We start from the raw sequence: 72,089 nt of genomic DNA on the forward strand, positions 1-72,089 counted from the left end.
TCCATCTTTTCTTTGAAGGGTTGCCAAGGCATTAATGACCCAAGTTTAACAGGCAAGTTGGTTTTAAAAGTCTCTGTGCCCAATTGATGAAAGCATAACTAGAGTGAGTAATTGTGCCCGCTGTGACAGCAGAGGAGGGTAGATATCCTAAGGTGAATTGGAGTCAGCCGCATCCTACTTTTCACCGCAAATACTCATGATGTTAAAGCACTCATTGCACCTGGAATCAAACGTGCCTCCGCCATATCTGGGTCACGTCCCTTTGTCCTTCCTTTGTTTTAGAAATGAACCTCAATGTGCTCTCCAATTCCTGTGTGTAGCATGGAGACCTTGGGACGCAGGGGCCAGTCCAGAGGCCTCTTCCCTGTGTAGAGCTCCCTGGATGCTCTGATCACCATTACCTGTCTGGTAACAGTGTCTGGTAACTCGATGGAGATGAGCATTGTCTATACATTGAATTTGTTCACTGTTGTAATCTAATGTATATACTTTCTCCTTTATCATTGCTTGTTTTTTTTCAGGCTACTCATGGGTGGGGAAATAGGTATTTCTCATAGTGTTGTTCCTTCTACACTCCATTGTTCCCTGTATTTACTACCAAAAACCGTTGGTCTAGAGGCTTAAGTGGTTGCATGTTAGGTCTACCTTGAGAACAAGACTAGGTTATGCTGTTCTATCAATTCACAACCGCACCATTTGAAGGAGCCATAATGAGTCTTGGTGTCAGCTTTCTGTGATTTGAACAATCATCACTGCTGTGATCATCAGCTGTGTGTGTGTTGGTACTTGGGCTTGAACTTAGGATTTCACATTTCACTTAGCCTTTTCACTCAAGGCCTGCAATTGAGTCAGTGCTCCACTTTGACTTTTTGCTGTTTAATTGGAGAAAAGAGTCTCAAGGATTTGTCTGCCCAGGCTGGCTTTGAATCATGATGCTTAGATCTCAGCCTCCTGAGTTAGCTAGGATTCTAGGAGCCACTGGTGCTTAGACTTCCCTCTACTCGTCCTGGCAGCATTACTGTTTATTCATTAGATTCATTATCAAAATCAGATTTAAAAAAGAATACTGAGACTATTTCAATGATGGCCTATTTTCTTTTTTCTTTAACTCAACTATTTGTTTTTTCATTATTTCATTAAATTAAATAACTTTTAACATGAAAACCTGATAATAGGTCTTGTTTTTCCCTTTGAAATTTGAGAGTTTTGGAATCTCATGAAAGTCAGCAAGGTACGGAACTGTTTAATGAGAAAGGGCAACCGTTGTTTTTGGAGCTGTATGTGTATTTTCCCCCAATATGGTCCAGTGGAATTTTAACCTTACACAAATGATCTGTTGATTTGAAACATCCTGGGACAAATTTGACCTAGAACATTTTCAAAGGGGTTAGTAACTGGAAAGACAAGAAAGCTAAGGACATTTGGCAAGGTGCTTATGTTACATGCTTTATATAACATTCTTGTCAAATTTTTGATTTTCAATTTGGTTTCTCAATTTCCTGTAAAATAAATTCAAGCACCCTGATGTTCATGGGCATCTGGTCGTTCAAGGCCTTGCCAGCGACCCCTCCTCAATGTCACATCTGGTGTTGTGTGTGCAAGTTCTCCTCCAGCTAACCTGGAGAACTGCTCATTTCCCTTAGGCCTGCTTCTCCCTAGCACTAGACAGTCACTTCTCTAGGCCTAAAAAGGCTGCACTCCTACAGATTCACATACCGCTTTCCTTCTTAAACTGTTTCTTAGCTAACATTGTGTCTTCCAATCATATGTAAGAAATTAGCAGCCTGACTATGTGTTAACAGTGAATCACTGTGTCCAACAGTAAGCAAAAGGTAGCTAGCCTAAGCTCAAACTAGATACATTTAAAATTTTAATTATACTCAAAGTTGAGTGACAGAGAGATAATAATCACTAGAAATGGTTAAGTGGAATGATGAATTTCTCAAGAATAGCTAATAGTCCCTGAATGCTTGTTAAAACCTTTTTGTACTATGATACAGTCCTGGCGGTGAGGCAGGGTAGGTCTTCACACTTGTTTTCTGTGTTTTTCTCATCCCCTTCCTTGCTTGTAGTCATAGTCCATTTTTCCATCTTCCATTCATATTCACAAAAGAATATACAAGCAAAAACAACTCCTTATCCCTGATTTGCCCAACTGATTCCTATAGGCAAGAGTTTTGTTTTTTTCTTTCTACCCTCAAAAGGAGGAACTAAACTAGATGGTGACCTAAGGCAGAAAAGAAAGGTAGGAGGGAGGAAGGTAGGGAAGGGAGTAAGAGAGAATGGGAAGTCAAAATAGAGGAGGGGCAGAGGGGAGTGGAGGGTGGGAAAGCAGGGGAGCTGAGGGAGGGCTAACACTGCTCAAAAAGAAATGTACTCATGACCTTACTCATGACACCCCTGTACACTACCTTTACAAGAACCTTTGAAAAATAGGGAAGAATGGAAAGAGGGAAAAGGATCATTCAGAGGTTCTGGAAACAGACTGAAGAATGGAAAGAGGAAAAGGATCATTCAGAGGTTCTGGAAACAGACGGAAGGCCCCAGAAGCTTTCACCGCAGCCCTGAGCACGCATAAGCCCACCAGAGAAAGGGGTTAGGGAACTTGGGCACCTACAAGATGAAGGTAGGAGCAAATATGAAAACCTGACCCCTAGATTAAGCTGGAGCTGACTGACGGGAATGAGGATTCCTCTACAAAGCACGTGGCAGTGGTGTGTCAGGGTGTCTGCCTTTACTACCCTGTTCTCAGCTTTCAGAACACAATTGAGGAGCCATGCGTCATCGCAGCCATATTCATGACATCTCTCCATGAGGACGAATCTAAGATACCTACTTTCCATGTTAAGAAAACACGGTTTTCCTAGATTTTGTAAATGTCTTTTTAAATTGATGAGAAGTATTTTATATTGGTTTCGTTGCATTTATTCATGATAGTTGTCCAAATTGCTTTGTAAAAACCAGTCTCCTCAACCTTCCTAGAGGATTCGCACAATGTCTTCCTTCATCAACTACCATTTCTCCCAGTCTCTTTCTCCACCACCGCTGCCCTCTCTCTCACGTGGTGTATGCTAAAGAACCTGCGTCCTAAATCATAGCAGCTACTGAATGATCTGAGTCATTGGGTAAATTGAAAACACTTGTGTATACCCATGATCAAATACAGGGTCTTTTTTAAACAAGCACATATTTAACTGACCACATACAATGTAGCAAGTACTCTGCAAAGTTGGGACATAGCAGAAACACACATTCCTTGCACTCACAAAGCCTGTATTCTAGATGACAGGGCTGATAATCACGGGAACTCTGTCAGGCAGTAAAGGTCATGGAAGCAAACCGAAGCAAGCAGGAAGAAAGAATCAATTAATATTTGAACAGAGACCAGGAAGACTGAGCCTTAGCATTATCAAAGTGGAAAAGATAAATTTAAGTACTCAAGGAAGAAAATGTAGGCCTATTAGTAACAGTTATCATACTCACATAACCTTCCTTTTGTTATCCTACGTTGTGTCTCTGACAGTTGTAATGTAGAACTAACACATGCTTCTTTCAGACAGGGGCTAAACTGATTGCTGGTCGTGTACGTGAATGAAGGCTGTGAGCTCTGCTCATGATAGAGCAAAACTGACTATTCAATATTCAGACCCTGTTTAGTTTAAAAATAAACACAAATAATCCTCCTCCCTTCAATGACCCTCTAATTCTTGGCCCTCTTTACTGAAAAACATCCTTTTAATTTTATCCTGAAAACAACATGGAGAATCACTTTCTTTCAAAACAAGTTTTCCCTTGAAGAGAAACACATGTTCAAAGTACAAATAACATTCCAGTGCCCAGCTTCAGGCTACTTAATTTCTGCAGGATGATATCATAATTCAACTAGACCATGATCCTCTACATATTATTTGTTTTGCAATTCTATAACTTCAGCCCATTTACAGAAACAGATCCAGTATTTATACAAAGAAGTGCAAAGAAACATATTTGAAATATAGTGACTTCTCAGGTTATAAATACTTTCTGAGAGTAATGAAGAGCCATATCCCAATGGAATTTTTTGAGTGAAATTTGACAAACAGATTTCAAAAGTAAAATTAAAATATCCATGACAATTTGGGAGAAAAAGACTTATGGGTAATCTAAGATTGGGCTATGAATTGTCTAAATAAAATAAAGCCATAATAAATACTATACTGGATGAGATAGAGATAAGTAAAATTAGGGAGCCAACAAATATCCTCATTATACAATAACATTTAAAGTTAGTAAAGACAGTTGGTGCCCATGGCTCAGGTCTGAGAGCTACTCTGGAGACTTGAGAACAAATCCAAGAAACTATTGCACCAAACCCTGTAGCTCTCCTGTGGTCATGCCTGAGCCAGCTTCCCCCGTACCGAGTCCTGAGGACCACTCTGACGTTCCATGAGTCAGTAGGTCTTGATAGAGACGGCCAGAGGATTTATTACAGTCAAGGAATATGCAGATTAAGGTCAGCACAGGGCAAGTGCGTGGCCAAGACTCCGGGTGTGAGTTCTGGATGTGCTCTTGCAATTCGGTTCTGCGCACGCTCCCGGCAGCCAGGGCACGTATACAAATGACTACGAGAATTTGTGAAGCTTGCCCAATACTGGATTTCCATAGGGGTCCAGTATTCTAGGCAGAATCCCAACATGACTGACCTCAGCTACTCACTCACACTTCACGGTAAAGAGGAAAGAAAAGTGTAATATAAATCAAATCGCTAGCACTCTGAACAAATTGGCACCCTATGGCCGAAGAAACTGGCCAAGAATGATTCCTGAAGACATGCCTTTTTCGGAATGATGTAATTCTCAGGCAAGAATGTGATCCAACTGGTGTGAAGTATTATTAACCAGGGATGCACACCTGAGCCTTGCATTTTATTGAATGTCTGCATGACTGATCTCTGCTGACCAGTCTCCATTTTCCTAGACAGGTACTCATTATTTATCACACTGTCAGATAAACTATCAAGTCAAACTATCAAAGTCTTGCACAAACAAAAAACTCCTCATCAGGTGTTAACTATTACTTGAGTTTGTCTGCCAACAGCTGAATAAAGTCTTCCCCTGGAGTAAATCAATCACTATCATTAGGGCACAGGCAAATGCTCAGCATAGCTTGGAAAAGGGAAAAATAGGGCAGGAAAGGTAGCTGTTGCCTTGATTCCTAGTCAAGAGCAGGTGAGATCTTTTTTGGAGGCGTCCACTAGAAAACAATTATCATTCTTGGTGAAGCCTTAGAAATTTAGTATATCTAATTAATTGCAAATGAGATTAACATTAAGATGGGGAAAGGGTAGAACAGGGCTTTGTGGTAATGTTCCGTGAAGTGCTCTAGGAACTAAAAATACTGCAACTAAAAATAGGAGGGTGATGGAAAGAGGAAAGCAGAATAAGCTCAGTAAACGGTATTTAGGCAACAAAAGGTAAATGGATGTCATTAGCAATGAAACTTATTGTAAATTTAAGAGGATAAAGACATTAAAAATTAAAAGCACAATAACCAATAGTATTTCTAAATACCAACTGAAGAGTCAGCATGATGTTCTCAAGGCTTTTCCAGGTTGTGTCGACATTTCATATTTTGGCTTGATATTTGTGTGTCGACCACATTGTGTTTATTCACATGGACATTTGGGTTTGAGTTCTAATTTGAGCATGTTTCAATTGTTTGGGACAGCTCTGAGAATTCTAGATCACATGAGAATGGTTATATTGGTGCATCCGATGGTATCTCACAGGTCTCTGAGAATCGGTGTACTCCATTCTCCACAGCGGATAATCTCAATTGGCCGATTAAACTCACCAAGTTTTTTGTTTACTTTTTTAATGTACTATTGAGATTTTCTATTCTTTTTTATTTTTTTAGAAATTACAACTTTCAACTCCAGATTCTTCTTGGCTATTTTTCGTAATTTCTCAGTACTCTCTATTTAATGAGAACTTGTCCTGGCTTTTAGGTCTTTAAACATTTTCCCTTATGTCTTTGCACATATTTAAAATAATTCCTTTAATGACTTTAAGCCTACCACCTCTGCCCAGGGTTTAGAGATGTTCCTGGGTTCTTATGAAGTGATTTTCCAACTTTGTCTTTGTGCCAGTCCTGCGGCTTGAACTCAGGACCTGTGCATTGTACCTGAGCTTCTTTTGCTCAAGGCTAGCACTCTACCACTTGAGCCACAACACCACTTCTGGCTTTTTCTGTGTATGTGGTACTGAGGAATCAAACTCAGGGCTTCATGCATGCTAGGCAAGCGTTCTATCCTAAGCCACATTCCCAATCCCTGAACTACTTTTGAGAAGGCTGTAGTCTGTTGAAAAAGGTCATTAAAGTCTCTGATTCATTTAGCTTAGTGTTAGTCATTGGCTAGTCATTGGTTCAGTGACTGGTCATTCACTGGCTGGAGGATGAACACACTATGTGCCGGGGCTCTGTAGGTAGGCACACACCCACACCACGTAGTCAAGATGACAATTCTCCCTCAGTCTTCACTCTCACTTGCGTAGTATAGCAAAGTTAGCCAGTGTGCCCTGTTTCCTTCCTCCCCTCCCTCCCTTTTAAGTGATAGCACTATATTGCACAAAACAACATTTCTTTACTTTTCTGCTCAGTCATTAGTGGAAATGCTCTCAACCTATTTACCGCTAGAATTTCTTCTTATGAATTAAAACCTGTAATTCTTAAAAAAAAAATGCTTCCGTGTCAGGCCTAGTCGGACTTGAAATCCAGCCTGGGGAGACTGACTCAATCCCAAGCCAGTCTCAACTACATAATAAGACACTAGAAGAGAGTATATATGGCCAAGTAAATAGACAATGTACATTTTTAGTTTCTGATTTTTGGTTGTACTTCTATATTTAAACAAGTTAAAGAATATGTAATCATGAAACCTAAATTTGTTCCAGAATACTAAGTACAATGAAAAAGTACATGCTCACACGTAATTAAAGCATAAAACATGTTGTACTTATAAAGTTCAGTATCTGTATACCCTCAATAGAGGTTATTATTTTTATTTTGCTAACTAGGAATAACTGCTAACAAAAGTGATTTATTTTTAGTAATTGACTTCTCATTTTTCCATTTAAAAAAAAAGTTATTTTGACCTTTATCTTTAAGGTGAAAAACAAAGCTAACACTCTCAATATATACTTCATAAACAACAAATGAGAAAAGCTGATCGCTATCACCTTCAAATTCATAGCTAGGAGCACCACTGCAAAGGAATCTGTAGGTAAGTACTTGTGATTTTGTAAATATAACCTGAATTCACTTAAAAAAAAGACAAAAACCTTCTATAAAACCTTCCCAGACATTTATTCCAATTAATGTTTATATTATAATAGAACAGTAAGAAAAAAAAGGAAAGTAAGGTTTAGATAGAAAGCCATCAATCATCAAATGTGATTTTCTTCCCCTGAAACACGGTGATGTTAGCCTGCTGCTCCTTCCGTCTCCTGCTGGCTTCCCAGGATGGGTGAAGCGGGAGCTGTGAATGAGGCCTGGTGGTCTCAGGTCCTCTCAGGGCATGTTTATTAAACCGACTCTTCACCTGAGCTTTGTTTTCTGAGAAATCTTGGAAGAGAAAGCAAAGATAATAAAAAAACTAAACATATATAAACAAGAAAAGAAAGAAATGGACTGCATCTTACTTGAATAAGACAGTAATACATAACTTAAAAAGTGATTCTAACAGGGCATGTCTCGGAATGGAAATTTTACACAGAGTGGGTAATTTTGGTATCCATACTTCCCATGATTCTAATACACCTTATGCTGCCTTATTAACCATGATATAAAGAGGAAGGAACTTAAGTCCTGCTGAAATGGATTTGCAATTGTGATTTCCATCCTTCCATGTGGCAGAGCATTGCTACTGCGTGTGGAGACTCGTAGCTATGGACACATACCTGAGATTTTGCTCTTTGGAGCTTGTTCTTTGTAATCCCTAAAAGAAAAAAAATGCCATTGTTATTGTTATTATCTTTGTGCTGGTACTGGGGTTTTAACTCAGGACCTGAGTGCTGTCCCTAAGCTTTTTCATTCAAGGCTGGCTCTCTGTAACTTAAGCTACAGCTTCACTTAGGCCTTTTTGGTGGCTAATTGATGAGAGAGACAGACACACAAACTTTCCTGCCCCAGCTGGCTTCAAATCTTGACACTCAGATCTCAGCTTTCTGAGTGGATAGACTTATAAGCATGAGCAGCCAGTGCCTGGAAAAAAACATGAATATGACCTTAAAAGGTAAATAAATCCTTTGTTCTTAAGCAGATGATATAACAGGATAACTCTTACCACAGGCCTATCAGAGTCTCACATTCAACCAACATGTCATAAACGTGGATTTTAGCTATATCCAATGTTTGATTCCAATATTACTTCAGACATATAAAGGAGTTGTGAATCTATTCTTACAAAGACTTCGGTTTGTAAGTTAAAAATTACCTGCCAAGTGAGTTGAAGGTGGCAGCCTAAGGATTAGAGACGACAGAATACCAGTCAGGCAGGAGGCAAAGACTAGGAACTCTACAGTTTGAGGCCAGCCTGAACAAAATGACAGTAAGACTCCCATCTCCCAAACAAGCTGGGCATAGTAGCTCATACTTAGCCCAGCAACTCACAGGCAAAAGGATCATGATTAAAATCAGCTTCTTGTCTACTAGCCAGGCCCTGAGTTCAAACCCCAGTATCTGTAAGCAACAACAACAAAACAAAAACCCAAACACAAACTATTTAGTTTTCTTTTCTCTGTTCTTGGGCCTATCTAAAGGATTTCAAACATCTCACATTTAAGATTTCCACATTTTGTGGAAAGGAATGGCGACATATTTTAAATGAAGGAAAAACCCCTGTCTTTTGAGACAGGAGTCTAAGTTACTTTAATTAATTTCAGGCTCTGAAGATATAGCCAGGTGCTGGTTGCTCAGGCGTATAATCCTAGCTACTCAGAAGTTTGAGATATGAGGATTGAAGTTGGAAGCCAGCCAGGGCAGGAAAGTCCATGTAACTTAATCTTCAAAGCTGGAAATAAGAGCTGTGGTTCAAGTGGTAGAGCACTAGCCTTGAGCAACAGACCATCGGGGACACTGCCCAGTAGTCCCTGAGTGCAAGTCCTAGGGCCAGCATAAATTAAAAAAATAAAAATAAAATACTTTACCAATTTAATACTCTTGTCTAAGTGTTTAGAACATTATTCTATTCCATTAAGGAGTATCTCTGACTTACAGTAAAATAATTTACTAAAGAAAAATAGCAGCTACTAAAGAAATCTGCTAAACATGACTCACTCTAAAATATGCTATCTTCTAACAGATAAGAACTTTATGATTTGTACAAGGACGAGCAATGGGAAAACTCAATGTGAGGCCAGCAGCCTCACATAATGCATAAAAACGACACAGAACAAATGACTGATGTCTACAGCAGTGCTCCTGAGTCATCAAAACTCCCCACCACATCCTTTTCACCAAGTTCTGTTTAAGCAGAGACATGAAACAGTTTCAAATTTTTCATCAAAAACGAGTAGTTTTGTGGGCTGGGAATGTGGCCTAGTGGTAGAGTGCTTGCCTAGCAAGCATGAAGTCCTGGGTTCAATTCCTCAGTACCACACACAGAAAAAGCCAGAAGTGGCACTGTGGCTTGAGTGGTAGAGTGCTAGCCTTGAGCAAAAGAAGCAGTACCCAGGCCCTAAGCTCAAGCCCCAGGACTGGCAAAAAAAAAAAAAAAGGTAGTTTTGAAGGTCTGATAATTCAAGGTTAAAACAAGTCAGTGCTGCATGTCACTTGGCTATTATAGAGTCTCATTTCAGGTTGCAGCTGGGGCAGTCACACAGGTCACACACTTCGTATGCCTTTCCACTTAAAGTTAGAGAGGGACAAGTCTAGTTTGGGTTGTACAAACTACAATGACTTGTGGGTGGCATTTCTTCCCTTATTGTTGGGAATATACTGGTATTTCCTCTTCTAAAAAGGGAATACAAAAGCATCCTTACCTTCTGGAGCTTTTAGATCCAGATAATGAGTGGAAAAACACAGACTCTAACTTCCTGGCTTCTGTTGCTGGCTTACTTGGGTTACCTCCTCTACCCCAAGGGGCTGCACGCTCATCCTCGGTGGGTTCCTCCATTTTTGGGGGAGGTCTTTGCTCCTTAGCTGCAGAGTGTGGGCCACTTTGCTTCTTTCTTGTCAGTCTGGCTTTCCCAATGAAGAAGTCATCACCACTGTCACTCTCCTCAGACATGGAGGACTGCTTGTAGAACCTTTCTTCTGTGCTATCATCAAAGTACTCCTTTTCCTCCTCCTCAGACTCACTGCTGCCACTGAGTGAGTGCTCAGATACTTCCTTCTTTGAACTCTCACTTGCTGATTTCAGTCTGGGCTCAGCAGGTGTCTTCTGGCATCCAGGGGGACAAAGAGACCCTTTTCCTGAAGGCTTTGATGGGGAAGCTGAAATGTCCACTGCTTTTGGTCCAGGTTGTACCTTGGCCACTTTTCCTTTTGAGTCACTGGTGGGTTTCTTTGTTGATACTTTGGCTTCCTTGTCCTTCTGCTCACCTGTAACGGTCCTCTCATGCTGCTGTTTATCATTTGAACACAAAGTGCTCTGAGAATAATTTTCTTCTGAAGTGGTCTCTGGTGGCTGAACTTCAGTAGCATTCTGTCTTGCATCTTTAAAGGACTGGACAGCAGCTGTTGGAAAAATAGTGCAGGACTTGTTTCAGCATTAACACCAATGTAACAGTACTGTTACAGTACCAAACTTCTTACATGATTTGAAACATGTAAGAGAACAAGTGGAATTTATACTAAATATGTAAAATGGGTCTGAATTCACAAAGAAATAATTTAACTTCTTGAAAAATACATTTATCAGATGTGCTCAGATACAGTCTTGTTAAACTGTCAAAGAAAAAGAAAATTGTCCTTTTTTACATGTCTGAGTTATGAAGAGCAGAAGTCACTAACACAAATAAATTTGCACCTTGGATTTCTATGGTAATAAGGTAGAATTATGGTGTTTTTAGACATAAAAATAAAACACTCTGTGACAAAACTAGTCCTATATATTTTATTATATAAAAATGATGTGAGAAAAGAAGGTTAAAGCAATATGTCAATATTTAGAACTATAACCTGATCATGTTATATAAACACATTAAAATGTAAGAAGTCTCAGATTTAGTTAGCTTTTTCATAAAGCATATTTTCTATAGTTTTTGTCCTCATGTATAAATACTGAAGGATTTATGTTTGTAATAGCAAGCATCTTCAAGTGTTGAAAAATGCACTGAGCAGACTGACTTTAATTTGTACCTTTTAATTCAGTTAATCCATACCTTTCAGTACATCTATTTTTTTCTTAAGAAGTGGGTGCACTGCTAGTCTGGCAATTGCTCTTTCAGTTGCAGTAGAATCGGGCTGCAAAATTAAAAAAAAAATAACTAAAATAACTAAAAATAACTCAGTTCCGTTTAGAAACGTTTAAAGGATCTAAAAAGGCTAAGTCAATATGAAGGAATCTAATAACGTATAGAACTAAACTGTCTGATACAGACAAGTTGTGATTACTACAATATTTGAAGTCCCAGCTAATTGAGGTGTAAGAACAATGTAATGCTGTATGCTCATATTATGAATGTCTTCTATCTTGGCTGTATTGTGTATTGTTTGAAACAACACCAAAGACTTGAGGATGATTGGATGAGAATAGTTTATGATGCAACATTTAATCCAATGAAAATTTAGATTACTCTAATAGTAGATGTAGACTACTCTAAGTACATGATGTAGCTACAACTTCTAAATTTCTACTTCCAGCTCTCACATGAGCCCAGAATGGTATGCAGCCACATAACTGACATACAGTTGACACATCTAGTCAGAACTCTTTTGAGTTTCCCCTCCAATATGCTTCTCCTACTGTTTTTCTTCTCTGTTCTTTTCTGTTTTTCTGTGCTGTTCTGACTTTCAGTTCTGATTACTCAGGCCTAACATTCTAAGGAGTCTTCTATTTCCCTTTCCCTCATATTTCACAATACATTCCCCAGCATATCACATGGCTCTACGTGTAAGCCATATAGAATCAGTCATTTCTACTCTTTCTACCTTTGATTAAGTCACCAACTCCTCTACCTGGACCAACACTGTAAACTCATACATGATCAGTCTCCTTCACATTTTACTCTATTTTAGTCACTTTTCCCTAGAGCAGGGCAGTGATGTCAAATCATTTTATTTTCATTTCTCTAAGCCTCCTTGTTTTCAGATGTTTAGGTTATTCTGGTGCAAGCTCTTTTTAATCTGGAATGTTTTTCTCTCAAATACACAAATGACTGATCATCTCACTGTCTTCAGGCCTCAAATGTCATCACAAACAACACAAAGCTACCACTGTTGATTTTATCTACTTCACATAATTTAATGTATGTCAGTGCAAGTATCTTCATACTTTTGCTGTAGTCAGTTACAAGTAGTTTTAGAACTGCGGTAATACCTGAATGCCTACTGTTAACTCTGGATAAATACTATACTCTGTAATCACTTTATCACTGAATTTATTCAGCAAATAACTTCTCTATCCCAGAACTATCTTTGATTTGGCAATCTCATTTCTATAGGTGCTATTTTTAAAAAAGGCTCTACAATAAGCTCCACAATTCTACAACTACACATTAATCGAAATGTATTATTTTATTATAAATATTATTATAAACTTATTGATCTTGTTTATTATATGTCTCTCTGTACAGAGTTGCAATCTCTGCGGGACATCATTTACTGCAGAATCCCACAGCATGCATCATGTTGCCGTCAAATTGGAACTGTGCATCGAGTTCAAAGAGAGCATAGAAGTTTTTTTTATACACAAAATCACACATAAAATTGAGCAATTATGTGAAATTATGACTATCACAGCTTTAGGCTAGTAACTATGCAATTTGTGATTTTTTAAAAGAAAAACAACAGTTAATACACAGAAAAATAAAATAGACCATTCTATGAATAAGTACTTTGTTGAAAAGATAGCTACTTTTAAGGAGAATATGACATTTTAAAAAAGATTCTTAGCTAACTGCTAATACAGGATAAAAATGTGGTTTTTTTCAGGAAAAGGAAGAGGTTGGACCTGACTTCCTATAATCATTCTTCATCAGGGAATACATTTTGTGTCTCTGAATAACTGTAAATATGAAGTCCAATTTCAATCATGGCACTCGTCATGTCTCTAATGGTGGCTAAAATATTATTTTTTAGGTAGCAATATAATTCTGTTTAAGAAAAATGGATTAAAGATATATGGCTTCCATATTCTCATTCATTTTGATGATATCCTTTTTTTTTTTTAATCATCTTTTCAGTGAATCAAACCCAGGGATTTGCCCATTAGCACTCTATAACTGTGCCATATTTCCAGCAGTGGAAATCTATTTAACAAATATGTTGTTGGAAGAGGAGGTATTTCAAGTGATAGAGTGTCAACCTTGAGCAAAAGAGTGAAGGAAGAAATGTGAGTTCTGGAGTTCAAGCCCCACTACTGACACACATACACACACACACATTGTCTTGCAGGTTCATGTGAATATAAAATGGTGTGTATACATATGCATAAACATACGTATATGTATATATACATATATATACACACACCCATTACAGTACAAAGGCAATATAGCAGTACACACACACACACACACACACACACACACACACACACACACACAAAATGATTTTACAGCTTCTAACTTCTACAAACTGGAAATCTGATCATGTCAGCCCAGGCTAGCTTCAAACTTGTGATCTTCAGGGCTGGATGTGGCAAAGAGCCTGCCCAGCAAGTGCCATGTCCTGGGTTTGATCCTCAGTCCCAAACCAGTCAAAACAAATAAACTGTGATCTTCAGATCTCAGTCGCCTAGGTCACTAAGACTGTAAGTTGTGAGCCACAGCACCTAGCTTTAATTTTATTCTTAAGAAAGCGAACTTAACATTTTAAGTTCTAAGTCTATTCTTAGGAAAGTAATTTTCAACCTTTCTTTAATTTTGCTCTAATTTTGTGATTAGGTCAAATTTTTTTGCTATCCAACTGATTAGATATCTAGACTGTCTTTAAGATTATTTACTTAGGAAAAAGCTATAACCCCAAATCAGATTTCTGAATTTAGTATAATATTCCTAACAGGTCTGCTTGTTATAGAAGAACTTTTCTAACATTGAGTCTTACCTCTAAATGTTTTTTTTTCACTAAAATTTGTAAAGCCTACTTCAAAACTATATAAATGTAAAAATGCCATGAAGCAAGTGGGCCGAGACGCCTTCTTTTGGTGGTGGTTAGGGTTCGGTGGCTCTCAGACGTCCATATGTCCGCTATGCTGTCTTGCTCACCAGCATTGGGCTAAGTGCAGGAACTTGTGGGTTAAATTTAGGAACCCACAAGAATGGGTGAGGCGGTCTCTGCCATGAGCCTCTAACCCCTGGGCACACCCTTCCTTTACTACGTCTTCCCTCTTTCTATATACTGAGCCTTATTATCTCTTTATACCCAAGGACATAAACACCATCTTTGGAGGCTTCCAAGGTGGCGTTTCATGAAAAAGGCTAAGATAAATGTACAAATTACTAACCCCATTGATCTCAAATGCTAAGCTTCATTTGATAGATTGAAAATGTTATAGATATAAAAGCAACAAATATGTTGATATATCTGAAATTTAAATAAATCTATCTTAAAGCTTAAAAGTCTACTAAGTAGTCTCTATGAACAGTTTTTACACCTGCATGAAAAATATTAGGAGGTATGAAGGAAACCACAGTTTTCCTTATTTAAAACTGACACAATGTTTGCCATGGAAAATTCTCAGGAAACTGTGGTTTTCACACACCTTTAGTTTCTTCCATTTCAAACAAATTAAATAAAAAAGTAGAAAACATCTCATTTTTTAACAGGAAAATTTTGTTTTGGCATACTGGTATTTATTGTGAACACAAAGCATTTGGTGTTCAATTTTGAAAAGAATTTTGCAAATGTACCTCTGAATGTAAACAGACTAAAAATAATAAAGGTCTCCTGTGTGTAATATTAATTCTTTGGAATGTTGCCTAAAATGAACTGCCTCTAAATGAACTGGTAGAGGAAGAATGCTAGGAGTAATACTTGTTATAGTTAGTTTGGTTTATTAATTCTAAGCTTTATCTGAGGATGTAAATCAACAAATTAACATTTGTGTTTATCCAATCCATTAAGCAAGACAATGGGAAACAGCTCCTTTGGCTGGATAGGAAGAATTATGGCAAACTACACATCGATATTTTTGGAGGTAATAAAATAGATACTATTTTCCATACTGTTTTATGTTCTGTTTGCTCAATTCTCATGTAAGATGAAATTTTAAAGACTACTGAAGAAAAAGCCAGTATAAATGCCATTTTGTGTTAAAATCAAAGAAGGCTTCTCACAAATTTAATCTGATACATACATTACTTTGGGCAATGTAAATAAGCATCAATGCTAAAACCACCCATTTACATGTTAATAGAAATATTAGTCATTCCAGCTATTCTCAATCAACCGGACAAAGTAATAGCTCTGTGGTAAGGACATTTTTAGCAACTGTGTTTCTTCTCTGATTGAAAGGACAGAAGACTTCATCAATACAGTTTTCCCTAAGCCATCAGGACAGCTTTTAGGGGACGAAGTCATTTACTTTCCTCTTTGGGCCCTATAATCAGCCATGGATCAATCTGTTAAGATAATTGGGCCTACAACATAGAATGTGCATGTCCAAGTCAGCATATAGTCTTTGTTTATGAAGCATAATCATATTTAAACAAAATCCAATAATGAAAAAAAAGGAAAACAGCGCTTAACGCCATATAATTGCAATGAATTCTAAGCAAATGAAGGCAGGATGAACCCTCCTTCCTCTAGTCAAGAAAATCAATTTTTTTTTGTTATATATGTTTTTCTATTGTAAAAATACTGTACAGAGGGGTTACAATTACATGAGTAAGGTAATGAGTCTATTTCCAATTGAGCACTGATACCTCCTCCTTTGTTTTTTCCCTACCATCCCTTCCCTCCCCACCTCCCCAACTCTTCCCTCCCCTGCCACCCCGAAGTTGTAAAGCTTGTTTCCAACATAGTGTCTATACATCTCATTCTTACAATGGGTCAACCTGTATCCTTATTTCAGTAAGAACAATCAATTTTTAAAAACGTCTACTCTTTTAATAATGTAAAGCCACAGGGAGATGGTAATATGACAGAGGCAAATGAATGGGGGGGGGGGGTAGAGCTAGAAATAAGAAAAAACAAGTTTCTAGTAGTCACATGATTTAATTAATGTTCTGTCATACTTATCACTATTTTATAGGTATTTGCGTGTTAGAATCTGGTGCTGGTGGTGGTCTAAGTGGGTAGGAGGAATGGAAGGAGGCTAGGGCTGAAGGCCAGGAAAGAGGGCGAGACAGTACGTTCCACACTGGCACTTAAGTCTCTACAAGGGATATACCTTTTTGCAGATCTTTTCAAAGTTGATGTCATCACCAAGAGCAGATTTAGTCACTTCATCAGGTTTCAGTTCCTGTGAAAGACAAAAAAGTATAGAAGTTCAAGTTAAACAGCCACTATTATGAATTAAATTCCTTCTGTATCTTGCTTTAAAAAACACACTATTTTCAATCTAATTTGCTCCATTTGCATGTTTGGCCGGTCTAGCTCCTCCACCGGAGTTGTTACACCTGTAGCCTGGCTTTGGCTGGTTCTTTGGAGATGAAATTTAACAGACTTTCCTGCCTATGTTGTCTCTGAACTACAATCCTCAAAGTCTCAGCTTCCTAAGGAGCTAAGATTATAGGAAAGAGCCACCAGTACCCTGCTTACAATCTAAATTTTATTATTGTTATTGTAATGATGTACAATCTAAATTTTAAACAAAGATTCAGTAATCCTACTATGTTAGATGCATCCAAAAGAAATGAAATCATTACACTGCAGAGATACTGGTATGGGCATGTGAACTGCAGAACTCCACCTCGCTGTCCATCACAGTCATGCACAAGGAAAATAGGGTATGTATAAAGGGCGTTTATGCAACAACAAAAATTAAGATCGTGACATTTGTGGCAACATAAAATAATTGGAAGACAGGTCCAAAGGTATTAGCTAGTCATGGCAATATAAATAGTTACGTTCTCACAAGCGTGAAAAGTTAAGATAGCTGCTCTCTTAAACAGAGAAAAATAGTGGTTCCTAGAGGCTTATAAAAGGTCACAGAGGCAAGGGGATAAAGTGAGGCTGGACACTTAAATATCAAATATAGGTAGGCGTTAGTTCTAATGTCCTATATAGCACACTAGAGAAATTACAGCTTATAGTAATTTATTGCATATTTCAAAATAACTACACAAATTTAAAGATTCCCAGCACAGAAATGAGAAATATTTAAGGAAATGTTAATTATCCCAGTTTGATCCTTTCTCATTGTACACATCTGTCAGATTTTTGTAATTTAACACAATCTCTTGCCAGGAGGTTGGTGGCTTCTGCTTGTAATCCTAGCTAGTCAAGAGGGTGAGATCTGAGGGTCGCAGTGTGAAATCAAGCTAAGTGATCTCTAGCCCTAGTACCACTATCTACACACAAAAATAAAACAGTCTCTTAAAAAAAAGTCCGGGCTCCAGATGCACGGCAAATATTAAATTAAAATGCAAATGTTTAGACTGAGGAAGGGAAAACCATTTGTAGCAGGGTTGGTATTTCACACACATGACCTATGTTAATAACAACCTCTACTCTTAGCGCATAAGCAGCCCTGGGCTGGACTGAATACCTTCCCAAAGATGTCCACCTCTCCATTTCCACACTGTGAGTGTGTTATTTGGTAGATGTAAATAAGGGCCTTGAAATGAGACCTGGATCCTGGATAATGCAGGTGGCCCAAGTCCCCAGGTTCCTTGTCAGAGGACAGTGGAAGGAAGCAGAGTCGAGAAGGAAGGTAGGCCTGGGCGGGTGCTGGAGGCGGCAGACAGACTGCCTGGAGCCCACAGGTGTTCAGTCTTGAGTAGCCTGAACACTTCTAAGCTCCAAAACATCAACTCTACACATCTGTGTGGTTTTAAGCCACTAAAAATTCAAAACAACAGAATATATTTTCTATCTCCTACCTATCTTCACATTATAAAGTAGTCATAGCATATTTGTATATACCATAGATAATGCCAACAATTAAATATTCACTTTCAAACTTAATAAAACATATATGCCCCTGACTGACTTAATGGTCCTTGTCATAGAACACATACTTGAATACTTTGGGCCAAGTACTTTGCTTTAAACACACCTATGTGTGTATTTAAAGGGATGCCATCTATTGAGATGCTTCATAGATAATGTAAAAGAGTCAAGCTTAGCAAACAAGTATGGATAGGAATCCTGTTTTATACACGAAATTTTTGTCAGTGCTATTTTAAGTAGACCTTGAAGAATAAACACTACAAATATAATGCAAATATTATGAAATCATTCTTCCTCCCTTTGCTTTAGACTGAAAAGTAATCAAAGAGACTGCCTCTCAGAACAAGGCATGGTTTGTGTGTTCTTACAAATGGACAAATACTATAGTAAATGTTAGTTTTCTTCTCAAAAAGTAAGAGGAAATTTAACCCATAGCCTTTCTGAATCCTCCAAAGTCTGCTCTGGAGTCTACTTGAAAAGTTCATGCTACATTGCTGGGACTTGCAAATTGTTTCCTTAAACCTAGATTTATCTATCTTTTGACTGAGAATATTTAGTATATATTTGAAGGAAAACATCTTAAAACAACTGTTTGTATTCTGGAATTGTATTCAAATTTCAATGCTGGGATATAACTTGCTAGGAATTTAATTAATTTACTCTCATTTTAAGAATACATAAATGACTCCCCAAACTGATTATGAAAGGCAGTCATTACAGCAAAATTCACTAGTCTATCAGATTAGTAATTCAAAGTGTAGAGGATATTATGAGAACTGAATTTTAAAAATCTGAAGTCATTTTCCATTTTAAAAGAATGCCTGGCCCAGGACTTCAGGCTAACCCAACAACAAACCAACCCCTTCATTAGAAATGAGTGGATAAGAGTGCTGGGGAGTGGTGAACGATGTCATGCTTTGAGGATAAAACTCACAAAGTCCCAGTTCAGTTAAAAGAGAACTCACTCAGATTAATGGCACTCAGAGGCTTGTAGTATTACTAATTTGTTTCTCTTATTTAAGTTTTCAAGTATTAGGACTCCCCAATCTATTTTAATGATAAAAGAAACAATAATATTCTTTAAAGTGTACATACTTGAGTTTACTAATCCACTGACAAACAATAGAGCCGAGAATGATTTCAGCTGCCACTTCAGCTGCAGTTTCACCCACTGTGGAGAAGCCTGGGTTGCTCCCTCTGCACAAGCCTGAGAAGATCTCTCTATAGGACAGGCTCTTGCCAAGTCTTGGGCCAGGACCTATGTATGAGTCCTGTGGCTGACTCTAGTCTGTATACTTGCAGAATAAGCTCTAATTGTATCTACAACAGCTTTTGTTGAGTCCTAAGGATACTACTAGTCACTCACTGAATAGTCATGGGGATTGTTGACCCATTCATTTTTATAAAAGAAACTTATTACTACATGAGACCATCTAAGGCACCACAGCAGAGGTAGGACTAGAATATTCACATTTTGTTTACTGCCATATCCAGTTGTCAATGATGAGTTTCCTCCCCTCCCTCCTTCCTTCCTTCCCTCTCTTCCACAGGGTTTCACTATGTGGTCTAGGTTGCCCTCAAATTCCTAACCCTCTTGCATTAGCTTTCAGAGTGCTGGACATGTAATGCCATGCACAGCTTAGAAATTACTCCAGTTCCTTCCTAAACTGGTATTATTCAGGTTCTCTACATTGACAATTGTTACTCACTAGCAAGATCCAACCGAAGAATTTTAGTTCCCCGTTGTGGAAAGAAGCGACCGTGAAGAAGATATTTATACGTGTTCTACAGTATAACTTGTCTCACTGTACTGCTCAGGTCTCAGTACAGGGTACACCACAAAGCAGACCCAATGAGAACACTGCCCTGTCCACAGGACATTTAACAGTTCTCTCTCATTCAACTGTCTCTCTTAATCCTCTAAGTTAGAAACACAGTTAATCTCCATTCTCATCCATGTTGAAGTATGCACCTTTCCTCTCAGGTAGGAGCCAGGATTTTTAAATACACTACACTGAAGCTCTCTGTTCTTGTCTCTCTGTCTCACTGGAGTACGGCTTCCCAAAGGCAAGAACCATATTAACTTAAATTTCTATATAAAGGAGCACAGAATGTATGACACACAAATTATAGACAAACTATTCTTGCTGAGCTCAAACAAATTGTTCCAGTCAAAAGAACAGCTCTGAGATGACATACAAGTGTGTGAAGTTTACTAGCTAAGGACAAGGTTAAGTACTACCAAGTAAAACTTTTACTTCTTAATTCTTAGAAATAATAACTCCTTCATCTTATGGTCTTAAAGGCGCAATGTACCTAGGCAGTGTTGATGGCCTGCGTGACAGGCAACCTCTGATCTGGACTGCCCTGTCACAGTGGCTCTGGTCTAACTTCTGAATGACATTTCAGGACTGCAAGTAATGGCCATCTTGATATAACACTTAAATGAAGTAGGAGATTGCAGAAATTAAAATTCTCAAAAAAATTTATTCTGTGCTAAGAACATCAATTTTATTGAATTTAATACTACAGTATACGAGTCTACAGGAGTATTTCCAGTTTAAAAAGAAGAAACAGACTGAATTAATAATGGTATAAAACATGACCAGTGCAACCTGTTAATAACTTCAGGAATTTTAGTTTCTGCTACTGTAATAATAGCTTTCTACATCTTAAGTCATCTCCTCATCTAAATTCAATAAGCTGACATTTGAAATTAAAAATTTTAAACATGAATGAAAACTGAGCTAACAGCTTGATGGAGGTAAGAAAAAGAAATGTAACTGGGCACCGATGGCCCATGCCTGTAATCAGGAAGCTAAGCTCTTAAATTCTAGGTTCAAAACCAGCCCAGGGAGGAAAAGTCCTTGACACACCAAAATCTGGAAGGGGGGAGCTCTGGCTCAATTGGGAGAGTGCCAGCTTTGATTTAAAAAGCTGAGGGATAGCACCCAGGCCCTGAGTTCAATCCTAAGTACTCACACACAAGAATGTACATGCGTGTGTGCAAGTAAACACATATACACATATCTAAAAAATTCACAAAGCAAGCCAGGTGTCACTGGCTCATACCTATAATCCTAGCTACTCAGGAGGCTGAGATCTGAGGACTGCAGTTCAAAACCAACAATGGCAGGAAAGTCCATGAGACCCTTATCTCCAATAAACTATTGAGAAAAAGCCAGAAGTGATGCTGTGGCTCAAGTGGTAGAGCACTATCCTTGGGCACAAACAAGCTCAAGGACAGCACTAGGACTGGCCAAAAAAATAAATAAAAAAAATCATAAAACAACTTTAGAGATTTATCATCACTTTGGCCATTTAAAAGGATTCTTTGATATAAATCTCCTTTAAACATCTAATCTATTTTGGGCACAACTGGCTTATGCCTGTAATCCTGCTGAGATCCTTTCTCGTCCTCTGTCCTTAGTTCCCCCCATTTAGCTTGAAACCAGTGTCTGTACCTCAAAATATGGCTAAAGACGTACTGAAGTACTACATCATTTAATAAGTCTTTCTCTGCCTTTCACCATGATTCTGACATAGAAGGCAAGGACCAGGCATGGACTCTGGGCCTGGAGTCTAAAAACCCAGTTTCAGCAGAGCACCAGTCAATCAAGCAAGCCAAGCAAGTAAGCCTGGCAGTGAAGCATTAAGCCCCTGTATGACCTCTCCAAATCTATTTTAGATGTGTTCAATTATATTAATATTTAAAACATATTCCTAAGAGCTTAATATTAGACACTGTGACCACACAACCAAAATGAAGTTTTGAAATAACATGAAAGTAACCTGACATAATAACACAATGGATAAAATATATTAACAGATTGGTAAAAACATTTCCCTTTAGTACTGTACACGGAAAAAAAGATGATACTCTCTTTTTAGTGCAGGTCTTAATGGTGGGAACAATAAAAAGATTGCTAATGCATCAGAGGAACGTTCTTCAATTGCACAAAACTACTATTGATCATGATCTATTTGTCTAGGATGAATTCACGGTTATCTATAACTGCTTTAGTTTTAGAAGTTGGTGAGTGTGTGGCAATGATTCACTTTGGTTTTGTGAGACTACCTGTGAATTAGTGGTAAATGTTACCTTGCTAGTTATCTATCTTATGATCCAGCAATACCACACTATGGGCATTTGTCTCAAGGATTACAAATAGTAAAGGCATTTGCACAACCGTGTTCACTCCTGCACTATTCACCACAGAAAAGTTATGGAAACCACCCAGATACTGTTCAATGGATGAATGGCTCAAGGAAACATAATATGTATCTGTGCATGTGTACAACACACAATGGAATTTCAATCACCCATTGGAAGAATGATATTGTGTTATATAATGGACGGACCAGGAAAAACCTATGTTAAGTGAAGTCAGGTTCAGAGAGATAAAGAATACATGTTTTCTCTCATATGTAAAAGTCATATATATGAGTGTTTGTGTTTATAAAGATATGTACACACCACACATATGAAAACATATTCGTTACCTATGTATATACACATCAAAGTATTAAAGTATGGCATTTACAGGGGAGTATTCCAGTGGCATAATTAGACTAATTAACAGTCTAACAAAATGAACACCAGAAAGCTGGAACCTGAGGGGTCGAAGGAAGGGGGAGCAGAGAAATGAAAAGTGGGAGAATGGGGGAATGGCATCATAAGATTCAATGTATGTATAGATGTGAAAACTAGGAAACTGAGGGGCCAGGTGAGGTTGGGAGAGACGGGAGAATGATTAAACAAGTGACCCTGGCCAGGCGCATTACGCGCACACACTGACACGCGCAGCTCAGCTGAGACCCCACTGCATTAACTACTTCAACATGCAACAGGATGAAACAGAACCTCCTCAACTAGAGAGAGGAAAGTGCACAAAGCATCTGTGGGGATACAATGGAAAAGAGGATGGGAGGGTGAGAAAAGCCTGTACTGACAAGGAAGAATTAACAATCAGTCTTGGCAAGCAGAAGGAAACTAATTTAGGTCTTGAAAAGGAGAGTGATAAAATAAAGTAAGTTTACTACTAGGAAATTTTACTGCTGTCAGGTTTTTTGCTGGCAGCCATTGTAGACACTTAGCCAATTACTTACTAAATGTCTACAAGAGTGCTGTCTCATTTTACTTCCAAGTTGAATTTCATGTCAGAAGTTAAGTCTTCATACTCTAAAAACTGAGATGAAGAGCTTTTACAACTACAATCTATTTTCATCAATTTGTGAAAATTAATACTATTTTGGGGAGCAAAGCTCAAGAAATACTTCTATAAATTCAACAGTCCAAAGATCTTTACTTTTCTAACATAGAAATTAAACATAAACATAGCAAATAATCTAGTCAAATGAAGATCTAAATCTGCTTTTGTATTATATACTATCTCTTACAAAAAGAAACGCTTTTCAGAAAATAAAACAAAATGAACAGCTTGCTTAACCTAAGAGATTAAACATGGTCACACATTTTATGCCAAATAAAAACATAAACTGTTCCTGAAACACAAAAGAATCCCTTTCTACGGTCATTTAAAAAAAGGTAGGTAGAGAAATGAGAGCCAAGAATTATGTCAGAGTGAATATCTTGCAAGGAACACTGGAGTTCTAAGGAATAAGTTACAGCAGACCAGACAGATTCTTCTCATTCTGGAAATTCCTTTCTAACAAAGAGGCTGGCTCTGGAGAGAGCAGTTTATGGTTTTGATGTGGAATCCGAGCATTAGTGTTTTAAAAGCATGTAACACTCATAAGTGGCAAACTGCTAAGAGTAAAGAAAATACTTAAAACCACTTTTGTTTTGTCTCCTGGAAGGAAAGTACATTAAATATGAAAACAAATAGAGTGAAAGGAGCATACATATTATCTGTTATTATGCAGTCTATCAAATAAAATGTCAAATTACAGCATGAAAATGAACTTACTATACTTTTCTTACTAAAAGATTTCATTATAACATCTGCAAATTTATTTTTCCTTACCAAATTCTAAAGAGTAGGAAAAAATGGAAATGAATAAAACCTCAAGTTTAGTAAATGATTATGCAAGCCCATTTTCCCTCCTTAGTGAATCAACTAGACTGTTAAAAAAAAATAGGGACACTTCCAGGCTAAGATGTAGGAACAGGGCCTTTCTTTTTTTTTCATGGAGAAGATGTAGGGGAATAGCTGAAGTGATTACCAGGAAGTGGTCTTTAAGCGAAAAAACTCCGGGGGAAATCAAAATCTAGGGGAACTCAACCTATGTGTTACTTAAATGCTAATGCTTTCAAAATATTTTCCTGAGTACCTTTAAATTTCCAGCAATCTATTCAAGAGCACGTATGATTTGTAAAATCTACACTACTTAATAATAGTTGAGTACCATGTTCTACTCACATTTGTTTAAAATATAGCAAAACGATTAGGAAAGGCTGACTTATTTGAAATACAGTTTCTGCTGCTAACTCTTCTGAAACCAAAGGGAATTGGTGACATCTCTACTTCCAGCTTTTTGGCTGCTAATTGGAAATAAGAGTTTCATGAACTTTCCTGCCCAGGGTGGCTTTGAACCTTTGATCCTCAGATCTCAGTCTCCTAAGTAGCTAGGATTACAGGCATGAGCCACTGCTGCCCAGCAAGGAATTACTTTTCATATTTAGCTTTCAGATATTATTTTTAAATGACATTATTTTAAAATATTAGACACATGCACAAAGTCCTTTAATCAGGTAAGCTTTATCTTTAAGAGGGCATAGCTTTTCAAATTACGCCAAATTATAACCAAACCTTATATTCTAAAAGCTAATGACACATTACTTTATTATTTCCTTTTGGAATTATGTGGCCACTAAAATTATAATGCAGAGAGCACACGAATATCTTTATAATTCCTATTTTTTCCTTACGATAGATTTAGGCTAGAGGAATGCTGAGAAAACGGGTTAGAAAATAGATTTGGACTGAATCCTAGCTTTGGCTTTCTGTAATACTGTGGCTTCAGGCACAGTGATTAACCCTTTGGAATCAGTCTCCATTTTAGTCAAGTAACAGCTGGTGACCAATTCTTGACATTCTTTATTGGAACTTGATTAAACCCTATCAACTTGGTCATACAGTAAAATTAATATGAATAAATTGTCATATTTTCCAAGAAATTTCCCTGATTATTATTTGTGGCATTGTCTAGGTCTTATAAAACTGTTTTTTGGTTTTTTTTTTGGCCAGTCCTGTGGCTTGAACTCAAGGCCGGGGCACTGTCCCTACCACTTGAGCCACAGTGATAACTTCTGAGTTTTTCTGTATGTAGTACTGAGGAATCGAACTCAGGGCTTCATGCATGCTACGCAAGCACACTGCCACTAAGCCACATTCCCAGCCTTATTGACTTCGCTTTAAGAAATTGTAAACAAAGGAGGAAGGCTGCAGTGCTTGGTAAGAAATGTACGCATTATCCTGCCCATGTAATTGTAACCCCTCTGTATGGTACGTTCACAAATAAAATAAAAAAAAAAAAAAAAAAAAAAAAAGAAAATGGCCAAAAAAAAAAAAGAAATTGTATAAACCGGCTCCCTTGTTTGATACTGTAAGATTTTTTTAGAGTAATCTTAAGAATTACATGACAAGCATACCAGTACTTAAAAAAAAAGTCTCGGGCTGGGAATGTGGCCTGGTTGTAGAGTGCTTGCATGAACCAGAGGTTCAATTCCTCATTACCATATAAACAGAAAAAGCCAGAAGTGCTAGCCATGAGCAAAAAGCTCAGAGACAGTGCCCAGGCCACGCCCTGAGTTCAAGCACCAGGATTGGCCAAAAAAAAAAAAAAAAAATCTGATCAACAAATGAGGATTAAGATGGATCTGCAAGGCAGTCAGTCATATTTCACCTCCACTGTTTTCCTTCTCACCTACTATTTTAGTCACTTCTCTATTCCTACTTTTGTATTTATTCCACATTCCAACTATGACAGGAGCTTACTGAGGAAGTACATGCTGATTACCTGCCTTGGACTGCAATGAATGCAGTAAGCATGCGCTAAGAAGACAACATTACATCTTGAAAGGATGCTAATATTAAGAAAGACCTAGAGAGAGTACTAAGCAACTCTGCCAGACCCACCATGACTTACAGACCTGTGTGTTTTGGTTATGGTGCATTCTAAATATTTAAAATAACCATTTCCAAGCAGCTCATATTGAGGTTTCAAGTTCTAAGTTAGTGAAATCTTTGTGAAGTCTTCATAAAATCAGGCATGAATTAAATTAATTGATCCCTTTCGTAGCTCCTTAATTATAAAATCAGTACAGTGGGTACCACAGAAAGGCTCAGATGGTAGTCTGCAACACAATAGTACACTGACAGCAGGAATGTAACTTATCCATCTATATACATAAAAGTTTTAAATCAGAATGCATTGACTTGAACAGTTCTACTTTTATGACTTTCAACATAAACCAGTAATTTCTCCAGAGCTTACCCATGCATAAGACTGGTATACCATGTAGACTTTGGTTACCTTGATAGAGGAAAAGGAAGGAAAAAGAAAAACTACACACTGGAAATTGTAATTATTTATTAATTAGAGCAATCATTACCATTGGAATTATTTCTGCTTCATAATTTGATAACATGGAGAGAAGGAATACATTTTTTTGTATTTAAGAAAAATTAGATCATTTGACATTTCTCCTTTGTAAGAAAACAGCCTGTAAGCCTAGCTACTCAGGAGGCTGAGATCTGAGGATCATGGTTCAAAGCCAGCCCGGGCAGGAAAGTCTGTGAGAATAGAAAACTGGAAATGGTGCTGTGGCTCAAGTGGTAGAATGCTCACCTAGGGCTGAAGAGCCCAGGGACAGCGCCCAAGCCCAGAGTTCAAGCCCCACAACTGACAAAAAACAAAACAAGAAAAGAATCCATGGCTTTTATCATGTAATATGTGTTCAAGTTCAAGAATGTACATTATTTGAAAATAATTTGTTTCTATTGAGGAGATACCAAATTAAAAAAAAAAAAAAAAGACTCTCATCTCTTGAGATCTAATCACTCAGCTGCTTTTCTCTATGGTCCTTTGTCACCCCAATTGTGTTTCCAAGGAACTCTGTTGTAATATTTACCTCTTTTCTCAAGCACCACATTATTCCAACAGTAGTACTGGCTGCCTCAAACTTTTTAATTGTTGAAAAGTTCTTTGGATACATTCAGTTATTAGGAAATGTCCTACCAAGGTTAAAAGTTCAAATCTCCTACATTACAAAGTTAAAAAAAAAATCAAATCAAAATAAATAAAAAGAAACAAGGATGGTAAAAAAACTCCAATATCATATGATACTTCTTACTTCTCAATCTTGTTTACACACTGAGTAGTCTTTGAAGTAGGCCTGTCCTGAGAAGCAATTCCAGAATTATAGTAACAGCGCTCTCATTACTCAGGCCAGCAAAGGCCCGCATGCTCACATTTGTTTTCACAATTAAGTAGGAAGCTACAAGGATGGGCAACATTCCTATTTGCCACATCTACTGCTCTTTAGAAGAAGAGTATCTTTAGCACATCATCAACTATATGAAGTGTTCTAGCAGTATCATCTACAATGAACCCATGACCCTAATGTATTACATGTCATTGAGTAACACATGTTGCACATTACACATGCAATACTGTTAACAGTTCAGGTATATGATCTATTGAAAATACTGGTGAAGTTGTAGATACCAAATGCTAGGAAGCAAAATGGGATCTCACTATGATGATGTTTTCAAAAGTTGTTGAGTGAGCCAAATCAGCCAACGACAAAATGCTGGAGGGGATGTGGAGAAAGAGGAACCCTATTACACTGCTGGTGGGAATGTACACTTATACAACCACTTTGGAAAGCAGTCTGGAGGGTCCTCAGAAAGCTAAAGATTGACCTCTCTTATGACCCAGTCATACCACTTCTAGGCATCTACCCTGAACAACAGGAACCAATATACAAGGATACATGCACCTCCAAGTTTATTGCAGCACTGTTGACAATAGCTAGGCTATGGAAACAACCCAGATGCCCCATCACAGATGAATGGATCCAAAAATTGTGGTATCTATACACAATGGAATATCATGCAACCATTAGAAATGACAAAATAATGGCATTTGCAGGGAAATGGATGGAGCTAGAAGAAATCATGTTGAGCGAGGTAAGCCAAGAGCAAAGAGACAAACAGTACATGGTCTCCCTGATAAGTGGATGTTAAATCCAAAATGTTAGGTGATACGACAAAATTAACGGGACTTAAGAAACAAAGAACTTCCACTCATCTGGTCGAACCACTACTAAATATCCCCATCCTGTTGATCACATGTATGGTGTATATGTGTACACCGTTATATGTTATAGACAATTTGCTCCAGGAAAGTTAGAATGAGCTTGTGACTTTAAATGAGCATCATTATTCCACAATACTGTGAAATTAGGGAAAATATGTAATCACTTAATCACAATAAAAAAAAAAAGCACTAGAAAACTAGAAGTGACGCAATGGCTCAGGTGGCAGAGCATGAGCCTTGAGCTGAATTGTTCAGGGACAGCTCCCAGGCCTAGAGCTCAAGCCCCATGACTGACCAAAAAAAAAAAAAAAAAAGAGAGAGAGATCTTTCATGCGATCGTTTCTAACATATTTTTTAGATTATGTCTTTGTTGCCTTGTATGTCCCTCCCCCATGGTACAACCCCTGCTTTCACTGTATATGATGTTGGTATATGTGGAGGGGAAGGGAAAAAACAAATTGTTAAAACAGGGATACAGGAGGACTCATTGCAACAATGAGATGTACAAGTCGTTATGTGGAAAAACAAACTTTACAACTTTGGTGGGGGGGGACGGGGGGGGGGGGGAGGATACGAAGGGATGGGAAGGGGAAACAAAGCAGGAGGCTACAATGCTTGATAAGAAATGTGCTCATTATCTTGCCCATGTAATTGTAACCCCTCTGTACAGTATTTTCACAAAAATATACTTAAAAAAAAAGTTGTTGAGTGAGTGAGAAAAGCAGCATACACTAATCTCTTAAAAGACCCTTAAGACTTATTGGTTATCCTTTCATGTTACCAGAGTACAGAGGGCTATTAAACAAGGAAACAAGGAAACTTCTGCCTTAGAGCTGCACAGTCACAGGGCACTCGCTAAGGTGACTGTAAAAATGAAGAAATTTCAAGTCTCGGGTTCCTGATATAACACTACAAGCAACAACAACAAAACACCCCAAACTGTAGCAGGGTACGATGATGCCATGCTACAGTCCCAGCATACGGGAGGCCAGGCTGCACTACAAAGCGGGACTTGTACCAGGAACATAGTCAATGCTCAGTAAAACATAGTCATTGCCGTTATCATTCTCAAAGGGGTTTCTTCCACATTTTGAGTAATACAGTGTATTACTTTAATTTTGTCTCCAGCTAAGTAAACTTAGGGATCCTAGTGTGGTGATAAGGTATTTTAACTCCCAAAGGAAAGGGGATTCTTTGCAAGTCAGTATTCACATTAATATAAAAATTCAAAGTATAAACACTTTTTGAAAATGTATCAAAGGCTTGGAATTTACACATTATAGCCTATAAAATTAGAACCTATGATTTTATAGTATTATAAAGATCAAACCATTTTTAATCGTGGCTAGAAAAATCAACTCACATTTCCAAAAATATCATGGGTTTTCTTCAAGAAGATGTCATCTGGCAACAAAATACCCTATTATCATAGGGAACGAGTACAGGACAGTATGTCATGGGTAGTGGTTTATGAGCCAAAATTTTTTTTTCACTTCAAGAAATGAGTAAGCAGAGGTTTTCCTCCAAATTTAATTAAGACTTTTAAGTCTACAGTTTTGGCACTATTTCTTTATACTCCCATATACATGAAAAATACCTTCCTCCAAAATTACAAATGGCTTTTTAACTACGAAAAATGTTACATGTATTTGCTTCTCATAAATGGCTGGGCACCAGTGGCTTATGCCTACAATCCTAGTTGTGCAGGAGGCTGAGATCTGAGGAAAGAGGTCTAAAGCCAGCAAAGCAGACAAATCTGCCAAATTCTCAGTTGGAAGTGAAGGTGTAGCTCAGTCTTGAGTGAAAAAAGCTAAGCAAGAGTGTGAGGCTCTGATCAAGCCCTAGTTCTGGTACACATGCATGTGTCCCCCTACACAAACACCAACACAGCATCTAAGTAAGAAATAAGATTTGAAACGCAAACATTACCTTCAATAAATGAAATTTATGTGCCAAAAAAAAGAAGAAACATACAGTCTTTGTAGTACACTTTTCATTTTGAAATTTAGTGCTTAAACGGCATTATAAAAGAAAAGAATGTCAGACTAGTGAGCCCAGAATATGCTCTCTATTCTAGTCTCTACGAGGCCACAATTCCATCCACATTGGTTTTATATAATTATGAGAAAACAAAAACCGAGACTGTGATACTGACATACACAGAAACTTTCTGAATGTATAAGCTTGATCACAGATAAAACAGGAGTATTTTTATTGAGCACAACAAAACAGAAGTATTAAACAGACTAAGTTTCTTTTATTCTCAAACTTTTCAAACACTGCATATAAGCTTATTCTATATATTGCATTCTTTCAACAGTATAAAAGCAGTAATTGTATATAGTGGCTCAGAGCCTATGAATAATGTAGGACTACAAAAATGACTCTTCAGAAGAAATTAGAGAAAAATTTAAGAGACAATGTACTTTGACAAGAACTTTGATATTGAGAATGTGAAAGAGATAAATCATAACTTCCTTCTGGTGCTATCCTCAAAGTACAACTTTCCAAAGATTTCTATTTATTTATGGTCCAGTTGTGGGGCCTGAACTCTGGGCCTGGGCGCTGTCCCTCAGCTCTTCAGCTCAAGGCTAGTGCTCTACCACTTGAGCCACAGCATCACTTCCGGCTTTTTTTCTTTTTGCTTATGTGGTGCTGAGGAATCGAACCCAGGGCTTCATGCATGCAAGGCAAATGCTCTACCACTGAGCCACCTTCCCAGCCCCCGATTTCTTTCTTTTTTTGGTTGGTTGTGGGGCTTAAACTCTGGGCCTGGGCACTGACCCTCAGCTCTTCAGCTCAAGGCGAGTGCTCTACTGCTTGACCCACACTCCCACTTTTAGTTTTCTGCCTGGACTGATTTTGAACCATGATCCTCAGATCTCAGCCTCCTGAGTAGCTAGGATACAGGCATGAGACACCAGCACCTAGCAAAGATTTCTTTTTTTCTTTTTTTTTGTCCATTGTGGGGCTTGAACTGTGGGCTTCCGCTTGAGCCACAGCACCACTTTCGAGTGGTTTATTGGAGATAAGAGTCTCATGGACTTTCCTGCCCAGGCTGGCTTTGAACCGTGATCCTCAGATCTGAGCCTCCTGAGTAGTTAGGATTACAGGCATTAGCCACCGGCGGCGGGCAAGATTTCTGTCTCATAGTACACCATGAATTGGAAGGTTTGCAAGAAAGCTCAATGTTCTGCAAATGAAAGCAACACTAATAATATTTAGCTGTCAAATACAGAGCATTTTTTTTTCTGAATGTATGAACAAAAAGAGGGTAACAACTCTGAGAATGAAAGGAGAGATCAAATATCATGGATTTCATAAATTTTACCGTCCTATAAGTAGAGAGGGACAAATATAAGAACACATAGTTCTTATCAAAGAATCATTTCCTATACCTGTTTTTATTCAAATTAATTGAGAAAGCTTTATCCTGTTCCATACTTCAACCATCCTTTTAAGTGTGACAGGCACCAATGGCCCATGCCTGTAATCCTAGCTACTCAAGAGGCTGAGATCTGAGGACTGTGGATTGAAGCCAACCCAGTCAGAAAAGTTCATCTCCAATTAACCACCAAGCTGGTGCTGGTGGCTTAGGGCTATAATCCTAGCTACTCAGAAGGCTGAGATCTGAGTATCACATTTTGAAGCCAGCTGGGGCAGAAAAATCCCCATGAGACTCTTATCTCCAATAAAACTATTTTAAAAAAGCCAGACTGATGCTGTGGCTCCAATAAACTATTTTAAAAAAGCCAGACTGATGCTGTGGCCCAAAGAAGCTTAGTGAGAGTGTTCAGGTCCTGAGTTCAAGCCCTAGGACTGGTAAAAAACAAAACAAAAAACAATTAACTACTAAAAAGCTGAGAGAGTGCTAGTATTGAGCAAAAAGGCTCAGGGACAGTGTTTAGGCCTGAATTCAAATCCAGGCCTGATATGCACACGTGCGCACACGCACATGCATGCACACGCACGCACGCGCGCGCACACACACACACGAGAAACTTTGATAATATAACTCAATTAAAATACTGTTCGAGAATTTCCTTACTTTTTTATTTAACTCAAAAGTCAGCAGTTATGCCAAAATTATAATAGCCAAACATACACTTAAAATTACCCTGTAATTGCAATAATTGCTGGTACCAATTGTTTTAAAGTTCTGCAATAAAGCTGTCTTCCAGACATTTAATGGTATGTCATTTGGTAAATGAAAGTTTCTACCAAGTAAGAGCAATGAGAAGAGCTAAAAGTTATGCTAGGAAAGAGTCTAGTTGAAAAAGAAGCATATGGACCATATTGGTCCAATCCTAACTTTAAGTTACTACAGAACTGAATAAAATGTTGACCCTATCACATAACAATTTATTGAGTTGGCATTAGGCAAAGCATGATGTCAGCCACCAATGCTATCATACACATTCTCAAATAATTCCTGAGCTTAATTTAGGCTGTATGCCCAAAGTTACAGTAAAATAAAAACTGCAAGCATGAGGTATTATTAAACATCGAAGAGTTTGGCTTGGCAGTTTTGACTCAAAATTAGTCTAGCACTTCAATAAAGTCAGTTTTAAGAAAAACAAGCCTAAGCATATTACAGGCTTTTAAATGTGCTGCATTCTTCACCAATAAATAAGACCCACAAATAAGCCTTGAGAAACTCTCAGGAATGTTCAAACAAGTACCATACAACACAGAGTTCAGGCTGTCAGGAGACACCAAAATACAAACAAATACACAAGCATACACATCTCACAGGCTCACCTTCATGGCATGGATTTCTTCAAGCAATCTTTGAACCCGTCTTTGGTTTTTTAACAGTGCATCTTCAGTTCCCCTGCAAAATACATATATACAATGGTATATATTTAAGCAGTAATTTTTTTTTGGGGGGGGGTCTAGTCATGGGGGCCTGAACTCTGGGCCTGGGTGCTGTCCCTCAGCTCTTCAGCTTAAGGCTAGTGTTCTACCACTTGAGCCACAGCGCAACTTCCAGCTTTTTTCTTTTTGCTTATGTGGTGCTGAGGAATCAAACCCAGGGCCTCAGGCTTGCAAGGCAAGCGCTCTACCACTGAGCCACCTTCCCAGCCCCAGCAATAATTTTAAAGCAATATGATGAAAGTCTTTTTCTTAAGTAATAAAAAGCATTAGGAGAAAGCTACAATGCTTAATAAGAAACGTACTCATTATCTTGCCCATGTAATTGTAACCCCTCTGTACAGTATTTTCACACAAAAAAAGCATTAAGTGAAAAGCATTCCATCATGTACTACCCCTTTCTCACTCCACTCCAATAAACACTAACAAGTTATAGACTGACAACTTACACATCATCCTATTGTACTATTCCTGATTAATGTTTGCCTTCCCTCATCCTAAATACTAAGGTAACATGTCTGATCAAAAGAACTTTTAATTTAATGTGTTATAAGCTACAACTAAGTTAGGTATATTTTTATTAAACAAAAAATTGAGGGGCTGGGAAGGTGGCTCAGTGGTAGAGCGCTTGCCTTGCATGCCTGAGGCCCTGGGTTCGATTCCTCAGCACCACATAAGCAAAAAGAAAAAAGCCAGAAGTGGAGCTGTGGTTCAAGTGGTAGAGCACTCGTCTTGAGCTGAAGAGCTGAGGGACAGCGCCCAGGCCCAGAGTTTAGGCCCCATGACTGGACCCCCCCCCCCCCAAAAAAAAAAAAATTTGAGACTTGGAATTATTAAAAAAAAAAAACATAAGGATTGTTAACTATCTGTCCAGGACAGAAAGTAGGATTATTTTTACAAAGAAGAAACCAGGAACAAATGCATTTTGAAGGCTTTCTAAATATTCATGCTTAAACAGTAATACTAATGTTGAAAATATAAACTGTTTTTCATAGTGACATGGCACACAATAACATGATAAACCCACAAGCTCCTGAGACTTCAAATTTCTCAATAATTCACAAAAAAGGTGATAAAAGTCACTATAGTCATTTTACTAGATATGTTCATTTCAGAATAACTTCTAATAACAAAAAAAACCATAAATGATCCCATGGCAATTTCATTCTGAAGAGAAAAGGAGACATTTCAAACAGTGTTTTAAGCAAATATGTCCCCAAACCATAGAAGGCCATGCTGATAGGGCACATTCTATTTGGCTCAGATCACCAGGCAAACGGAGTGAAGAATGAGGAAGAAGATGGTGTGTGATTCTTTAGATCCCACCCTCCAACTCTCTCAGTACTAAATCAAAACAAAGTTGACATTTTACTTGTTTCAGGAGCATTATTTCAAATGACTAACTTTTTTGCTTTCAATCTGCTCACGCTGCGCACAAGTTTTCGGATAACCAAGACTCGGATTCGCTTCACTTCTTTTCTCATCTTCACAACCTTTGAGGAATAAAAACAAAATTCAAGCCACTTAGCTCAGAAAGAGACAGACTTTATTTTGACTCTTAATGTTACACACTGAAGTCTACCACTTTAATTAAGTTCTTATTTTTATTCATGGTTTGATTAAACCAAACTTTTTCCATAAATGGCAAAGGAATAAAAACAGTCTAAAAATACTCTGGAAGGCTGAAGAGAAAGAAGTTATAATTTAAAAATAAAAACAGCATTTCTAGCAACTAATATTTTAATACCATTCTTAGATCTTGATGGATATAATAAACTTGGAATGTTACAAAATATGAATTCCCTGAGGTAAGAGAGTATCCTATTAATCACCTTTGTATTTGTAAGTGGTAATTTATTAAATGAGTGTTTGAATTAACAAAAGTAAGTATGGAAGAGATTTAATTTAATTCAATTATAAAGCATCCCTCCCTCTTATTTTTAGTACTGAACTGTTTCAAGCATAATTAAAAAAAAAAACCCACAGAGAGGCACTACATATGAGCACACACTGCTATACATGCTAAATCATCCCTCTAGAGAACACTGCAAAATCCTAAGGATGAAGAACAGAATAGGCCAAGACATGGAAATACTCTAGTTATAAACAGCCACATGTTCTAGCAGTCCAGCATTCAGTACAAGGGCATGTTACTCCCAAGCTTAAGTTTTGCTATCATGTATCTTATCATTTGTCCCTCAGCCAGAGGGACCATACTCTTTTTTTGTGGGCCCTCACCTCAGATGCAGGGACTGTTATAAAAACATCTATCTTGCTACTGTGCCATTGACTGCACATGCAACTGTCTTTTATACACTCTGAGCTGCTACAGGTCAATAGACATCCTATTCAATATTAGCGTTTTCCATGCCCTGCAAGAGTGCCTGGTAAAGAATCCTCACATGCTTCTGAACAACACACTGTTGGTATCACCCTGTGTCTTCAAGTCTTATTCTTCATTAATCTCAACGGATCTCCCGTTTTCAATGAAGGCACTGACAAGCAGCTTTTAATTTCTTTCCAGCCTGTGATCATTCTGGATGACTTACAAGTCCATTTGAGCAATCTCTCCTTTTTTCACTGTCCCAGATAGCCCTTTCCTTCACTGCATTGGTTTCCCAGTGATACTAGACACACCAGCATCATTTCCAAAAAAAGGAAGGAAACCTTCAATCATTTTTGGCATTTTTCATACTCTAGAGAATAAAAACCCATTTAATCAAAAGCCTAGGCTCCATTATAGTTATCTTTACCCACTTGCCTCTCAGCAACTTCAGCTGTTAACTGGTTCTCTCTCTCTCACTCCCTCCTTGCCTTCTTTTTCTTTTTTGGTACTGTTACTTTGGCTCTCAGCTTTCTCACACATTGCTGGGGCTCTATTATTGAGCTACATTTCCAGTGCAGCTTTACGGATGGGTAATTAGAAGGAGAGTCTCTCGGACTTTTCTATCTGGGCTGCCTTTCAATCATGATTCTCAGATCTCAGACTCTGGAGTAACTAGAATTACAGGCATGAGCCCCAGAACAGTTTACTGGTTTCTTTACACCAATTCTTGCCTCATTCTATCACTTTTAAATGTTGTCAGAAGAAAATTTCTGGGCGTAACGTAGCCCCTTCAATGTTCTTTTGCAGCTCCTACTCACTCTTAAAATGGTCATGGGCCTTTTTAGTTCCTTTTCCTTAACACACATCTATCACAAGTCTTTACCTCCCCCCTCCCTCAGAAGAGTTCTGTCTTCTCCTATTAGCTTGTTGGCACCTCATAAGCCTCGTTGGCTAATTCTTAGACTCTTAGAAAAGATTCTAAATCTTTTCTAGCATTCCTAAAAGTCATCAATTCCCTAGTATAACAATTTAAAAAAGGAGTTAGTCCTCTAGAAATGATCACAACCATTAACATTTCATTTTTAATCGGTTTAGTGTGTCTTTTACACCCCCCTGCCCCCAGACAGAAGGTCCTGAAACTCAAGTATCTGAATTTACTTAACACTAGCACCTAAAGTAGTGCACGGCATACAGTATAGGTTGACGGGTACTTGTTAAATAAATGAGCAGAAGGTAGTGGTACTCATTTGTTCATTTACTATTATAAACTACACAGCATGTAAAAAGCACACAGTGCAATATTTTTCTCCTAGACACATTATCTTTGGAATTCCTGTTTCACACAGAACTATTTAAGGTAAAAAGGAATTATACTATGGATAAATGTAAAGCATTTTAGACAAGGTTTAAGTGGGAAAAAAAGGAATTGCCTCATTTCCCAAGCAGAATTGTAATAAAAGTTTTGTGATACACAATGTAAAGTTAAGCTACTTATAAACTGCTAAATGTTAAATTATGCATTGAAATATATTAATGAATGTTTTTAATGGTTGAACTCTGCAGGTGCATGCGATAGTAGCATACCTAACTAGCTGAACCAAACAGCTAATAATAAACTGCAGTGGGCAGAGTTGACATTCAGTTACACTCCCATGGGGAAAGAAGTATCCAAATTTACAACTTCAATTTAACAAGTATTGTTCATCATTAGTGGGAAAGAAAACTCAAAGCAAAGGTAATGTTTCATAAACATAGTTTCATTCCAATACCAAACCAAAAAATGCTTTTCTAGCTTAACTTTCTCAATAAATATTGAGAAAGACAAATGGAATTACAATTTAATTTTCCTCACAATTGCCCACTCCAAACACTTGTCTTTAAATTTCCAAAACTGATGAATAGTAGTCTTTCAGTTAGGCCTTTAAAGGTTTTCAATTTATTTGTCAAAAGAATTATAAAGTGGGTTGAATGAAAACCCACAGGTAATCACAGGTCCTCAGATAGGCCTAAACCATCCCCTAATTCTAGGAGGCAAAAGCAGTACTTAAAGGCAATTTCTCTAACCATAAGCAAACAAAACTATCATTTTTAGAATTGTAAAGAGTGACATTACTTGGAAGAGAAAGGAGAAATAAAGTAAGGAAAGTGAGAAAGGAGAGATAATGGAAATGAAATAAACTAAGAGAGAAGTAAAAAATGAGAGAAAATAGAAGAAAAAGTGAAGAAGAATGGAAAGAGGTAGATGTAGGTTGCCAACATGATTAAGATGGATAAATCTAGTTGACAGATTCTAAGCAGCAAAAGAATGTACTTAGGACATTCAGAAGAAAAAGATTTTGAGTTCACAATTGATGATACAAGAGCTGACAGTGAGGTGCACCTAGACTTTAGGCAGACAGATACTCTTAATCTGGTAAAATCAGTAGTCAGGGGAAGCTGGATCACTTCTTGGGTAAAACAAAAATACAATCATAAATAATGTGAAAAGTTAACATGTGTGTAAGGAAAGAACCATGTGAGCCAATTAAAGAAAGTTCACTCAAATATAAAAATGGGAACCACAATAAGCAAATGTTGGCAGAATGCAGTACAAGTTAAAAAAAAAAAGAGCTTATAGTTGAGGCACTCAGAAATCCAATGTGTCTTGTAATACTTCAATGAGGATAGATATCTTATAGCCAACACTGAATCATCAAGTACAATCCCTTTTTGTAGTTCTGCACTCCAACTGATAATGAGCAGTAGATAGGAACAATGTTTCACAGGAACATTAATAGCCACAGAAGATATATTTGTTACTAATGTGAATCTGCTTTTGAGAGAGTAAGTTGTGCTTTTGGAGTGTCTGATAATGAGTTTCTATCATAGGATGCTGGCAGCAGAGTTTGGCTGGCTGGCATTCTTTTAGCCAGCTGACTAGCTAGTTTTTACTGGAGATGTACTGACTTTGCCATGAATTTAGACTAACCTGCAGGAAAACTTGTTGTTAGAAAAATGTGAATATATCTGTGTTTAAAAAAATACATGGAAACTTCTGGATATTCATGAAAACCTCTGGATATTCATTACTCACCTGTCCAAGAGGCAAATAACAAATTATGAAAAGGCACTCTGCCCATGAGACTGTGCAGAAACAAGCACTCCCTCCACAATTTCACTGAAATGTAAATTTTGGACCTCTTCTAAAGGAAAATTTGGCAACATCTAACAAAATTACTAAGGATCTACCTGGAAGACACACTTTAGGCAATAGAAAAGCTGATGCACAAACTTTCCATTTTAGCATTCTTACATGTTTCCTAATACATACGATGCACACAATGCAGTATTTGAAATAAATGCAGAACACATACATATATTATGAAACATTAACAATACTGTTTGATGTACAGAATAAGAATGCCATGTTGATAGGATATCCTATCTACAAAATTTAAAATATACAATACTGTACTCCATAGGCATGTTATAAAGTTATTATGGGATGTACAGATGAGAAAAATGTACACTAAAAGAGTAATAAGGCTGAGATAGAAAAGTAGAAGGACGGGATTAAATATTATATGGCAAAAGACTGGTAATTGCTAAATGTAAGAAGTGGATGACAAAGCTATTTGTGTAAGTTTTCCATAGACGAAGTACTTTACAGCTCACAACATTAATTATAATTTTATGAAGAATGCTAGTCTTGCCATTCCCACGTTAACTTACTATGGGACTGCGTTCCTTTCTGAGGGGTAACACATGTTCGGTGATGATCGGTCACTTCACCATTTTCGAGCCTATGCTGCCACCTAGCAAAACTTAGCAGGCTGGATTCTAAGAACCGGATGTAAAAAGGCTCTCTTCTTAGGGATGGATGGAACCTGACTGCTTCCTAGCTCGGAAGGCACCGTGGAAAAGCACCCGTGTCCCATCCAACGATGGCGTCGGGGTTTACGACTCTGCAGAAGCCGTTCTTGGACACGCTTCTCTGTCGCCACGCGTGGAGGGGCGTCGCTCAATTCCAGTTCCCTAACTTGACAGCAGCTCCCCCTGGGGCAAGGGTTCGGCCCGACCCCGGAACTGCCGGCAGCACCACGCCCCCTTCGCGCGGGTCCCCGACACGCTCACCCCCAGCCGGGTCCATCAGGGTCGCGACCCGGGCGGCCGCGACGGCGGGCGGCGCTGCGCCCCGCGGCGGAGGCCGCTCCGCGCTAGGTCCGGGACGGGGCCCGCGGGGGGCCGACCGCACGGTGTCGTTCTGGAGGTTTCCGTCGGCCTCGGCCGCAGGGCTGCCGGAAGCGCGCACGGCTTGGGGGTTCCCGGGCGATCGGCCCTCCCCGGCCCGCGGGGCTGAAGCTGGCCGTTAACCGCCGCCGCGGCCGCGACCCGGCCCAACGACCTGCCCGTCCGCGACGGCCTTCCCCGAGAACCCGGCGCCGCGGCGTCCTCCCGGGGCGGGCCGAGCACGGGGCCGCGGCCGCCCGCAGACCCGCCGGAGGGCCGGCGCGGGGCCCCGCCGCCCCCGAGGACGCGGTACCCACCTCGTTGTTGAGGTTCAGCGCGGCGGGCGGAGCCATGACAGATCCCGGAAGAGAACCTGCGCGTGGGTCCGGCGGCCGGGCCGCGGGCGCGCCGCCCCGCCCCCGACGGCAGCCGCGCCCGCCCAAAATGCATTCTCTGGCACGCCGCGGCCGCCCGATGGGCGGGGCCTGAGCCGGAAGAAGTGGGCGGCAACTTCCGGCACCGAGAGCCGCCGGGCCGGAACTGCTGGTTCCTAGGGAGACGGGGCGCGCGTGGGTCCCGGCGGAAGCCGGCGGGAGCCGCTGAGGTCCCCGGCCGGCGGGGCGCTCGGGTCGGTACGCGTCATTGCAGACACAGCCTTGCGGGGCGTTTGCTGCCTCACGGGGACATGGCTTCCTAGCGATGGCGGCCACGTCTGCTTCGGTGTGGACTCGCGGGCGCGCGACTCGGCCGTGGCCGTGGTGGACACCTCTGCGGGCAGCGGAGACGGCGGAGGACTCGGGCCGGTTACGAACGAGTCAGGTGAAGCGCCCGACGGGGTGATACAGGGCTCCGCTGGGCGGGGAGCCGGTGCGGTGGGGGCGCCCTCCCCTCCCCTCCCCTCCCCGGCCCTCCCCTCCCCCTCCCCCCTCCCCTCCCCTCCCCGGCCCTCCCCTCCCTTCCCCTCCCCCTCCTCCCCTCCTCTTCCCTCCCCGGCCCTCCCCTCCCCGGCCCTCCCCTCCTCCCCTCCCCTCCCCTCCCCTCCCCGGCCCTCCCCTCCCCCCCTCCCCTCCCCTCCCCTCCCCCTCCCCTCCCCTACTCCCCTCCCCTCCTCCCCTCCCCCTCCCCTCCCCTCCCCGGCCCTCTCCCCTCCCCTCCTCCCCTCCCCTCCTCCCCTCCCCTCCCCTCCCCGGCCCTCTCCTCTCCCCTCCCCGGCCCTCCCCTCCCCGGCCCTCCCCCCTCCCCTCCCCGGCCCTCCCCCCTCCCCTCCCCTCTCCCCCTCCCCTCCCCCCTCATCCCCCTCCCCTCCTCCCCTCCCCTCCCCTCCCCTCCCCTCCCCTCCCCTCCCTCACCGCTGCCGCCTGCGGGGGTCCGCTCACCCTTGGCTCTTACTCTAGTAAAACAACCGTGACGACCGTCCAGCAGCTGGGAAAACTTCAGCCTTCATTCCTTTCCTGGGGAAAGTGAATGACATTGGAGTGTGACTGGGGAGGGGCACGATTCGGTCCTTCATCCTCAGATGGCCTCCTAGCCATCATGCCTTATCCCTCTTAGTTCTGGTTCTGCCATTTCTTACTTTTATAAAACAGCAGTCCCGTGGCTGTTACGCGTCAGAATAGAATCGAGAAATAGACTCAAGCCGGGCGCCCATGGCTCATGCTTGTCATCCCAGCTACTCAGGAGGTGGAGACCAGTGGATTGCAGTTCCAAGCCAGCCTGCAGCAGTCCATCCAACTCTTCAAATAACCACAAAAAGCCAGATGTGGAGCTGTGGCTCAAGGCGGAGAGAGCTAACCCTGAAAGAAGGGGTACAGGGACAGTACCCAGGCCCCTAGTTCAAGCCCCAGTACCAGCATACACACTCGAGCACACACACAGACTCAATCATCATGGGCAAATGAATTTGGACAAATTTGTGGACACAATTCATTGGGAGAAAGTCTTTTCAACCGATTGTAAACGAACATTGAATATGAAAAACAACCACTTTGATACATATCCTACCCCACACACTAAAGACAGTGCAGCAAAATGGCTCATGGCTAAATGCAAGATAGAACTTACAGAAGATTATAGGTAAAAACTTTGTGACTTAGGAAAAAGATTTATTGGACATCACACTAAAGCACAATTCATGTAAAATATATTGACAATTTGCAGTCAATGATAGGACAACATATTAGGAGTAAAAAGAGAAACCATATAGGGACATAGAAATTTTGTGGGGTTCTGTATAAATAGTGTGTGTGTGTGTGTGTGTGTGTGTGTGTGTGTGTGTGTGATCTCCAATAAAGCAAAAACAGTAAAAAATATTGAGCATATACTTCACTTGAGATATTTGGATAGGAAATAATGACATGAAAATGCATGGAACACCAGTATTTGTCAGGGAAATTAAACAACATCTGGGCACTGATGGCTCATGCTAGCATCACTGGCTACTCAGGGGACTGAGATCTGAGGATCACAGTGGATAGCCAGACCTGGCAGGAAAGCCCATGAGACTCCTCTCCAATTAACTACCAGAGAACACCAAGTGAGGCTGTGGCTCAAAGCAGTAGAGCTCTAGCTTAAGGAGAAAAAGCTCAGGGCCAATGCCCAGCCCCTGAGTTGAAGCACCATGACTGACAAAAAAATTAAAACAATTGAGTCTAATTATATACTAAGTGCAAGCTAGCATATGAGACAACTCAGATATCACTGATAATGTAAAGTGTTATAATCACTTTAGAAATACTCTGGCCATTTTTCAAGGAAGTGTGCATCTATGAATCATATGATGCAGTATTTCTCCTCAATGAAAAGAGAAATGGAGCATGTGTCCATATAAAGACTTGTGTATGAATATTGAAAGCAGTTTTAAAAATTGATTTAATTATGTTTACTGAGCTAAGTCAAGCACAGAGACAAAGGAGGCATGCTTTCTCTCATGTGGAAGTTAGATCTAAGGTATAAATACATATGTAAATACATATAAGTATATATGTAAATAATACATATATGTAAAAGTATGGAGGGTCATATGCATATATACACAAATGTATTAAATATGTTACATGCAGGGGAGAATTCCAATGATGTAACTCCTTTGAAAAACCTGTTTAATGAAATAAATACCAGGAAGCTAGAACATGTGTTGTGAGAGGGAGATGGAGTTAAATGGAGGGAGGTAGATAAATGGAGAGAGGAAGGGTGGGGAAATGCCAGCATCATATTCCATGTACTTAGGTGAAAATGGAACTAGTTAACTTGAGGGGATGTGTAGGGTTAGGGAGAGATGAGAGAAATTATGAAGTTCTGACATAGATCGAGATGCATTCTATTCACAAACACATGTCAGATTAAAACTCCTTCATACAACTATTTAAGGAGAATATCAAAAATAAATGAAAGTTTTTTTTGTGTGTGTGCTGATACCCTATATCCTCTTTCTAGGCTATCATGCCTGGCGCTCTACCCCTGAGCAACATCTTCAGTTCCACTGCAGTTTTAATAACCAAAACACAGAGTCTAAAATTCTATACAACAGGAATATACTGTTTTATACATAAATACACAAACAATCAGATACAAAAAGGATACAAAGGGGAATGAGAGCCGGGCACTGGTGGCTCACACCTGTAATCCTAGCTACTCAGATCTGAGGATTGCAGCTTAACGCCATCCCTGGCAGGAAAGTCTGTGAGACTTTAATCTCCAATAAACCACCAGAAAAATGGAAGTGACGCTGTGGCTCAAGTGGTGGAGCGCTAGCCTTGAGCTGAAGAGCTGAGGGACAGCGCCCAGGCCCAGAGTTCAAGCCCCACAACCAACAACAACAAAAAAGAGGGGAATGATAAATTTCAAGGATGAATTTTAAAATAATTACACTGAGATAATCCAAACAAGAATAATATGTAACTCTTCCATTTCTGTAAAGTTCTAAATAATACACACTAATGTTTATTGTTGATGTAAACACAAAGTGGGAATAGTTTAGTATATTATCTAATCATTTTTCCAAGTGCTTCTCTGAATGGGAGGGATTTTCTAAACATTTTACTCATATTACATAATTACCTTTCAATCTTCATTAACATTTTAATATATTGTCTTACTAGTTTTGTTAGAACTTCCAAAACAGTGTTAAATAACAATATTTTTATACCTTGGCCTGGACACTGTTCCTTAGACTTTATTTTTAAGGCTGGTTCTCTACATTAGTGGCACAGATCTACTTCTGACTTTTTTTTTTTGAGTAACCACATCAAAGGAAAAAAGCCTCACAGACTACCCTGCCTGAGTTTAGCTTTGAACGGAGATCTTCAGATTTCATCCTCCTGAGTAACTAGGATTGTAGGAATGCCTCCAGTGCCCAACATGATTTTAATGTGAATATTTCAGTATTTAAAAGGATACTTGGTACCTGTTATAATGAATAGTCAAACTCAATTTTATTGTCTAATAGGTATTTTTAAAAGGTTAGAAGTAGTTGCTGAGTTTCTCATTTACCACTCCAATTTTGATGCTTTTGGTCACTTTTTTTTTTCCATTTAACACATTTTCCTCACATAGTTTTAGTTCTATTGCCACTATGAACGTGGGACATCTTAACCGTGAAGCGGTTAAAATCTACATAGTCCTCTTGTATTTGAACAAATGGGTAAAGAGAAGGCGCTGTTGAGAATCCTGTCATTTTTTTAAGCATGGACTCCAGTGTTTGGTACTACAGTGTTTGAGCAATACTTGCTGCCACTGACAAACTCACAGTGCTTCCTCCATAATGCAGGCCCAGTGAGGTGAGATCTCAACGCACAAGCAGTGTGCTCTTCACCCCTAGGGCTGGCCCCAGAGAGGATTTTCGTTGTGACTGGACATTTCAGTTCTACCCGCTAGGTGGCAGCATTGTTCTCCACTTTGTACACCCCAGCTGAACTGTAAAGGTGAAAGCAAATGAAGAACACGTGATAGATAGCATTTGCTGAAATGCGAGGTAAATGGAAGGATCTTTCAGGTCTCGTGTTACTATAAGGCTTAAAATTTCAAGTTTTGATTTAAAAAATACAGTGCTTATTTAGTTAGTTTTTGGCATTATTGGGGCTTGAGTTTAGGGCTTTCTTTAACAAGATTCACTTCATAAACTAGAGCACTTAAAAGCACTCTACCACTTGAACCATACCCCCAGCCTGAAGTTACGATTTTTCCATGAGTCATAAAACAATTATAAACTCTCCAGTTGAAACATTATTGGATTTATTTAAGGTTGCGGTTGTTATTTTAAATACTGCTACTAGGGCTTGAACTCAGGCCTTGGGCACTGTCTCTTAGCATTTTTGGCTTAAGGCTCTACCATTTGAGCCATAGCTCCACTTCTGGCTATTTGGTGGTCAATTGGAGACAAGAGTCTCATGGACTTTCCTGCCTGGCCTGGCTTTGAAGCAAGATTCTCATATCTCTGCCTTATGAGTAGCTGGGATTTATAGATATGAGCCAACAACACTCATCAAGATTCGATTTTTAAAACTATATAATATGTTAAAGAATCTAGCTGCTACACAGAAGATAGGTAATTGGCAAGACACTAATATTTCTACTGGTTCTGTCTACCAACAGCATTTTTTTTCCTTTAGTAAAATTCTATTTGAATTTTTATGGAGTGTTTTGATTAAATTTATTACATTATTTCTGTAGGAAGTCTAAAAATAAACTTTTAGAAATCTTAGATCTTAATATTTTGAAATAGCTAATGCTTTTGCAAATTTAGTCTTATAAAAGTTAAAGAAAGCTAATATCTAGCAATTTAGCTAAGAGTTTTCACTCCAAAAACCATACTAGCTGATTCCAAATGAAGGCAAAGCCTTCTCCCTTACTGACCTTCATGCTTGTTCACCTCCTGACCATACCTGCAGCCCTACTTTGGCTGGTAATTTTTGTGATTGGGTTTTGCTTCCTGCCTGGGGCCTATCCTGATCATGATCCACTGAAGTTATGCTTCCAGTTAACTATGACCACAGACCCACGCCAAAGTTTTCTGCTTGAGTTTACCGCAAACCTGAATCTCAACAATATCAGCCTCCACCTATCTAGGATTATAGGCTTGAGACACTATAGAGCCTCGCTTCCAATCTTCCAATCTATCTCCCCATCTCTCTCTTCTTTCTCTTCTCTCTCCCCTCTCTCTACTTTCTCTCTTCTCCCTTCTCTCCTCTCCCCCACTCCCCAGCCTTAAACTCGGCCTGGACATTTTCTCTGAGTTTTTTTAGCTCAAGGCTAGCACTCTACCCCTTGAGCCTAACTATCCCTTGGTGGTGAATTAGAAATGAGGTTCTCATTGACTTTTCTGCCTGGGCTAGCTTCAAATCACAATTCTCAGAGTTTAGCCCCCTGAGCAGCTGACAGGCATGAGCCATGGTTGCCTGACCTAATTTATCTTTTAAGACTGTATGTCTTTGAAAAGAAATAACACAGGGACCCAGTGCTATTATATATAATTGTAAAAAAAATATGAGAATGGTATCTATCATGTTGAATTGAAAATTGAATGAGAATACAACAAGCACTTTTCTCAACAACTTGAGCTGATACTATTTTCATGGTCAAATTTGATCCTGACAGCAACTTTATGAGACAGATATGATGTATCTGAAGGATTCTTGTCCTACTAGTGACAAACGTGCCCAAGATGGCAGAGGTAGTCTAACCATTTATAAAGTGATTCAACTTCATCAGCTATAAATTCCTTCACATATATATTATTTTAATTACTAGCTAGCCAATATAAGTTCAATGTTTTTGCAACAAAGCTTATCATAATTTAATGCTAAGTTCAGAAAAATAAAACATTTAACCCCAGTTCTAATTCATTTGCATCATAGAAATTGTCTTTTATTCATTTTAATAACCATTTTAGACATCTATTTTGTAAATCATAGGTTCAGAAGTAAATACAAAAATGATGAAACATTTGCTCAGCAATTCTAATATTAAGGCAGATTTTACTATGTGCTAGATTAATCGTAAGTACTAGTAGTGAATCACAGAGGAATAAGACAGCAATGTGCCTAGAAGTCTTCTGGGAGGAGATTGGATTTGACTTCAGTTTTGGAAGGTAGCAGTGGGAAGCTTTTCAGTAAAGGGAAAATTTCCAGCAGATGAAATCAGTTGAGAAAAAAATACCGGATAGTAAACAGCAGTACAGGGCCAGCCAGGTGGCTTCTGTCTGTAATCTCTCCTAGGTAGGAAGCAGACATAGGCTCTCATTCAAAACCAGCCTGGTGACAAAAGGTTAATGAGATCCTGTCCCAAAGAACAAGTGGGTGGTTTATATTTGCAAGACCAGGAGGAAGTGAGAGTTGGAAGTTTATGCTCTGAGGTTGGCCTGGTCAAAAATCATGACACCCTGTCTGACAAACAACTAACATGGAAAGGGCTGGGAGGCTGACTCAAATTCCTAGCATCTTGAAGCTGTGGGGTCCTGAGTTAAAAAAAATCCCAGCTGGCCTGGGAACAGTCAGTGGCTTGTTTGTAATCCCAGCTCCCCAGACATAGAAATCTAGGAGATCGAGGTTCTAGGCCAACCCCAGTAAAAAGTGACACTCTCATTTTAACAAAAAGTCAGGCATACCCCTTTGCATCTGCATTCCCAGCTAGTTAGGAGACGCAGGTCTGAGGATCACTGCTGGACCCTGGCTCTGGGCAACAGTGTGAGCCTGTGAGTCTATGAGACTCCCACCGCCAGCTAACCACTGAAAAGCCAGAAATGGAGCTATGGCTCAAGTGGTAGAATGCTATCCTTAAGCAAATAAATAAATTAAAAAAAAAGCTAAAAGGGAGAGCATGCACCCAGGCTCTAAGTTCAAGCTCCCAGATTGGTACCAACCAACCAACCAACAATCAGCCCCCGCCCCCTCCCACACACACCATGAAATTAGAAAAAGACAAAGGAAAGGGGAAAGGGAAAGGGAAAATATTCCTCCTAGCTGAGGTGCTTGGCTTTTGGAGGATCTTTGGATCTGCCAGTGTAGGGTTGGTAGGTTAGAACAGGTTCTCATTTCTGTCTTCTCCAAACAGGTGGGGGCTCTGTGTAGGCTGAACAAATTCTGCTCATTGGTTTCTTCAAGAAGCGCTGGGTCACCGTGTGTTTCCCCCCTTTGGCAGGCTGTGATCTCTGCAGAGGACTCTCAGAACGCACTCCAGCGCTGCTGCTGGCCCGTGATGAGCCTTGGTTATAGGTGGACCTAGACACACGGCAACGGTCCAAGCTCCTGTGTGGAGGGGAGTCAGACCGCCACGTTCTGTCCAAGAGGTAAGGACCCATAGGAGCTGCGGGTTTGCTTACCTTGGACCCCGGGCCCTGGAACAAGCCACATGGAAAGGGTGTAACGCCATTTCCACAGGGCTCTGTGGCAGTCTCCCAGTGAGACACTAGGGCCACATCGTCCCCAGGGACCCTTATGAGGCCTTTCCGTGTTTTCTGATCTCTCAGTGCCCCCAAATTAGCCCCTTCCCTTGAGAAAATAATTCTTATTAGAATGAGTCAATAGGACAAAAAGTTGGAATGTATTCAAGCATACACATAGTTTACTTTGATTGTGTTGACCCCATTTTTATTGCCCTTCTTTCCCCCCTCCCCGCCCCCATGGCTTCTGATAACAGCTTGTGGGGATACAGAGTGAGTTATTGAATGAATGTCTTTCTTTTTTCTCCCGAGCCAGGCTGCCATTCAGGAGGAGCCATGTTCACACCAAACCCCTACTGTGCTTTAAAGCTCCAGGAACTGTGGGACTCCTGGGGCTAGGGTGCTGGTCTGCTCTTATCCTGGGAGCCGCCTCCACTTCCCACGCTTCCCTGTGCTCCCCATCTGGTTCTCCTCACCCTGGGGAGCTGGGGCTGGGGGGGGGGACGGGGGACTGCTTCAGTCTCTCTTTGCCTTTCCTTACTGGGTGCTTTCTCCCTTTGCCGTCACACCTATTTTCTGATTTCTGGAGCTCTTCCTGTCTTTCTTGTCTGAGAATATAGTTTCTCGTTTGATACCCTGTGCAATCTCATTTTCAAATGTCTGGGGATGATACTTCTATTTCTCCATCCTATGCCATCCTGTAGCTTTTTTTTTTTCTCATTAAACTTTGTTTTAATGGGTCTCAAAATTCTGTGACAGATTTTTTGGTCATGTTGTTTCCATTATGTGATGTGTTTGGCTTCCATCCAGGGTAGAGCTGCTCTCTAAAAAGTTTGAATTTTCCCTCCTTTCTCCCCTCCCTCACATATTCTTTTCTTTCCTACTGTTCTTCTCTTCTTCCTCCTCCTCCGAATCCTCCTCCTGTTCATGTAGGAAAGCATAGCATCAGTCTTCTTCAAGTATATCTTCAGTTGGAAGTTATTTGGTTCTGGCCTTCGGTTTCTTTGGGAAGATATGTAATTATTGATTTAAAGCACTCTTACTCCTCAGTATAGTCTTGGAAGATTGTATAATTTCTTGGGATTTATCCACTTCTTACAGTTTGTCCAATCTGTTGGTACATAATTGTAATAGTAACTTACCAGTTTTTTTGGTAATTCTATGGGATAGAAATTCAATCAGTCAATGTTAAACAAGATTATATTATTTTCTGTAGCTATCAGAAATTACTAATAGTCCATTCAACCACTGTCTTCCTTTTTCCCCCAGATTCTTTTCTGACTAGTACATTTAAAAGATTTCCTTTTTAAATTTTGATTTTTTGGTGGAGGTGACAGAGATTGAGTCTGCATAGCCCTGGATGGACTGGAACTCACGCGTAGTCCAACCTTCCTGCTCCTCAAATGATTCTAGTTTCTTGCCCTATTTTTGCAAGTCTCTGACTTTCCTCCACTTACTTCATTTTTCACTCACAAATAGCCGTGCACTCTTGGGCACCTTACTTTCTTTTTCCATTCCATCATTTTATTAGGAAATGTTCTCAAACATATGGAATGGAAAAGTTGGAAATTTTACAGTTAAGCATATATGTATATAGACCTATGCCATATATATATATATATATATATATATATATATATATATGCCTTTCAAGTGGAATCTACCAGGTTGATTAACACTTTATATTTGCTTTTGTATTATCTCATGTAACTATATCTTCTACTCAGCTGCCGTTCTCCATATCAATATCTTCAGGAATCAGTATACTTTATCCTTTTTACCTTAGAATGAACATCATAAACTAATTTAATATACTTATAATTATAGTAACTCTGATATTTTAAATTATCTGTATAACTATATTTTATATAACTATAAAGCTATAAATTATTGTTATAGTTGTAAAATTATACATATGCTATATGGATATGCATAAATGTAATTCTCTTTGTGATATGTTTGCATGTACAAATCCATATATAAACGTATATATTAAATATTTGCGTGGCTACTTTAACTTCATTCCCTTCAAGGCAAGACAATAATCACATATATTTGTATCTTCAGTGGCTAGGCCAGAAGCATTTGTAGCTGATAAATAAATGCTAACTGAGTGATCTCACAGTAGAGCTAATCTACTTAATTCAGAATATAGGGCATTTCCACTAGATCATTCAATCCAAAATTGGTTTACTTTCACAAATAGACAGGGAATAGTACCAGGCCAGAAAGACTTAGCAGTTGAGTTTATAAACCAGGCAGGCTTTCTTTCTGAGCACTTTTATTGCATTTTATTACATCCCAAGAAAGAGGGAAAAATCAAATTTATTACTTGAGGAAAAAGGTATAATACTTAGTTGCTTGGATCAAAGGGTGAGCAAATGCAGCAGTGATACTCATTAGATAGTATGTTGAAAATGAACTTTACAACTCATGTGGGCAGGGAGTCAGCAAGGAAAAAAACTGGGAGAAAACAAAGGAAGAGGTGATATTGTCCAAAAAGAAATGTACTCCACTACCTGACTTCTGTAACTAACCATTCTGTACATCACCTTTACAATAACAATAAACAATAACAAAAAAGGAAGAGCATGACTGATTTAATAGTTATATTTATTTTCTGTGGTGGTTAAGACAGTCTCATTACTAGTTAGTATACAGAGAATAATCTTGAATATAGTCCCTGATGCAGATTTTTTCCCAGATTGCATTGTATCTTTGAGCTAGGTTAAACAAGTCTATATTGCATACTGCATAAAGATACCATCAAGGAAGAAAATGTTCACATTCAATCTTGTTAGGTTGAATGCATTATATATGTACTAAAGATTTTAGACATCTGTGCTGTTTTCATGGTTGTCTATAGTGCATGTTGTATTGGTGTCTTTATGTTAATAAGAAAAGTAGGATTGTGTGAAATGCCATCCTTCCCACCATAGAAATGTATAATTTATCCTTCCTTCTAAGAGAGTCTTACTTACAGAACAGATGCAAAGAAAGAAGTGTGTGTGTTGCTATGACAGGTGACACCTTTCACTGCGCTAAACAAGGAGCATGCGTGGTAACTGTGGACCTTATATAATAGAATAACACCCTTCAGACAGAAATGTGATCACAAAACCATCTGCTTCACAATTACCCAGCAAATTACATCTGATATTACTATATGGATTTCTGAACTGTTCCTAAATGATCATGAAAACATACAGTGAATGCAGACACTCTGCGGGTTGAAAAACTAGATGTCCAGATGGCTTCCCTTTAGTTTGCATGTTGGTTTCATCATAGCATTTTGCAATGAAGTTTACAGTAAGTACTGAACTGTTACCATCAACAGCACATATAAAAGAGTTTTTGAAGAACTAGGAAAACAGTGATTTTTCAGTTCAGTTTTGTAAGTTGACTATAATTTTATTCCTATTTACTTCTACCTGTTAAAATTATGAGAACCCTTATTTTAGTTGTGATGTGTATGGCATACTATTTTGGGAGAAAATATATACACACATATGTATATATGTTAAAGCACCAGTACCAACTATATACTTCATTAATTGCCTAACACTATACACCCTCCCCCCATACACTTTTTTTTTGCTCTGTTTCACCTGAATTCTATTTTCTACTTATCTAATAAAAGTTACCTTGGCGAGGAAATCAAAGTTAGTTATCAGATGGATTCCAGAATTATCTTTGGGGTATGCTTTTCTAATTTCTATTCCATCAGTTGCCTTTTTGCTGTGATTTCCTGACATATACAACATTAATCATATAATTTTATAATCACTTTTTGTTTTACCACTGTAAGAAAATATATCTTAAATCAATTTAATACAGACCTTAGCACTAAACACTCAGGGCAAAGTGGAATTAAATTCTTACTTAGTCCTTTCTGAGCCTGAAGATAATGTTTCTAATCACAACCATATTTTTTAATTTCTGTTTATTACTTCCTGTAGAATAAAGGAGTCATTATGCCATTGAGTCATATTACTAATTTGCAACAGGATAAACGGAGGTTACGGCAATATTTTTCTTATCTGTGGATGAAAGAGGTAGAGAAGGAACAGTCCTAGTATATCCAGAGTATTTCAATGATGGAAAAGCTACAATAGTATCCTGGCCAGAATTCTAATACAGAGGTCAAAGAGCGAACGCGATGGCAACACAAAACACGTGAAAGGCAAGTGACTGCCACACATGGGAAGTGGTGCCAGGGTCTGAGGTGGACAGGTTACCTCTAGCTGTTCTGTGGAGAGTGCAGGGGTGTGCGGGGAGCGCAGCAGGATGTGAAGAGGAGCTGTGGGAAAGTGGGGGAGAAGCTGGGGGGGGGTGGTGGGTGGGGGGTGCACAGTGGTGACCTGATCACATGACCTGGAGTTTGACCAAGAACTTGACTTTATTTTGTGACCTCTGGGAACTGGGAACGGAAGACATCACCAGAAAGCTGGGAGTGACCAGAGCTCCCTGGGAGTGTGCCTGGTGCATCTGGACAGAGGACAGTGGACAGTGAGAGGCTTTCCTGAAAGAGGAGGGCGGGGCTTGGAGGGAAGAGTGGCAGTGACTCCCAGGCGTTGAATTTGGATGGTCAGTCAGGCCTGTGTCAGAAAGAGTGGACACACACACACACACACACACACACACCATACACACACACCATACACACACCACACTCACCACACACACACACACACACACACAGAGCAAGTTTTTGACTATAAGCAAATGAATGTGCATTATGAATTTCAGCTACTAAATACCTACCGTTAAAGGAAAACAGCATCTAATGAGTAAGCATAAAGAGTGCATTTTTGTGACACATTTCATTTAATGGAAAGGTAGAGAAAAAGTGCCTGCAAATGTGCTTATTTTGAATGGCTTGTAAATTATCTATCCGGAAGCCACCTTCTAAAACCTTTTCTCCTTTGTTTTTGTTCTTCATACTAACGCAATAGGGTTGTTAAAGAAACTAGAAGAAATATACTGAGAAAACACAATTCTGCTTTAACTCCTGCTTTAACCCATATCCTGGTTGGCGCTTGCAGCCAGTTCTGTTCCATCAAAGGTCAGCTGGGGTGCAGGTCACTAAGCTGGCCCTTTACAGAGACATCTTTGCACACATTTATCACTGCTTTTCCCCCCCTGTTACCAGAAGCTTGATTTGCAGTCCCAATCAATTTCTGAGTATCTAATTCATTTAAAAAGAGAAGGTCAACCAATCCCAATTCTGCAGGGAAGAACTAGCCAAGTAGAACCACTACCAGGACTCCCTGAAAATTAGCTTGTATTCATTGAATACACGCAGTATGGCTAGCCAGGCCACACTTGCTTTTGATTTGTTCATTCTCAGAAGTCTTATTTTACTTGCTCATCAGTGCGGACCAAGTCAGCATGTTTACCTCAGCAGTATCCTCATTTTACCTTTCATTTGGACAGAGCTCCATGACCAAATTCTGTTATTGGAAACACTCTTTGTGATGGTATAGTACTAGTTGTTGAAATCAAGGCCCCTTTTTTGTTAGGCAGGAATCTATCAGTTAAGCCATAACTTCAGCCTTTTTAAAGTTATATTTTAGATAGGGCTTCATGCTTTTGTCTGGGAAGCCTGTGACAATAATCTTTTTATTTTCTTTTACCTGTCCTGGAGCTTAAACTGGGCCTGGATGCTGTCTCTGAGAGCTTTTGCTCAAGGCTAGTGCTCTACCACCTTGAGCCGCAGTGCTACTTCCAGTTTTCTGGTGGGTAATTAGAGTTAAGAGTCTCATGGACTTTCCTGCCAGGGCTGGCTTTGAACCACTATCCTCAGATCTTAGCCTCCTAAGTAGTTAGGATTACAGGCTTTAGCACTGGAGTCTGGCCTGATAATAAGCATTTTATGTATAACCTCTTACATAGCTGGGAACACAGGTGCATGCCACCAGACTCACTCCCAGTTTTTTTTTTTTTTAAGATGAGATCAACTATGATCCACCTTATCTCTGTGTGCTGAATATTTGAAATTATAGCTGTGTGCTGGAAGGTGGGAACACTTTTTTTCGGGATAGCATTCTAGGAAAGTCTTAAAGCTGCTTAGAAAATGTACTTGACTTTGGTCTTTGTGGATGGGAACAATCAATGGATGGTGTGAAGCAGAGGATGGTGCTATGGAAGACGCTCACCTATATCTTCCAGAAAGACATGCTGATACTAGGTTCATCTAGGAGTACCTTTTGGAGCTCACATAGGCAAGATGCATAGAGATCAGTCAGAGCTGCTTGCTGAAGCACTTAGGACTATATCTTCTGAATCTCATAAAGGAAAGGCATAGCTGCTATGATTAATGGAAAACTTGGGGTAAATTTTATACTCATAATACAAATTGAATCACCTACATATATGGGTTGACTGTAGTAGACACATGTGATCAGCTCAATAAAACAAAGCCTATGATTTTAGAGGAATAGGGTAATTTGGACAAGTTTAGGAAATGAATTGCCTAATTCATACCCCAGGTCTCTGAACTCTTACCTAAGGTACCTGTGTGCCTGGTGTTTGAGCTGAATATAATGAGCACACAACACTAGGTTGAGAATGTGCCTTTACAACAATTGAAACATTTGACAAATGTTTCCCTCCCGTGAGGTACCTCAGACAACTATGATGACACATTAAAAATGGAAAGAGTCAGCCATGAAGCCTGAAGAGCATGTGCAGATTGGGAATCTGTTGAGAGATTATTTGGCAAAGGTACAGGAGCTCCATGAATTTGCCTTTGCAAGTGGGATTGGGCAGTGGAGAAAAAGAAATGGCATATTCTGTCAACTAGAGATGAAGAAGGTAATGCAGCTGTGGATTTCCAAGCATTGGCTCTGGCCTTATTTTTCTATTTTTAATGTGATGAAGGCAGTAACTTATTTTCACGTTGAATAGTCCGTGAGAAAACGGACTAACCTAAAAACACAGGCAAGTCTTGATATAAGACTATGTCCAACTTGGTCAATTATAGTAAGGTGGTAAAATTCTAATGTTATTTGGCAATATCAATTTTCATATAAGCCAGATAACATGCTTTCTGAAATACTATCATCTTAAACGCACTAAAAATAGGTTACCCAGAATTGAAAGGCTGAAAGCATGGGGAGATTTAGCTTCCGATCTCATCCTCTGTGTCCTGGGGGAAGGCACACTGAGCAGTGTTTGCCCACTGTGCTGTTATGACCATTAGGACATAGGGCTGTGTTATTCTCAAAGCTCTCATAAGCACCTGCTCGTGTCAGCAGACAGATCAAAGTAGAAAATCTCCTGAAGAACGGATTTAACATTTCTACATTTTATTTTTAAAATGGCACACTTTAGTTGAAAACAAACAAAAAGAGGCAGGGAGGTATTTCTATGTGTTCCATTCCTTTTATGGGTGCACCTTAGTCCCAAGAGAATTTTCCTAGCCTGAAATGGAGAAAATAGCATGGCAAAGGTTCTTTATGAAGACAAACTGCTACTAAGTCTTGCCAGGCAATAGATTAGAAATGATTTTTTTTGAAAGCTCAAATAACGTTTATGGCCACAAGTGAATCATGGTGGAAGTTACCAAATAAAATATCCATCTATATGCTAATAAATGTGTGAAATCATTATCTACTTGGAAAATATACTGACTTTCATATTCTATGTCCACAACACTAAGCCTTACTTGGAAAAGACACAGCTGGTCTTCCTGCGGTGTGTATAATGAGTAGGAAGGGGGCTCACAGCACACTGCACATTCAGTCTCTGTAGTTGTGCTGGCTGAGCAAAGACACAAAATGAGACATCTGTCAGGCTTTTAGTAAAGTGTGCCCTGGAAATATATTTGTCTGTCTGTCATACACGGCGCTGAGACTCAAAGCACCCTGGTGCTGAGACTCACAGCACCCTCTCTCTCTAAGGTGCAGAAAAAACAAGAGGCTAATTTATGACCTAGCAGACATTCCTCTCCTATTGTGAATTAAGTCTAAGATGAACCTTGTTAACGGAAGGTTATTTAGTACACTATCAGTCTTTTACTCTGCTTTAAATCTTTCTATGCAGGACTATAAAGTTAACTCTCCTCCCCAAGGGGAAAAAAAGAGAAAATCCCTGCAAATCCTTTAAACTAATTGGAGACTGTAAGTTGAACAAGAGACTATGGCTCTTTTTTGCTTGTTTCTATGTTTTTTGGGGTATGAGATTAATAGGACTTCAATAGTATTTAAGTTAATATTAATAGGTACTTTTGAGGAGAAAATTATTTCCCCATTTCCTTAAATGAGGAAAAAAGATTGTTTTTTCTTTTTTGTGCCTGTCCTGAGGCTTGAACTCGGGGCCTCAGGACAGTCCCTGAGCGGTTTTCCTGGAGGCCACACTCTTATCATTTAGTCACAGTTCCACTTCTGGCTTTTTTGTGGTTAATTGGATATAAGGCTCAGGCTGGCTTCAAACTATGATCCCAGATCTCAGCCTCTTGAGTAACTAGGATCAAGGCATCAGCCACTGGCACCCTGGGAAAAGAAGATTATTTGCAAACATTTATTATTTTATTATGTTTAGGAGTTGCTCCTCAACAAAGCAGTTTATGAATACAATGCATCTCGACCAATGTCTCCTCTTTCAACATTCTCACCCATCCCTCCTTTACCTACCTCTTCCCTTAGTCTTCTTAATTTTGTAGGATACACATTGGATTGTTGTCTGCATTTTTCTTCTCTTCTCCTCTTTATTCTCCACCCCTTTCCCCTGACCCCACTTTCGAGTACCTGTGTCCTGGTGTTTCATGTTGCTGAACTTCAATTTTAGCTTTCTAAGGAATTACTGTATTTGAGGACTGCCTCGATTTTCTTATTTCCCTTAATACATTTGTATACACTTGCATACCACCCAATGTATTTATGAGTTGGTAAGCTAAATTTAGCTTCCATATAGAAGGGAACGTATGGATCTTTTGTCTCTCTGACACTGACTTCACTTAACATAATCTTTTCTAAGTCTTTCCATTTCTTGACAAATAGTACAATATCATTCTTGCTAATGGATGAGTAAAATTCCATTGTGTATAGATACCATATTTTCTTGACTCATTCATCCATTCAAGAGCATCTAGGCTGATTCCACACCTTGGCTGTGCTGCAATAAACATGGTTGTGCTGGTGGCTTCACTGTCTCCTGGTTTGTAATAGTTTGGGTAAATGCCCAGGAGTGAGATTGCAATCATAGGATTGTTCTATGCTTAGTTATTTGAGGACTCCTCCTACTGCTATCTTGAGTGGTTTACATTCCCACCAACAGCATATTAGGGTTCCCCTTTGGCCACAGCCTTGCCAGCATTTGTTATTGTTTTTCTGATAATTGGTATACTGACTACAGTGAGGTGGAATCTCAGTGTTGTTTTGCTTTGCAAAGCTTGCAACTAACCACATACTAATGAGTGATGAAGCTGTCATTTGCTCCAAGTCTTGGAGAGCCAGGCTTCTCATCACCAACATTGCCCAAGTCACCACCCATCCTTCTTCTGTATTTTCTGACCTGGAGGGATGAAATTCACATGTGCTAATTTAATTCTATGATTCTCCTGTACTGTTACAAAATACTCTTCTTATGAAAAAGCACATTCTCTAATGATACAGGCAATAACTGACTTTCAGTTTTCTTCCAGAATTTAATAAATTTTGGACTGTATTCAGCCTCTGTTATTTGCACATATTACTACTATTCTGACTCATTTCAATATTCCTGGGCATAATCCATCCCACACCTTCACTGTTAACTATTTCCTTTAAGCTCTCCAATATTAATACCTTTTATGTTGTCTCTACTTTAGCAAATTAATACCATCAAGAAATTAGCATCTCAGAAATATTAAATACTAATAGATGGATTAAATAGGCTAGTTATCTGTATCCCTTTTTTCTTCACCTTAAGGCTAAGGCTATGATCCATAGGAAACTTGGAGATTCAGGAGAAAGACGGCTGTTTTCTGCCTCTCTAATAGCTGGTCTTTGTCTGGACCGCTCCTGTGCCAGACATCCCAGCTGTCCTTTTGGACCAGGAGAAGGGAATGGTGGTCAGTGCAGAGCGGCCTATGGACAGAACAGAAGACCAGGTCGTGACTCTGAAGTACACACGGACTCTGGATGTCCATTTTACAGTTGCTTTATGTGAGAGAAGAAAAGTTTCTGTTTTATTTCAGTCAATGCTATTTTCTTTCCTCAGATTCAACAAACCTAAAATGTGACATATTATTAGCTCTCAGATCCAGTGTCGAATTACTCTGTCCCTTGCTTTTCGTAGTCAGCCTGGTAGCTTTGATCAATTTTATGGACGAGGTTCCCCTCTACAGTACCTGATACTTTTCAAGCAAAAACAGGCTTTCATGACAGCCCGAACTCAACAACCCCAAACAGCATGGACTTGTTAGTGCTAGTGGACACTCTGTATGTGAACATATTTGTTCTTGGTTCAGACTGCCAGTCTATTCTAGACTTTCTGGAAAATGCTAGTCTATTACCCATCCCTGTCTAGCAGGGTGTCAGGTCAGCACCAACCTGGAATGGAAGGATTTCTTCATTGAATGTCCGTTTCTTATTTGCACTGTCAGTCTTCCCAATCTGCGAATTTTAGTTATTTGTTTTGAAAATTGGAGAACTACATGTTTGGTATTTCTAAAATGTCAGCTAAATAGCCTGGGAGTCTAATTGATGCAAATGAAAGAAACACACACACACACACACACACACACACACACACACACACACACACACACACGTGTCTAGCATTTTTGGAAGGATGTTTGCAAAACTAGGAGCATATAGTGGGGTCTTTCCAATACTGTGTACAATACTTCCCTTTCTGTCTGGTAGAAATTGTTCCCACTTTCCCCTAAGAAACTGAACTATTTCACATGGCTTAGTAAAATATGACTGCTAATTTAAAAATGCATAGCTCCACCACTTATTTCAACTTCATCATAAACATTATGATCTAGACTATTCCTGTTTCCATCAGAAGGAAACCGCTTTTAATCTAGTTTGTGTAGCATTAAAATATATAGCACAGATTACTTTTCATCAGTTTCTCAGCCAAAGCACCCGCCATCCACTATTTATAAAACTTCTCCTGGAGAAGACTGCAAAACATGACTGTACCAGGCTCTTCCATAACTCTGTTCAAATTTCTACAGCTTTGCTTTGTATGATATCATATCAAGCTAAGTATGTGTTTCAAGAAATCGCATAAATAATGAATTTCTGCCTAACGTTAGTATACAACTGTTTCAAATATTGTCAATTTAAGAGTTTCATCAAGCCAATAAGCCAGGAACCTTAATGAAGTAATAAACCTATTTTCATAACATGTTAACATTTCAATTACTAATGTAGTTTCCCCATGAATAGTAATAGCTGGCTATTCCTACCAAAGGCCATAGAAGATTGCTAGACACAATGTTTCTTTCACTTACTACTACTCATGACTGGGGTGGTCTTAATACTCAGAAACTTTAGCGCTTAACAAAATAGGGTTTAATGTGATTCCTTTGACAGATGAGACAGTCTAAGCCACCAGGAGGTGTTGAGTAGTTTGAAGGCATAGTGCTGCTGCAAAGCGGTCACTGGATTCTGATCCTTGTGTTTCCTTATGGACAAAAGGATTTCATTCTTTGCTATTCACACTGATCAAAGTCCATAGGAAAAAACGTGAAGTAGTTCAATTGGTGAGTATTGATGGAATGACCGTGAAAATGTAGAAGGTATTTAGAAGCACCAACAATTTCTCAAAGTTAATAGTGATGCAAACAGATTTTATACTTATAAACATTCAGTTTTTGCTTAGAATAATCTTATAGTCTAATTAATGTTTTCCAGTTAGTAATTATTGACACTTTGCTAACAAAAGCCTATACTTTTTATAAAACTCTATAATTTTAATCTAATGTCTCCTGTTCATTGAGCACAGCAGTGAGAACACCATCTACACTGGCATTTTGCCTCCTTCTTCATTCCCTGTTATCATCCTGATATATGATATGATATATATTTGATATCATTATGGTGAGGCCCTGGGCAGTGAACTCAGAGTATTGTGATGGCTAGGCAGGTGTTCTGATGTAGTGTCCTCTGCTAGCGCTCTACCACTTGAGCCACAGCGCCACTTCCGGCTTTTTTCTTTTTGCTTATGTGGTGCTGAGGAATCGAACCCAGGGCCTCAGGCATGCAAAGCAAGCGCTCTACCACTGAGCCACCTTCCCAGCCTGCGTGATCTTTTATTTTTAACTCTCATAGAGTTGGGATGAAAGGTATGCGACCACACCTGACTTATTGGTTGAAATGGGGTTGTATTTTATTCAGAGTGACCAGGACTTTCCTTATCTATACCTTCTGAGGAGCTAGGATTACAGGCAGGAGCCATCATATTATTAGATTTTGTGGGGGTAGGGTGGGTAGAAGGAATTGTAGGTCCTGGGGTTTGAATTTAAGGCCTGGGTGCTGTCCCTGAGCTCTTTTGCTCAAGGCTAATGCTCTACCAGTTGAGCCATAGCCCTACTTTCTGTTTTATTGGGTGGCTAATTGGTGATAAGAGTATCAGACTTTTCTGTCTGGGCTGGTTTCAAACTGCAGGCCTCAGATGTCAGCCTCCTTAGTAGTGAGGATTACAGGCTTGAGCCACCAGCACTGGGCTTAATCCTATTATTTTTGAGAGATAATCATTGTACATCTTTATGGGTTACAGTACACATAAGCAGTATGAAATGGTCAATTCAAGTCTTCTATCATCTCCCGCAGTCACTATTTCTTTGATGAGACACTTCAAAATTCTTGGTCTTAGTTATTTTGAAATATACAATACAGAATTTATTTACTATAAAAAACATTTTGGTGTAATAGCAGACTTCTATATTGGGGCTGACTTTGAACTTTGATCCTCCAAGTCTCAGCTTCTTGGGTAGCTGGGATTACAGATGGTTGCTACCAGGGCCTGGCTTCCTTTGCCTTTTGATCTTAGCCCTTCTGACTAGAAGGAAGCATTGTTTTATTATGGTTTTAATCTGCCTAGGTCAATGTCTGGATCAGTGTTTTCTTGTAGGCTCTTCCAGGTTCAGGCTTTACATTTTATTGCTGGCTACTGCGGTTCGCTCCCGTGCGTCTTTCATCGCTCCCTCCCATCACTGTAGGGATCCTATGATCTCTGTCTCGCTTTCTGCCACCACCAGATACTCCTGACACACATGGCGGATTTCCTGCCCCAGTCCTAGAATCACTGTCCCCTGAAAAATCACTGATCACTTCATTGGAAAAGACCAGGTACTGGGCGCGCTTGTTGTTACTGAGTGGGTATTTCATTTAGGACTTCCCAATGAACAAGGGAGTATATGCTTGTATACTAACCCATGGATGAACATGCAGATTAATTCTCTTATTACGGGAAGTAATACATATTATTAGGTGCAGTACAGTAGAAAAAGAACCTCCTGGGGAAAATTGATGAATAGAACTTAACATATTTTGTATTTCTTATTCATTTTTCATCTATGAATTGATCTGTAGAGAACAGACTGTTTTCTTCTTCTCCAACTAATTATACTCTATTTCACATTGGAATTCTCAGAATAATCTAGACAGAGCTATAATCAATCATACTCAATCCCAATTTTGAGAAGAAAGGTTCTCAATATTTTCTGTTCAAGAACAATGTAGATTTTTAAAAATAGACTCTCTTTATTGAATTATTAATGAGATTTCTCCTGTTAATATGATGAGTTAGCACTGAATTAGAGTGATCAGACAATTTCATATTTAGAATATTGTTATGGTGTGTATTGATTTTCAAATGTTAAAATAACCTTGCATCCCTGAAACAAATCCAATATTTTTATGGTGATGATTCTTTTTTTCTTTTGTTGGTCATGGGGCTGGAACAGTTACTATTTTTTTATACCTTGAAAATTCAGTTTTCAAGTACACTGTTTAAGACACAGGTATCCATATTCTTGAGATATATTTGTGTAAATTTCTTTACTTAATGTGGCTTTCAGTGATTGCTACAAAAGTTAGGGCAGTGCTGGAAACCCAGATGGTCTTATTTTCTATTCTGGAAGGGTTTGTTAAAAATAGGCCTTATTTCTTAAATACCTACTCAGAATTCATAGTGCCCAACTTTTTGTTGAAAAGTGCTTAGTTGTAGGATTGGGAAGGTAACTCAGTGGTAGATAGAACATATGCTTAAAATGACCACTACCTCAGTTTTGATCCATAGCACTGGGAAAAGTGTTTATTCATATACTCAAGTATTTTGTAGACCTAGAGTAATAATTATTTTATAAAAACAAAATGCATTTTCTATATATTTGTTAACTTCACCCTTAATGAGGTTAGTAATTTCATCTAAATTATCACTTTTTGAATTAACATCTTTGGTCTGTTTACATTTTCTTATATCTAATAATGCCTCTTTAAAAATTTTAGAAATTGGTGGTACACTTAGCTTCCAATATACATTTTTACATTTTATATTTTCTGAGTCATTTCAGTTAACAAGAACAAACTGACACTGTTTTAATAGATGCTCAAACTATACTTTTACTCTACAAAGCCCTGTATTGAGTTAGGAAAGCTGAGGTTTATGATTGACGTTAATTAGAAATGAAGCAAGTAATGAATGGCATATATCTATGTGTGTGCTTATAGACATGACAGGAGAGAAAGACTACAAGGAAAGAAATGGTGGAGAGCCCTAAAGACTGGATGGGTGATTGTCTAAGAAAGTTCCTTCTCATTAGTATATCCTTTAACAACTGAACCTAGGCAACTGGGAAGAAGAAACGTAGATAGCTTTGGCAGTAATCACTCAGGTTTGGCTCCTGCCTTTTATGTAAGTGCTTCCCAAATGTGTTCCAGATAACACTAATAGCTTACTAGTCAACACTAGTACTTTCTGAAAGCAAATTCCTGGCTCTAACTCCATCTCTACACGTCAGAGTGTCCTTATGACCTATGCTCACCAGAGGACGCCTAGCCACATGGGAACTACTATTTTGGTTATATTTTGCTGGCAACTCAGCAACTTGAATACCTTATGGTCAAACATGAAAATAAGTGACATACACTTTGGTTTTTTTTTCTGATTTTTTTTTTTTTTAAAGGAGAGTCTTGTTACTGAAGTCTAGTCTTCCTAACAGAGAGAGGATATTTTAGCATGAGGAGAGATATCTACATAGTAAGTTTGTGTTACTAAGACCTCTACAGTCATTTCATTGATCCAATTACAATTGAGATTGCTTATCAAGCATCCAAACTCTTTGTTTGATTAAAGTCTTTGATTTGTGCCATGTTTTTAGATAAAGTGTAAAATGAATGAACGAATTGTACTACTCATAATGAATTAGAGCTAGACATCCAGATGTTAAAAAGGAAGTCCAACTATTATTTGTCATTCCTAGTCTCTTCTGAAACCTACTAGTTCAGAGCTGGGGAAATACACTCACTCACAGACATCTGGCATGCCTCTTCCTCCCAACTAACCAAGCCTCATCTGATCATATTTGTTTTTGAGTCATCTGTCAGTGTTTTAGTATTTTATAGTCAAGCAATAAAATACCCAATAGCAAGGGAATGCAACTCTTCTTTCTGTTTTAGCTTTTAAATGCAGTAAAGATTATTTTAAAGTATATTAGAATTTCTGGTGATAATGTTTTTTATGACAGGAATTAATACCTACTAATTTGAGTGTTGTGTATTATAAAATTCTTCCTTCCTTCCTTCCTTCCTTCCTTCCTTCCTTCTCTTTGGGTTGCCTCATATTCTCTCAAATCTTATGCCCCTTATTCACTAGGATGTAATAATGTCATGAGTTCATTATATTTATATTATCATTCAGAATCCACCTCGCTGGAACTGTTCTTGAACATTCCATGATGTGAAGTTGAAAGAGAAAAGCTTAAGTCCTGGGATTCCTTTATGTTTTATGTGAGGATGAGTTAGGAGGATTGGTTTGGTTCATGCTAATCACCTGACCTGTACTTTGTGGATTGCTCCAAACTGATTTCTCTGCATGTGGTTGAATATTTTATGTGTTTTCTATATTGGAAAAGAAAACATATCAGAAATTTAATTTAACTACCCAAGGAAAACACTTGAAGATACACATGCATACACAAAAACATGCACATATATCCATCAATCTACATATTTACTTAAATTAACATCCATCATTACAGCATTTAGCTGGTTGCTGGTGGCTCACACCTGTAATCCTAGCTACTCAGTAGGTAGGGATCTGAAGATTGTGGTTCAAAGCCAGCCCAGGCAGGAAAGTCTATGAGACCCTTAACTCCGATTAACTACAAAAAGCTGGAAGTGGTTCTAGGGCTCAGTTTGTAGAGTTCTAGCCTTGAGCACAAAAGCTCAGGGACAGAGCCCAGGCCAAGAGTTCAAGCCCCAGGACCAGCACACAAAAAAGTAAACATAAAAATACATGAATAATGAACTCTGATGACTCAAAATATGTTGCCATTCAAACAAATTATTATATATTTGTGCAGGAGTAACTGCTATGTGCAACAGCTATAGGAGATCTTTGCCTTGAGGAGCATATATGAGGTTATACTATAACTCTCTGTACACACACACACACACACACACACACACACACACACACACACACACATACACACACACACACACACATACACACACACACACACACATACACACACACACACACACACACACACACACACACACACACACACACACGGTCATACTGGGGTTTGAATTCAGTATCTCACACCTGCACAGCAGTTGACATCTTCCACTTGAGCCACTTGATTCTCCAGATCTCAGCCTTCTATGTAGCTAGGATTACAGTGTGAGGTACTGACACTGGCTTATAATTCACTAGATGTCATAAGAAATAAATGAAATTGAGCTGAGCACAGATGTCTCATGCCTTCCTAGCTCAGGAGTTTGAGACTTGGAGCATTAAGGTTCAAATCCAGCCTTGGCAGAGAATTCTTCAAAACTCCTCTCTAACTAATCAGCAAAATTCAGGATTGGAGGTGTGGTTTAAGTGGTAGAGTGCCAGCGGTGATCAAGAAAGTCAAGTCAGATTGTGAGGCTCTGAGTTCAAGCCCCAGTACCAGTCTCCAAATAAATTAAAATTTAAAAACTGGTGAAGGTACATTTTGAAGTGTTATATATCTTATTAGAGATTCTCAATTAAAATTGAATTATTTTCATAAAATTTCAGAATACCCACTTGAGAAAATACAGTAAACTGTAAAGAATATTTAAAAGCATTTTCATTAAAATAAAATTGGACTACTTTTGAAAAAGAATATTGTAGATAATTTTAGTTGTTTATCATGTGCACTGTCTTTTATATTTAAGCATTCAAAATCCAAAGGAATCTTTTTTCTATGACAGTAGATATAAACTAATGATAAATGGATATTTTAAATATGTAACTTTAACTGCTGAATACATATTTTAAATATGCGATTTTAACTACTAAACAGTCCTCCGTGATAAGTAGAGTTGTGTTGTCAATTGTTTAACACACTAAATGAAACATTATAGAATACTCCCAGTACAGAAGGCTTTGACTATTACATGAGATGACATTAAATTTTCCAAAATAGTATCCAAAGACAAAGAGGTAGCTCAGCCTAGGATGCATTCATTTTTATTTCTTTAACAGATGCCACTAAGTATGGCTCTATTTAAGTAAACACATGTTTACTTATGACTAAGAAAGCATAAGATACTTGTTCAAGGAAATAATTTAACCTAGAAAAGGATAAAATTGTTTCCCCTCTTTATTTTCATCTTCTTCAAAACTGGTTATGTCCTCAGTCACTTTTCAAAATTAGAAGAAAGAAAGGAAGACTTCAGCGTTTCATAAGCCTTTCCTCAGGTCCTTGCAAGAATATTCAGAGACAATTGCTGTACGTTGTAATCGTTTGCCGTAGTTCTGGTACCTGAGGTGTGTGTAACATTATGAATGATCTTTGTCTTTTGGGAGGTGCATGCAATTATTCTGGGCCTCTTTGGTCTTGGACATTTTGCTCAACATTTTAATGAAAATTGCCTTTGCCTTGTCTGCACAATGCACTAAAACATGGGCAGATCTCCCTGAACTTCAGAGACTCATTCCCTGCCATGCATTATTCATCGAAACTAAGGCAATGCCTTCGGGAGATGGAATTTCTTACTTATATGTTAATGATTTTAAATGGGGTGAAGTTAATTACTTATTGCCTCTACCCTATTACCTGCCAAATGGCCTTTTTTGAGGGCAGATTAGTGACAAGAAGTCATCAGAACAAAATCATAAGCAGAACTTTTTATATGAAAACTTTAATGTACCAGTGCCCCAGGCATTTGAGTTCCAGAACCTGAGTGAATAATTTAGCATCAAGTTCTTCTCAATGCATTTTACTTGAACCTCTGTCTCATAAATCAAATATTATCTCCCATGTGTCAGTGACCTTGAAAAGAAAGTCTTATTAGCAGAACTCCTGTATTCACATTGGAAACATTACAACTTTAATAAACCACCACCGTGGATTTACTCTTAGAATAATGGTAATAAAAAATATGCATAGTGGAGAAAATAGTATAGTATTTCTTTTAGTTGTCTTGAACTGTGGGCAACAAGATAGTGCAATACCTTTTCTGATTCAGAAACTGTGCTTTAAAATTTCTTCTGGATGGGTTAATGCTTGCTTTGGAATGAGCTTCATCATTACATGTAAAAATTGGAAGGAGAACCTGACCAGCTCAGTTCCAGAACGTCTGTCTGAGCGAAGACCAGGTCCACAGATGGTCTGGGAAACTGGATGGGCTGTGTGAACATAGGAACCTGTGCTCTTCACGGAGTGCTTACTTATGGGTGGTCTTCAGTGCTCCTGGAAATGTGCTCTAAATCTTCTTTCACACTGCACTACAATACTCGCACTTCGTATTGGCATAAATGCAATTGAAATGCCTTTAAAATGTTGATGGAACTGAAGCCTAGAAGTTAGAGCATTTAATCAAGGTTATAGTTTAGCATTTATGCTTTTATGTGCTAAGATATGCCTTAATTTTATAATAAATTATTTGCTGGTGACACTGATTTATTATTCCTAGAGGAGGTATATAAAACACAATTAAGCTAAAATTTCTATTTTTCTTCATTGGAATTTAGAAACGCCTTTTCACTGAGCGTAAGAATATGGCTTCAAATTTGAAAGCTGATAGCAACATATTGCTAAGTTGGTTTGGCAGAAATCTGATGTAATTTAAACAGAAATGTGAGACACATTTGTATTTTATAATTTTCATGTTGTGTGTTATTATTGAAATTGATTGGCCATTCTCAAGAGACTTTATGCTTGAGAAAAGAACTTCACCAACGATTACACTCGTTATTAAGTCTTCCATTTTTATGATGATTGATGATAACATTATTTATTTTAAATGAGAAGACGTTAAACTGTAGTCTCATTTGCCTAGCAATACAGTCATAATTTTATCAAATTAGTATTTTACATATTGTTGTTATGAAACACTTGGCAGAAGATGGAGGAAATAAAGGAAATTCAGTTCATTACTAATGAAATAAAGAGACTTGCCGGGAAATCAAGGCCACGTCCAATTTAGCAGTGAGTAAGTAGCAATTACAATTTTAGAGCTGGGGGTCCCATGGAAGGACAGATGTGCGCTGTGTCAACAGAGGACTTGACTGCACTGCGTGGTTCTCCAGATTGCATCTGGCCAGCTGTCTGCATTGCTGCCCTACCAGGAATTTTGTCATTCTTTTATTTTGTGTCAAAAGTTCTTCATCTCTGCTACGATTGCAATTTTGACTTTTTCTTTTAGAAATATTTCGATGGTCAATGGATTCTAAAAACTAGAGAACTCAACAAATTTTGGACAGTGCATGCATATCTCTAATGCATTTGGGGTCTCGGAGAATCAAGACCTGACAAATGTCTGCCGTTAAATAACTATGACAGTTCAGCAGTCGAGGCACACTCAATCATTGATACAAGGATTCAGAGTGCCCGTTTTTCTAAACCAACAACGTCTTGTTCTTGTTACCTGTTTTCCCCAGCACAGTCTCAACTCTTGCCTAGAGATTGATATTGTAAAGTTCTCGGTAGGCTGTTGCTCCCAGCTCCATGTTCCCCGTTCCCTTTCCACCTGTCCAGTGAAGGTCTCACAGTCAGTGCAGGACAGGTTTCAAACCTATCTCAACATCTTTCCCCAAACACACCTTTCTTTCCTCAGAAGCTCATTGTACCTGGTGGAATATTATTTCAAACGTCTTCCCTTTTCACAATAGCCCATGGTGAAAACAGTCCATGGTCAAACTACCTCTGAGTCCCAAATTGCAAATGTGCTTAGAAACACATCTGCTTTGATCTACCTTGCTGAGGCAGGTTGAAGGCCTTGTTCAGGGCCTCATCTTGACTGCCTAGAACAAACTGGGAAGGGTTAGAGATAACTGTTGCAAGAAGGAGGGCTTTGAAACCCATATGTCTGGAAGTTTAAATACTCGGCTTCTCATTGTATCAGCGGTTCTTTCTTAGGTAGCATATTTAGACTTGTTGATTTATAGTTTTTGTCCCTGTGTGTAACACTACTACTACTACCACTACTACTACTAATACTACTACTTTGTGCTGGTCCTGGAGCTTGAATTCAGGGCCTGGGCACTGTCCCTGAGCTTCTTTGCTCAAGGTTAATGCTCTACCACTTGAGCCTAAATTCCACTTCTGGCTTTTCGGTAGTTAATTGGAGACAAAAGTCTCACAGATTTTCATTCCTGGGCTTGCTTCAAATGATTAGCAAAGATTACAGGTGTGAGCCACTGTGGCTCAAATAATTATTATTTATGAGACATTTTTATTGTGAAAATACCGTACAGAGGGGTTACAATTTCATGGGCAATGTAATGAGTACATTTCTTATCAAGCATTGTTGCCTCCTCCTTTGTTTCATCTTCCCATTTCTTCCCATCTCCCCTTCCTTCCCCCCACTCCTCCTGTGCCAAAGTTGTAAAGTTCGTTTTTCGACATAATGTCTTGTACATCTCATTGTTGCAATGGGTCCATCTGTATCCCTGTTTAAACAATTTTTTTCCCTTCCTCTCCACAAATTATATCAACATCAAAAACAGTGAAAGCAGGGGTTATACTATGGGGGAGGGATATACAAAGCAACAAAGAAATATCTTATAAATATGTTAGAAACAATAGCAAGAAAGAAAAAAACATTTGAGTCCTTATTCTTGGGGTTCATTACGCCTAACATCAACTTATCTGACCGTTTCTGCTTGTTTCGGATATATACTAGTTATTGCAGATAAGGGAAACCATGGGACCTATGTTTCTTTGGGCCTGGCTTACTTCACTTGATATAATTTTGAGACTTTTTTTTAATTTGTGAGAATACCATACAGAGGAGTTACAATTATAAGGGCAAGATAATGAGTACATTTCTTATCAAGCATTGTTTCCTCCTCATTGTTTCCCTTTCCCATCCCTTCCCATCCTCCAACTCTCCTCCCACCCGATCCTCTCCCCACCCCCCACCAAAGTTGTTAATTTAAAGAAATGATGTAACTATGTTTTCATCATAATGTCTGATAAATCTCAGGATTTCAGTAAGGAGAAGGAGTAGGGGCAGATGAATAGTATACATGTAGTCTTTGAATGAGTCTGGCCCATACAATTTTCTTACCTGTAACTCAAATGGCCTTTACATGACTGCCTAAATTCTATTAAAATCCATGGTCTAGTTAAGTCTATTTCAAGTCCAAAACCCTTCAAAACTTCCAACAGCCTGAAACGGGATTTTGAGGCTCGCAATGGGATACCATGTTCTGTGGGTTCATTTCCCACCACTTCTGGAAGACAGGTCTACTTTTCTTCACTGGTCTTGTTTGTTTGGCTTTTCCTGTCTAAATTGCCCTGTGCCTTGTTTGTCCCGTGGTTCATTTTTGTTTTGGGCTGGAATCACCTTTCCTCATTTTCCTTCATTACAAACTTTCAGGTCTAGCTATTGTCTCTGTTTTGAAGCCGCCCTGACTCCCACTTCCTCTCAGCACATATGGAAGTAATTGCTTTCTGCTTGGGCAGTCTTTTTATTGTTTGTTCAGACAGCTAATTATCACCTGGCGTTTGTTCATTTTTGTTATGTTCTTGACATTCTTCCAATTGTTTTACATGTGTAAACTTATATACACTCCCGTCAGAAGGCAGCTGCCATTTAAGATGACCACGGTGTGGTGAAGAAACTTGGTCCAAGCTCAAATTGGTCTTGGTGAAATCCGCCTTGAGGCAGGCATTCTGATTTTGTTGCCTGTGTGGTTATTTACTCTTTTCTGCCATCTCCCAATGTACTTAACCTGGATCATTGTGTCCAGTGATATCTTTGACCTCAGCCGCATGTTGGGCATACATTAGTTTTGGCAGTAGCAAGTGCAAATAGGGGCAATTAGGTTGTGAGCTCCCTAGGACCATGTAAGTGTGTAGTTATTTGCAAATGATTCTCATTGAAATGCTTTGGAAAGGGTAATTATCCATAAAGCACAACCAACCTCTGTGACGGAGGGAGGGATTATCCATGTCTGACTTGCTCTCTGTTACTTGCCAACTTCACCCTTGCCCACACTTGGTAATTCCGATGCTCATTTAGAAGGCTCAATGGGAGAAAAAAGTGATGAAATGGAGTCATTGATTTTTCTCTTCCTTGCTATAGTAGGGAAAGATAAAACTACTGTGTAACAATACACTTGAGATTGTAAGGTGAAATTTTATGTATGTCCTAATCCCCATTATTGTCAACAATCAAAATTCTTAAAAACAATTTAAAAACCACTTTTTTTACTCCTTACTATGTATTCCTTAAAACAGCACAACTTTAGTTGCTATTTTGAGAGCCAGGAAAGTTAAAAACTTTTCATCTCTCTGTGTGTGTGTGTGTGTGTGTGTGTGTGTGTGTGTGTGTGTGTGTGTGTGTGTGTGTGTGTGTGTGTGTGTGATTGAACTCAGGGCCTTAGTTTTTTGTTTAAGGCTGGTGCTCTACCACTTGAGCCACAGCTTCACTTTTGTCTTCTTGCTGGTTAAATGAAGCTTAGAGTCTCACAGGCTTTCCTTTTTGAGTTGCCTTGGAGCCTTGATTCTCAGATCTCAGCCTCCTGAGCAGCTAGGTGGCTAGAGCACTAAAGCCTGGCTTATTTCTTGCTGTGTTTAATGATCCAATTAAAATGTCAAATGTAGAATTTTTGAAATTGTGTATTAGTTAATATAGCAGTGTATACAAATTAACTTTATAAAATTCTGAGATTGGGAAGCTTTATTTTATTTCTCGATGGAACATCCCAAGGTATATTGAACATACCGGAGAGGCCTTCCACATCTATGCGCACTTCCTAGACACCTTAGCCTCTGTCCTGTCTGTTCTCAGCTTTCCCAATGATCCTTCCTTCCTCCCTCCCTCCCTCCCTCCCTCCCTTTCTTCTTTCCTTCCTTCCTTCCTTCCTTCCTTCCTTCCTTCCTTCCTTCCTTCCTTCCTTCCTTCCTTCCTTCCTTCCTTCCTTCCTTCCTTCCTTCCTTCTTTCCTTCCTTCCCTCCCTCCCTCCTTCCTTCCTTCCCTCCCTCCCTCCCCCTTCCCTCCCTCCCTCCCTCCTCCCTTCCCTCCCTCCCTCCTCCCTTCCTTCCATCCTTTCCTCCTCCTTTCTCTCCCTCCTTCCCTCCTTCCCTTCTTCCCTCCTTCCCTCCTCTTG

General features: G+C 39.2%; 2 protein-coding genes across 4 annotated transcripts; one reads left to right on the plus strand and one right to left on the minus strand.

The window, feature by feature from the left end:
- Window positions 1-7,325: 7,325 nt before the first annotated feature.
- Window positions 7,326-40,361, minus strand: Srfbp1 (serum response factor binding protein 1). 3 transcript variants are annotated; one of them, XM_042674651.1, is made up of 8 exons: window positions 40,273-40,361; window positions 34,825-34,913; window positions 33,307-33,379; window positions 16,535-16,606; window positions 11,364-11,445; window positions 10,020-10,716; window positions 7,938-7,975; window positions 7,326-7,602 (listed from the first exon to the last, which is right to left on the minus strand). In XM_042674651.1, the coding sequence occupies exons 1-8, from the start codon at window positions 40,306-40,308 to the stop codon at window positions 7,418-7,420; spliced, it is 1,272 nt and encodes a 423-aa protein (XP_042530585.1). In that variant the 5' UTR covers window positions 40,309-40,361; the 3' UTR covers window positions 7,326-7,417. The 3 variants fall into 3 exon arrangements, with proteins under 3 accessions (XP_042530585.1, XP_042530586.1, XP_042530587.1); XM_042674652.1 differs by lacking the exon at window positions 40,273-40,361 and adding an exon at window positions 39,458-39,721; XM_042674653.1 differs by lacking the exon at window positions 40,273-40,361 and having other exon boundaries at window positions 34,821-34,914.
- Window positions 40,307-42,335, plus strand: LOC122103701. Its single transcript, XM_042674291.1, has 3 exons — window positions 40,307-40,330; window positions 40,510-40,774; window positions 41,542-42,335. Exons 1-3 carry the CDS (start codon window positions 40,307-40,309, stop codon window positions 42,030-42,032), a joined length of 780 nt encoding a protein of 259 aa, XP_042530225.1. The 3' UTR covers window positions 42,033-42,335.
- Window positions 42,336-72,089: the final 29,754 nt, after the last annotated feature.

This window comes from Dipodomys spectabilis, unplaced genomic scaffold, assembly GCF_019054845.1.
Source record: "Dipodomys spectabilis isolate Male_0828 unplaced genomic scaffold, ASM1905484v1 ptg000019l, whole genome shotgun sequence".
In the NCBI taxonomy this organism is placed as follows: Eukaryota; Metazoa; Chordata; class Mammalia; order Rodentia; family Heteromyidae; genus Dipodomys; species Dipodomys spectabilis.

What these genes read in the sequence shown, in the direction of transcription:
- LOC122103701 (XM_042674291.1), top strand. Translation starts at nt 40,307, where the DNA reads ATGACAGATCCCGGAAGAGAACCT. An exon ending in CAGATCCCGGAAGAGAACCT is followed by an intron (nt 40,331 to 40,509) that starts GCGCGTGGGTCC and finishes GCTGGTTCCTAG; the next exon opens with GGAGACGGGGCGCGCGTGGG. An exon ending in GCCGGTTACGAACGAGTCAG is followed by an intron (nt 40,775 to 41,541) that starts GTGAAGCGCCCG and finishes TTTATAAAACAG; the next exon opens with CAGTCCCGTGGCTGTTACGC.
- Srfbp1 (XM_042674651.1), bottom strand. Translation starts at nt 40,308, where the DNA reads ATGGCTCCGCCCGCCGCGCTGAACCTCAACAACGAG. An exon ending in AAAAATAGATGTACTGAAAG is followed by an intron (nt 10,717 to 11,363) that starts GTATGGATTAAC and finishes TTTTTCCAACAG; the next exon opens with CTGCTGTCCAGTCCTTTAAA. An exon ending in TCCAAAGAGCAAAATCTCAG is followed by an intron (nt 7,603 to 7,937) that starts GTATGTGTCCAT and finishes TTCTCTTCCAAG; the next exon opens with ATTTCTCAGAAAACAAAGCT.